The sequence below is a fragment of the Cryptomeria japonica genome, chromosome 11 (assembly GCF_030272615.1).
Source record: "Cryptomeria japonica chromosome 11, Sugi_1.0, whole genome shotgun sequence".
Classification (NCBI taxonomy): Eukaryota; Viridiplantae; Streptophyta; class Pinopsida; order Cupressales; family Cupressaceae; genus Cryptomeria; species Cryptomeria japonica.
The window spans coordinates 710,863,685-710,935,773 of record NC_081415.1 but is presented as its reverse complement, the minus strand read 5'-3'; the positions used below and the strand labels follow the sequence as shown (position 1 = coordinate 710,935,773).

Below are 72,089 nucleotides of genomic sequence, written 5' to 3'. Positions count from 1 at the left end.
TAATGATCATAAAATATTTAGGAGTTGGATGAGCTATGCTCTTGTTATGTAATTCATGTATTTGTAATGGTGTATGTAATCTAGATGATGTCTTGGATTGAGGCCTATGAATGCAATGTAATTGTGACATTTATAATTGATGTTATGTAATAAGATTTGAAAGAGGAAGTGATTCATGTAGATTTCTATTCTTGCAATGTTTCAATATTGGATAGATCTTGTTCATGTTTGTATTAAGTGTCATTTGGAAAGATGTGGGAGAATGAGCCTTGTAGTAGATGCTAATGTGATAATGAAACTTAGATGGTAGAATGAACATAAGTAATCATCATGGCATAAACAATATCATTCTTAAATGTGGTTTTCACTCATGTTAGTACATTGAAATGTTAGGTATACTTGCATAGCATATCAATGGTTTACTGGTAATGGCATTAGGACCTTGCATTAAGCATATAGGATGTATTAAGGATTAAGAATCATATTAGGATGTAAGAATCTCATAAGGGAAATGTTTGTGTTAAAAGGAATGTATTCCATGTTATGCCTTTAGTGAAAGATAAGCATGTTGGTTGCATAATAAACTTAGGGATATGGATGGTTCAAGGATCGTAAGAACATTTGGAATTGGAGCTTAAAATGAACCTTAGTTATGGGATTTATCTTGCATCGGTATCATGTAGTTTAAGGAATTAAATGATTACCTATCATAAGGAAGGAAAGCATTTAGGATTAGGTAATATGAAAGGAAATATTAAGTTCATTGCATATATATAGATGATTAAACAATGTATCAAGAATTGTATATCATTTAGTAGGGGATTAATGCTAGGATAGAATGCATCAATAAACATGTAGTTGCATATCATCTTGATGAAGATAGTAAATGATTTGCATATGGGAATGATGGAATAGTAATGGTTTTAAGATCAGGAAATAATGAATAGATGTTATTGCTTGGGTTAGATGAAACTAAGTAATGACGTTGTGATACCCTAGGGTAGTAGAGCAATGTGTATGTAGTTAGAAATTCCGCTTGCATATTGATTTAATGATTATGGTTTAATGTTACGATCATGTTAATAATAAGTTGATGGTTGATTACTCACTTTGCATAAATGATATTTAAGTTTACATTAATTGTTAAATAGTTTTTTTTTTGTTCTATTTGTTGGTGTAAATAAATATTCATTTTGGATATTATTACACTTTACTTAAGTTAACTTAGGATAATGCATCTCTTCGTAGTTTGGATTTGAGACACTTAGGGAAGTGTGCACATATGGATAGAGCTTGTAGGAGAAATTCCACCTTTTGTGGTCTCATTTTGTTGTTACACTCCACATTCGGTGGGTCATCCACCTCTTGTGGAATATTATATTATTTCTCCTACCTACCCCCAGTATTTCTTACCTACCCTTGTTTCTCATTGAGCCACATGTCATAATTGTGTGCTCGTACATCCATATGGCCTTGCCTATATAAGCAGGACTATATTCATTGTATTGGTTAATCCAGTTGATCATTTGCATATTGATGAGAATACAGTTTGTTCTTATCATTCTATTGTCTCTCTTTTTATGCTTTTCATTGTGCCCTTGATCTTGGCAAAATCCTACATGGTATCAGAGCCGTTAGGGCTTCATTGATTAGTTTTTTTTGGAGACATTTTGGAGGCTTCTATTTTCGGATTTGGGGATCTTCATTTTTTGGGGGCGTCGTACAGCGATTTGGACATCACCGTTGAATCCGGGAGGCCATTTCCATGAATTTCGACTATAAAGTCGACCTATTTTGGTGAGAAATTTTTTTTCCCCATTTTGGCTTTATTGTACGGATTTCGAAAAAAAAAAAAAAGGAAAAAATTTGGAAAATTTTCGGAAAAAAACAGCGATAAAAAAAAATTTGGAAAAAAATCAAAAAAAATAAAATTTTTGTGTTATTTTTTAGGGGGTCCGCAGACCCCCACCACGTACCTGCGTGTGTTGCAGGCGCTGCAGACTATACCGTCGCCGCCCGTACATTGTCCTCGGGCCCCGCTCACCGGCACCGGCGCCCAGTTCTCCCGGCCTCCACTGCGTCGCGCTGCCGTTGTGTCCCGCCGCCACCATGTACTCTCCTCGGCCGCCTCGCTCCACATGCCGCCGCCGACGACACCTCTCCTCCTCTCCACACAGCGGCTGCTCACCCTGCCGCCACTCGAGCAGGTCCCGCCGCCCGCACAACCCTCTGCCGCCAGCAGAGCTCCCGCCACCTCAGCCGAATCCGAGGGCCCCGTCAACAGGAAAACTGACGGACCCGCGCTCGCCACGTGGCAAGCGGCCACTGGCCCACGATCAACAACTGTATGCCCAGTCATCGCGCCACGTCAGCAGTCCGTACGCCCAGTTAGCTGCCCAGTCACTGCGCCTAGTCAGCAGTTCGTACGGTACAGATGCCCAGTCAGTAGGGAGGTGAAGTTTTCACAACGGTCATACGGTCGTCAAATTTAAGCTCGTAAATTGCTGACGTCAGTGCCACATCAGCAGACTTTTGAAATTTTTTGACCCCCTCTTCATTGAGCTTTTCAGTTTTGCAGTCCAACTTTGAAAGGCCACATCTTGCTCATTTTTGCTCCTTTTTTGGTGCATTTTGTTTTGAAATGGGCTAAAATTTCATGATCCTCACAGTGGTGTGGTTATTTTCTAATTTTGGTGCACATGTTTTTCAGAATTTTTGAATTCTCTCAGCTGTACCTATCCACTCCTCAATTCTGCAACTTCAAAGGCCTCGTTTGAGCTCATACGACCTCCTTTTCAGGTGCCGTTTTTTTTGACAGTGTATGTTTTTTCATCTACTTGCATAATCTATGATCAGATTTTAGAGATTTTGAGTGGAAATTGTACTTTTAGATATTGGTCTTATTTGACCTATTAGGTACTTGTAAAGTGCTTGGATCTTAGTTTAGATCTCTTGCATTATTAGTTTGAGTCACTTTTGGCCTTATTGAGGCAGTTGCAAAATTGTAATCAGAAGTCCACTTTGCCATTTTTTGCAAGTGGCCCATTGTATACGCACTAATTATAAAGTGCCAAATCATCACTTTTGGGGGGGTTCTTTGATTGAGTGAATTTGGGGGGGTGTCTTGTGTGATTTTGCCTCTCTTTGTGCTCTTACATTTTTGTTGCAATGAGTCCTCATAAATTTCCACCTTTAACTCCACATAATTATGCATCATGGAAAATTAAAGTATGGAGTAAATTAATGGAAAAAGGTCTCACACATTACATAGATGGAACAATAGCAACACCACCTGATCCTAATGCTCAGTTAGAATGGCTCACAAGGAATTGCATGGCTCTTGGAACTTTGCGCAAGTATGTATCGGATGACCTCATTTTTCACATTGAGAAGTGTACAACAATCAAAGAGGCTTGGGATATGTTTCAGAAATTGTATGGTCAAGCTGATGAAATTAGAGGTTACAAAATTGACAATGAGCTCACCAACTTGGATCCCAAGAGTTTTGATACAATCCAAGATTATGTCACCAAAGCAAATGAGCTAAGAGCAAAGCTTAAGGATTGTGGAATTGACAAAAAGGATGCTCAGTTGATATTCAACTTGTTGGACAAGCTTGCACCAGAATATGCAACATTTGTGTCTAGCTTCCAAACTCATCGTTTGACAGTGGGGAGTTCCTATGTTATGCCTTCATTTGATGCTTTCACAGAAATGTTGATATTGGAACAATCTAAGTTGTTGAACATGGGGCTTCTCAAGTCTTCAAAGTCCAAGGCTTTCGTGGCTAATCAAGGGAATCAAGGAAGTCAAGGCAAAGATTCCAACAAGAAGAAGAAGCATTCTAAGTCTAAGCCACAACAGGAAAAAGGACAATCATCCTCTCCATCACAAGGCGATTTTTCATCCTCTTCCAAGAAGGGGACACCACCTAAGAAGGATAAACCAACTTGTGCATATTGCAAGAAGTATGGTCATGATGAGCATCGATGCCACGCAAAGCAAGTTGATGAGTTAACTAATCTTCTTAAGAAAAACAACATCAACTTGCCATCCGCCTACACAAAGAAGGATTCATCTCCTTCCTCTTCCTCACAGTTTAAGGGAAAAGGGAAAGCATTTGTGGCTACAATAGGTTCTTCACACCAATGGATACTTGACTCAGGTTCCTCATATCACATGGGTTCTACAAAGGAGCAGTTTTCTTCATTGGAGCCATCTAAGGTACCTCACATTTACATAGGTGATGATACACAAGTAGAGGTTGAAGGGAAAGGTTCAGTTGACATGAATGATGGAACATTTGAGAATGTTTTCTATGTTCCTAACTTGTCTACCAACCTTCTCTCTATCTACCAAATCACTCACTATGGGAATGGGAAAAAGGTTGAGTTTACACCTGATTCAGTTGTGGTAAAGGAACTTGATGATGATGCCTTGGTAGCAGTGGGACAAGTCAATGACAAGTCAAAGCTTTATTCATTCTCCCACTTTGTGCCAAGTTCACCTTCTAGGGCCTTGCTTACTCATTCAAATTTAGAAAGTAAGCTATGGCATGAGCGGTTTGGTCACCTCAACTACAACTATCTTCAGCAGCTCAACACTAAAGACATGGTCACAGGTCTACCTTGAATTAGTTTTTTAGAGGGTGTATGTTCAGGTTGTTCCATGGGCAAGCATCCCGAAGAGAAGTTTGATAAAGGGAAAGCTTGGAGAGCTTTGGAAGTTCTTCAACTTGTTCACAACGATGTAGCAGGTCCATTTCCAGCACCTTCATTTAGCAAGGCCCGCTATGTCCTCACCTTCGTTGATGACTACTCCCACTTCACTTGGGTCTACTTTCTCATTCATATGAGTGAAGTATTTGACAGATTTCAAGACTTCAAGACTCGTGTGGAGAAGCAATTAGGGAAAGTGGTCAAGATTCTTCGCACAGATAATGGAAGGGAATATGTGAACAAAAGACTTGAGGATTTTTGTACATTTGAGGGGATTGATCTTCAGCATTCTGTAGCATACACTCCACAGCAGAACGGGGTTGCAGAACGCAAGAATAGAACTCTCAAAGAAATGGCTAGCTGTATGATACATGCACATTCTCTTGATCCCGCCTTTTGGGCAGAGGCTATCAGTTGTGCCACACACATCCAGAATCGGGTTCCTCACAAAGCTTTGCAAGGTATTAGTCCTTTTGAGGCTTGGGCTGGTAGGAAACCGATTGTGAGACATTTCAGAGTCTTTGGGTGCCTAGCATGGGCTCGCATACCTCCGCAGAAACACAAGGCATTGGAACCTCAGAGTTGGCCTTGCATATTTGTTGGATATCCTGAGGGTGTTAAGGCATATAAATTGATGGATCCTGAGACACATGAGGTGTTCATTGAGAGGAGTGTTCACTTTGAGGAAAGCTCTCCTAGCTTAGCCTCTCTACCTCCTCCACCTTCCTCCATTTTGGATAGTGATGTTAGTGATTCAGATGATGAGACTCCTTCAAATCCGACTCGTAGGGTGACACCTCCGCCGAGTCCACTTGCAGTTGAGGAGCCTCGTTCTCCACCTCCACCTAGACCACGTTGGGCTCGACAGACACTTGAGTCCGCGGGTTCTCTTGTTGGGGATCCTTCAAATGCACAGAGAACTCGATCACAACATCAGGATCTACCACATGCATTCATTGCTACCGCTTCCGATCCACAGACATTTAGGGAAGCATCAGGGGTTCCTGAGTGGGACCAAGCTATGGAGGAAGAGTATAGTTCCTTGATAAGGAACAACACATGGTATTTAGTCCATCTCCCTAAGGGGAGAAAGATGGTTCGATGTAAGTGGATCTATTGGACCAAGTTTGCAGCGGATGGTAGTGTGGATAAGTATAAGGCTTGACTTGTTGCGAAAGGTTTCTCTCAGGTTGCAGGTGTTGACTATACTGAGACCTTTGCACCCGTAGCCAAGATGAACTCCATTCGTTTGACACTTGCTATTGCTGCACCTCATGGTTGGGTTGTACATCATATGGATGTGAAGAGTGCTTTTCTTCATGGTGATCTTGATGAGGAGATTTATATGGAGCAACCACAGGGTTTCATCTAGGATACTTCCTTGGTTTGCAGACTAAGGAAATCTCTCTATGGCCTTAAGCAGGCCCCTAGGGCTTGGTATGCCAAGATGGATTCCTTTCTTCTCTCCGCAGGGTTCACTAGGTGTCATTCCGATCCGAATGTCTACATTTTGTGACAGGATGACTCTCACTTGATACTTGTGCTCTATTTTGATGACTTGATCATTACAGGGAGTACCGCATCCATCATTAGCAGGGTCAAATCTGCTTTGCATGACAGATTTGCTATGACTGACTTGGGTCTTTTGCACTACTTTCTCGGGATAGAGATTTCACAGTCACCTTCTGGGATTACACTATCGCAGCCCAAGTATGCTCTTGATCTACTTGCACGCTTTCATATGGCTGATTGTAAGCCTGCCCCGACTCCCTTTCTTTCAGGAGTCAAGCTTGAGGCTCAGTGTTCTTCTCCATCAGTTGATGCCACTTTGTATCGTCAGCTTGTGGGTAGTCTCATCTACTTGACCCATACACGCCCTGATATTTCATTTGCAGTTGGCATGGTTTTCCGCTTCATTCAGGAACCACATGAGCTTCATTGGAAAGCCGCCAAATGCATCCTTCATTACATCTAGGGTACACATCACTATGGGATTCACTATGCAGCAGGCACAGGACTTTGCTTGGTTGGTTACACAAACTCCAATTGGGCTGGCGATCTTGATGATCGTAAGTCTACTTCTGGTTACAGTTTTCACCTTGGTTCGGGCCCCATTTGTTGGCAGAGCAAGAAGCAACATGCTATTGCTCTCTCTTCGACTAAGGCTGAGTATCGAGGCGCTGTTAACGTAGCGACTGAGACCATTTGGCTCCAGCAGATTCTCACAGAGTTTGGATTCACCACTCCATGGCCGACAGTTCTACATTACGACAATCAGAGTGCTATTGCAATCTCGAAGAACCCGGTCCAACACTAGCAGACCAAACACATCGAGATTCATATGCACTATATCTGAGAGCTCATTCAGGAGCAGGTCATTGATTTGCAATATTGTCCTACAGTGGAGCAGGTTGCTGACATATTCACCAAACCTTTCACCGAGAGTAAGTTCCAGCAGTTGCGAGCTCTCTTGGGGGTGCGGGATGTGTCATTAGGGGGGGTCAGCTGACTTCTCCTTCCTCTCTTATTGGGGGGACTTTTTCCTCTTTGAGGTTTTGTCCTTCTTCTTTGAGAGTCTTTTGTACATTCATCTCTCTTTTGGGGGGGAGTTTTTTCCCACTGGGTTTTCTCCTTTTCTCCGTTTGTGAGAGATTGCTTTGCATGGTTTTGGCTTGCATTTTCATATTGTACATGGGTACCTATCATGGCCTAGTAGCCGAGACCCATCTTGCATTGTTGACTTGAGTCTTCATTCCCCTAAGTAGCACTTAAGGGGGGGTGTTGGTGTAAATAAATATTCATTTTGGATATTATTGCACTTTACTTAAGTTAACTTAGGATAATGCATCTCTTCGTAGTTTGGATTTGAGACACTTAGGGAAGTGTGCACATAGGGATAGAGCTTGTAGGAGAAATTCCACCTTTTGTGGTCTCATTTTGCTGTTACACTCCACATTCGGTGGGTCATCCACCTCTCGTGGAATATTATATTATTTCTCCTACCTACCCCTAGTATTTCTTACCTACCCTTGTTTCTCATTGAGCCACATGTCATAATTGTGTGCTCGTACATCCATATGGCCTTGCCTATATAAGCAGGCCTATATTCATTGTATTGGTTAATCCAGTTGATCATTTGCATATTGATGAGAATACAGTTTGTTCTTATCATTCTACTGTCTCTCTTTTTATGCTTTTCATTGTGCCCTTGATCTTGGCAAAATCCTACACTATTAGATGTTAGCTTAGCTTATTTTCTCTAGGGTATTTTGGCGGGCATTACATTTGGTATTAGAGCCCATGTTGCAATACTGGGATCTCTGGTTAAGGATGTTTTCTTGGTTCTGTGTTGTATGTTGTATTGTCCTCTTGAGTTAAGTTACCCTTTGAGATTTATGTCAGAAAATGTCAATAGAGCTTTGGTGATCTTAATTGTCCATACTTTGTGTTTCTCCCCAATCTCCCCTGCAATTCATAATTTTGTGCAAGATGTGTATTCGTTCTTTATGTATGCCCTATATGAGAAAGATGGATATGTGATTTTATTGGATCTTGTTGTTTCATAATTCCTAGCACCACCCTGATTGCTAAAGGCTGCTACTCCTATATATAGATGATTATGCTATAGAAAGAGGAAAGATTGTGTGTATTCTTTTAACTAATGTTATGCTTCTAAGACTAGCTTGTTATGTAGATTTTTCACATGAATGGTAAGAAGTAGTGTTTTGAATACATTTTTTTTAGTATAGATAAGGATGTAAAATTAAAGAAATTGTAGGAGATGTGTATTCATGTAAGAAAATGGTAGCTAGGAGGGTCTTCTCTATAATCCCATTTTCCTATATAAATATAAGGAATAATAGCTGGTGTAATATGGAATTGGCAAGTGTTCAAATATGTACGATGCTACCTGTAAGAAAAGATTGTTTGATTAAACCATAGCCTTTAATGATTATTGGGATCTCTAGTTGCATTTATAATATTAGGAAATATCATGTGAAGTTAAAATTGTATACCTTAGGAAAGAATGCAGTAGATGCATAAAGCTTGTCCAAGAAATTCAATTGTTCATGCATAATCTTTGTGTGAGTTTATTGATTATATCCTTCCTTCCTTTGTCTCTATTTGGGTAAAAGATTCATGCACCTAGGAGTTATCAACATTAAATAGAAGGATTGGATAGCCATTGAAGGATGTGATTTTTCATTTATTAAAAGAGTAGTTAGATGGAATAACTTTGCATTTGAGGTTAGGAGTTTGTGATTGCATCCATTATTTCTATTTCCTCTGAAAGAAGAAGAATTGGTTAGATAAAATACCTCTTCATATAGATGCAAAAGTATTTACCGACTAGTAGGTTAAAATACCATGTTATAGTATATATATCAAATGAAGTAAAGAGTGGTGCATTGCATGTGTAGGAAATGATATCATTGTGTCTTAATTTGGTTTGGTGAGGTTAGATTCTTAAGCCTTGAGTAGGATTGAAGTGGCTCCAAGAAATGTTTTGCTTGAACAATACGTGGACTAGGTACAAATGATACGTCCTTTATTTGAATTTTAAGAAAATGTTTCTTGTAATAGATACTAGTAGTGTGAATTGATAATAACTTGTATGAAGATGTATTGACCTCTTGAAATGTTGAGAGTACTTAGTTCATGAATGCTTATAACTAAGCAATGATAGGAGATGAGTTTGAATAGAATGATGTATGTATCTATGTGATAGTGTGATATTAGGAAATTAAGTTTTTGCAAGTAGAATGGTGATTTCCGTAATATCTACAAACGGATAATGATATATTAGGAGATTTCTATTAGTAAAACGAGTGGATATGATTGGAAACTAATGTTAAAATGTTGCGTACGTAAAAAGACTTGGTTGCCTGTCTAGATATATGTTTGACTAAGTTGCTTAATGATTTTATGAAGGAAATTCTAACCATCTATGTGCTATTAGTTGTACACTGAGAGAAATGGTGTAAGTTATGATGTTACTTCAAGTAGTTAATGGAAGATTCTGACATCTGTTTCTATTATAACTTGGTAAATATGATTGTTTTGTAGAATAGGATATTATGAACAATAGTTATGGTATGAGTGTATTCTTTGTATGAGTATAGGTTTATTAATCACCTTATCTTTTCCTCGCAATTGTCATTCTTCAAAAGGATACTTATCTGGACTTTAGTAAATTTTGCATTACATTAAAGAAGATTAAGAAAATATGAAATATATAAATAAAGGTCTTAAAAGTATGGTGTGCACTCTCTAACTCATTCAAGGGGCATTATACCCTTGGGTGTGTGCAGTGGTTGCTCCCTTTGGTGTGACCAATATTGGTCACCTCGTGATGTGGATTGGATGAGTTATTTATTTTGCCTTGAGTTATTTTGTGGCTGATGTGAAGTATTGTTGAAGATAACTTGTTCTTGGGATTTATATGTTTTTTTAGGTTGACCGCAAATTTCTTCTTTCTTTATTTACTCCTTGTTGAGGCATTTGTCATACTTTATTCTTGATTGGATTTCGTCGGCAAATTTTCTTCTTTTTCGTAATTTAATGGTTAGACTTAATGATGTTTTCCTTTTGATTTCTCTTTTGTTGTTTATGGTGGTCATTCCAAATGTGGAAGTATTGTGGGCCCTCATTTTGTGTCAAGTATTGTCTCTATCATGTTCTTCCGAACCTCTGATAGTGTGTGCGAGGGAGCACATCACGGAGAATTGCACTAGACTAGGCGAACAATTAGATAATGTTGATATTAGTTGAGTAAATGAATCATGTTAATAAGGTGAAATGTATTTGTAATTTTCTAGATTTATAATAGATAGAAATGCACATGGAACTATGAAGTCTGTAATTAATGAAATAATTAACAAAAGGGTTGATGATTTTATACCTTTAAAAGTTGTCATGAATCTATCATGTATAAATAATAGATAAAGGATGATTTGAAGGAATTAATTTGTTACACCCAATATTTATATTAGAGTAGCGTAGCGGAAGCATGGTGGAGACTAGGATACTTGAATGTCCTAAATCTTGTTATTTCTAAGTAAACGAACTACCTAATTTTGGTTGTTATGTGATATTTTGATAGCATTTGATCAAAAGAGGCTTTCTTCTGAGGATTTTTCTCTCATTTAGGCTTATGTCACGACTTCTTCAATAAGATAGGAATGTGATTAGGTGTAAAATGTATATCCGTCTTCTTAGATGCATACAACTAGATGTTGAATAAGTGTTATCGTGCATAAATGATATGAAATTATTTTGATTTTTGCTTATTCAGTGGTAGATATTATAAGTTTTGTTTTGCGAAGCACGTGGATTAAATGAAGTCTCCTTGAAAATATCTTAATGATTTAGCATACTTATGGTAATTTGTAAGAATTTTGTAACTTGTTATCACTAGTGTAATGTATTACTTTTGAATGATTGAGGCGTGGGGATGAAAATTTTGCGGTCGTGATCTTATCTTGGGTTAGGAAATAATTGAATTAAATGGTTTATGGATTGATAAAACATTAAACGAGGAAGAATAGGTGTACTATTGGTAAATATTCTAAAGGAAATATTGTAATTTGTCTATGTTTAGGGAAGTTTTTGATTAATTAATGCTTGTTGTCATCTTAACCCTTGAGAATTCTAGGAGTAAGTCGAGTCCAAGGGGGGGAGGATGTAGTGCCCCTCCTCGACTAAACTTTTATTTCATGCTTGATCTAGACATATTTAGGCCTAATTAGACTCTTGATGATGATGCAATGGATTATGATTAGGTTGTGACATGTGTTTTAGTTGCTTAATGATTATGTGGACTTATGCTACTTTGATGATTTCATGAATGATGGTGTTATCATTATTGATCATGAGATTTGATGGTTATATACATTTGATGAATTTCCTTATGTGTTCATGCACTTGATGATTATATGTTCTATTTATATTGATGGAATTACATTGATTATGCGCTAGATGATATTATGGATGGTTTTGCATTGATTATGTATTTGATGTTACCATTGATGTACTAACCCTATTTCATGGATATTTTTGATGAGATGTTTATATGTTGTGTTTGACCTATTGTTTGACCGTCTTTGTGGTGGAATCAATGTCACATCACTCATTGCGAGCGGGAGGTGCCGTTGCTAAATTCTACCACTTGCTTGCTATATATATATGTGTGTGTGTGTGTGTGTGTGTGTGTGTGTGTGTGTGTGTGTGTGTGTGTGTGTGTGTGTGTGTGTGTGTGTGTGTGTGTGTGTGTGTGTATGTATGTATGTATGTATTGTCGCTTTGTGGTTGCAGGATTTGCAGGTACCGGACACCTATTCATCCTGGGTTTCCAAGTGCGAGTTCCTCCTGGCTTCACAGGTGCGAGCATGTCTTTAATCCCAATGGTAATATGTGGTTTCGGAGTTGACACGAGTTCCCTTCACATACTCTAGGTTTAAGTTGTCACTAGGCGCAATTGGTCATGTCAGTTGTCAGCTTGGCTCTTTCAGTTTTGTGAGTATGTTAGTATCAATTGACTCTTTTGGTATGAGGATTATTCATATGTGGTTGATTTAATTGTCATATGGTTATTTATGTGGTGTTGGATTATTTATTTTTCTCATTGAGAGATTTGATAGTTAGTATTATTTATTTTTAAAATTATTTGATTTAAGCTATTTGAGCTTTTGATTAGTTGATTTATATTTTTTATAATTATAGTATTTATTTAATTAATAATTTTATAAGGATTATTTAATTAATTATTGACTATTGATTATAGTCTAAACATTAATTAATATGCTAAAAAAAAAACCATTAAGCATGCTTTCTGGTTGTGCACTCATGTTCAACTCCTTTGGAGCCTTATGTTTTTGCTCTTCTCGTGCTCTTCCCTCAGGCTTGATCTTGGAGAATGGTGATTCTTGGACTCTCCCCTTGTCACAATATTATAACTTAGACATTCAGACACATAATCCTTAAACATATACATAGATTCTGGTGTTTGGTTGCATTCTCACACACTTTATACCCCTCGCAAATTGAATTCCGGGCTATTTGTGCAAACTTCTCTCCCCAAATTCTTGTCCTTCAGTCTTGCCAAGCCACCTTGTAGTCCAAAAAGATCTTGAATGACCTAGGTACAAGCTTAGATAAGCTCTTTTGAGGCAAAATATACAGTGCAAAACTCTCATTCTAACACTAGTGATGATTAGACATAAGAGCTATGCTTGGTTTCTAGTCTGGATCATAGTGGATGGACTTGGAATTAGACTCGTGGCTTTTGAACAACAAAAAGTATTGACCAATCTATAGTGTGAAGGATGTGCAACTTCTTCACTGGCTATAGCTTATCATCTAGGAGGAGGACAATGTGCAATGCTCAAGAATGGAATACTCGGATGATGATCATCTTCAACAGAGGTCTATGTAGCTGATCAACATTCTATTTGCATCTTCAAGCTGTGTATGATATTGTACATGTTGCTTTGGCCATTGAACATTATATAGGTTGTTAATCAACTGTGTTTTTTTGGTTTAATGATCAGCTATACTATTGTTAATGTTGTTGTTTACCGACTAGGTTGATTTAGCTACACTTGTACATCTGATTATTTTACTGATTTGTGGATCAGCTGTATAGTATTTTATAGTTGCATTTGAATAGTTGTTTATAATGCTGATTTGCTAATCAACCTTGTTCATGTTTGTAATTCTCTTCTTATTCCAATAAAAAAAATATTAATACTATTTATTTAACCTAAATAGTTTGAAAAAGATCGTTCACCTATTGTCCTTTCAAAACTTAAATAAAAATCATGTGTCTTACGTCCCACATTGTTGAGAAAAAAAAGGGGGAATAAAATCTATACATATCAAATAAAAACATTGTAGTTCAAAATTTTGCACGTCATCTTTGCAATTGCCAGTTCAGAGTTGAAAAGGAAGAAGAAAAAGTGCGTGGAAAGAATAATAATAAATGAATATTTTTAGTTAGAATCTGTTTATTTTTCTTTCATGCTTCCTGCTACTTGCTACCTAAATGATTCGAACTCGGCACCTAATTCTACCTCCAACGGATCTTTTATTTCTTTTGAATATCTGTACTTGAGCTCTCCACGTGGCCGCCGACGAACAAGTCAGATCTGACCGTCCATTCCGAATCCAGTGGCAGAATATTCGTTATTCGAGATATTACCCGTGACCCGTCTTATTCGCCGCTTTTTGGCGTCCACATCGATTGTCCCCGATTTACAGGAATTTATTACTAAGAGACATAATAGTTCAAAGTAAGATGCAAAAATTCAATTGTAAGTGTATTCTATATTTGGATTTTACTAACTAAATTTGTTAGACTTAAAAAGAGAGGCAAACTTTTCCAATAAAGAAAAAGGTTGGTTTTGTAAAATGTGGCTTAAAATGGTAGAATTTGTAGATCCATTCAAAAAAAAAGTATGTTTTATATCTTTTGTTTGTGGAATATGATAAGGTTGGATGGTATTAGTTAAGATGCATGATTTTTAAGTTTCTAAATTATAGAAATTTATTTTCTTCAATCTAATTGGCTAAAAACTTTACATCTTGGATTTCATGGATCCAAATTTTTTTTAGGCAAAGTTTTAGATACATTAACACTTAAATTCTAAAGATGGGTAAACAAAAATCTTATATTGTTTTAAGGGTTCTGATATTGTTTTAATTTCTTTCCTTTCATTATAGAAACTAAACTTCAAAAGTGAACATTGCGTATGAAATTTTAACCAATAATGATTTATAAATTATCCTTAAATACTCTAATAAGGAGAATTAATATTATAAAAATACAATTAAGGGATAAGAAATTTCAAACTAACAATAAATAATTAAACATGCCTCACATAATAGTTAGAACATACCTTTTATAAATATATATTTTTAAATAAATAAAATATTTGTAACAACGCTATCTGACTAATTTTTTAATATCAATTTAGAAATCTTCTTTTAATTGTAATATTTTTAATTTTTATTTTGCATAAACTTTTAAAGTATTCAATCTTATCATAATTTAACATATTATATAAAAACATATTATACTGTTGCAAAAATAGTAATTACAAACATGGTAATACATTTTAAGTAATAATGATTTATAAAGATCACTTAATTTATTTTATACCACCATTAAATTTAAATTTAAATTAATTATAAATTATTTAAAAATATTTATAATAATTACAATTATAGATTTTACTCTATTTACATTTATTATTAATAAATATAATTAGGATTAAGGTTAGATTTTTAGATTAAGGAATAGGGATGGAGTTAAGGAAAAAATAGGATTAGGATTGTATTTAAAGTTATCATTAGGTTAAGTATTAGGGCTACAATGCAAATTAATGTTAATGTTAGAATTAGGGTTATGTTAAAAACCAGAATTTGAAGTAGGCTAGACTAAGACTAAAATTAAGGTTAGGGTTAAACTTAGATCAACGGTTAAGGGTTGTTAAATTTAGAATTAAAGTTATAAAGATGAGTGTATTACATAATTATATGATGTTAGAGTTTGAACATATTAATTATTATTTTTTTGGATTAATTATAATATAGTAACATTACAAAATATCAAAGTATCAGATCTAGTAATATACCAGCATAAAAGAGCCCGCTCTTAGTGACCATGTACATACATTAACCAGATATATAGTTTTGCGCTCACATCCTTTGGACAAAATTATAAAAATATACATCATGACTATTAACAACCATCTCAGAGACAAAATAAGACAAAAAACCATCGTTAACAAGATCAAATAACAAATCAGCCAACTAGAAGACGATCTCAGCGTCTGGTAGAAAGTTGTCACCCAGGGGAAGGATCCATGCAGTCCATCCTAGATCACCATGACTGCAAACCTCTATCAACCCATCAATAAAATGTTGTTTGTATGGATGATTGGCCACCAGTTCATCTTCACCATGCATCAGGTTCATTCTCTGTTGTCGTTGTTCCATATGATGCATAAACTTTATAAGTGCTTGTTCAAATGCGGTCTTATTGCAACCCATGCGGTCCCATGTAAAGCCATGGGACAACTCTCTAATATAAACGTAGGTACCTTCATCATTCAACCATTTCTCAAACTTGCCCTCATCGAGCCTAAGGACCACCGTGACCTGCATAGACACAAGATAAAATATGAGCCTCCTTAGAGACTCAGTGAGGTTCCTATTCTTGCCATTAAATAAATCATCATTACGATATTTTGAAATAATCCACAAAATTTCTAAGGAGAGAGAAGACCAAAATATGTTAGCCATTTTCTTGCAGACTTTGATATAGCCTAGAATTACCTCATAAACATAAAAGAACTTTGGGCCAAATTGTATGCCAAAAATATTCCAGACTTCTTTAGCAAAATGATAGTAAAAAAATACACGAGAAATGGATTCAGGGAGTCGACAAACTTTATAGGATAGGGAGACACCATTGCAGTCTTTCAAGGGGAGTTTATTTAACATTAATCTCCAGGCAAAGAATTTCTTTTTGGGCTCATAAGGACCCGACCAGAATCTAGAAAATGCAACATATATAAACATCTTGAAAAAATATATTATTTCAAACTATTGTTGAAACAATATGTTATAATTCATCTATAAACTAGACAATTTTTTGCAAAAGGCAAGTACTAGCCACTATGTGGCACTTGTTTAAAAGATGTAATGAATATTTGGAAAATATTTCAAAATTTGAATATAGATAAAGGTTGTAGGTTTGAATTGCTTTTTCAATATTCATTGTAAATTCAACAAGTATTCATGTTTTCAAAATTAGTGAGTTATAATTTAAATTAATTTTATCATAAATTTATTTTTGAATTTAGTATTATTATTTAATGTCAATTTAATATAATATTTAATGTAAGTTTGAGTAGTTAACAAATGTATTTTGAAAAATTTGGGATGGATTTTAAGTCTTAATGTAAAACTAACCTAAAATCTAATGTGAAACATAATTTTTGTAACAGTAGACAATTTAGTATCGTACAATGGTCAATTCTTTATGTAGGGATATTAAAAAATGAGGGCATACAATGACTTCTTTTTTGACGTAAACATTATGGATAGAGATCCCTACATTGATGAGTTGCATGAAGTTATGATTTTTTTTTTGTTGCAATGTCGACATGAGGTCTAATTATGAAATATGCATTTTTTCTCAAAGTTGTAGATGTGGGTTTTATTGGAATATACACCATTCTTATTGATGTGTAGGGTGTGATTGAGACATTCATGATTCTTGGGTTTATCAAGATGTTTGGTTGATTTCTTTAGGATTTTTGAAAAGTTATTCGACTAGGTTGGGCTATCTAATGCATGGCCAGAAATGTTATGTGTGTTGGAACAAAGTGTGTATAACGTGGAAACATCTTTGACACTTGACTATAAAAGGAAAATGTGTGAAAACCTCTCGACCGACATTGGAACATGTGCATCATAAACCAATGATCCAAGGTTTCATCTTCACTTAAAGAAGATTTTTAATGCATTGATTGTCTTTTCCCAAAAAATGTTCTCCATATAACTCATTTTTCTTTGTAAGTTGGAACCGATTCATTTGGTGTGTGTTGCATTTAAGCCACTAAATTGTCTTGATAAAGAATTAGAGTACTAGAAAATAAAAAAAGGGCTTACTATATGTTTATTCATTATGGCATGCACATCACATATTATAATTAAATGTGGTTACGGGTGTTGGCAAATTATTTTCCCTCTTTGGATGTTAGTTCTTAATGCAACTTTATCACATCTTGCTCATTAATGTGATTCATCCATCAAACACATGGTTGGAAAGAATTATCCACAATAAGGTTGAAGGTTTTCCCATTGGAGTGCATTAGTTGTTGATTTTTGCACTTGATGTGTTGAACATCCTTGAGTAAGCATTGACTATTATTCATGTAATCTAAAAAGCATTTTTATAACTCAACATTTTTAATATCTTGCTTATTTTTCTAATGAACAAACAAGAAATATGAGCATGCATATTTGTTGGAATTCACCAATTAGTATTGGGATGAACAAGGATTTGATCTAACACTAATTTTCTAACTAATTAATATGAATGACATGTGAGTGATAAAATCTATGATGCCAATGATCTCTATACTATGTCACACACATCCACAAACCGAGTGAGAGTACACTTAATTAATCAATTGGTTATGCTTAACTTGTAATGAGGAATGAAATAACACATATATAGATGCATCGATACATTTTAATTGAGATAATATATAACAAACAAATACCTTTTAATTCATCACAAATAAGATATTATATATAAAAATACAAAGAGTATATAGATTATAATAACTCAATCCATCTAACCTAAAAATGCCACAAATATTTTTTGTCGTATTACTATTTCTTTAAGTTATTTAATGTTCATTTGCTTGTATACTCAAGTATTTATCCATCCATAAAAAATGATAGGCGTCTTTCCGTGAAACAAGATAAGCATCCATCCATGAAACAAGATAGGTATTTGCCAATATTAAAGGATGGAGATTCCACCTCTATCCATTAAATAGAATAGCCATCCATCCATCAAACAAGACGAGAATCACTCACCCATCTTATTTGGAGACATCCAATAATTATGGGTTATTACATGGATTTAATACCAAATTAAATATGCAGGATAAATTTTGAGAAGAGTTAAATGGTATTTAGAATGTGTACAAACAATAGAATTTAGTGGATAAAGTTACTTTCTATCTCCTTTTATTCTCATTGAACTAACGAGACACAAATAAATTATATTACAAAAAATGAATAGTTATAAGAACCTTTATACCTATAAATCACTTTAACTTCTTTAACCTTTTGCTTGATTTTGAAGATGAAGTGTTCATTAGTTATGTAATTTTTTTTTTATATCACTAAGTTATACACATGTATTTTCATATTTTCATTAAAGTACAATTGAAGAAAATAACACACAATCTCTCTAAGATATCTAGGTCAGTAAAATGAATAAACCAATCAATTCCACATTAAATCTAGATACAAGGGTCAAGCCAAGACAAGCATTGAAACATATGTTGAAATAAACATTAAATTAACAAAGGACATATGGGTTTAACTTGTGTCCAACATTGGATGTTTCGCTTTAGTATCATCTAATTCAAACTTTTGCTATTAGTTCTATTATAGTGGAGCTCCAATATAATAAAATAATTTGCATTACTTTATTGAGGTTTATAACTATAAGTGTAATCTTGATCTAAAAATTCACAACCTTGAACTTGTGGTGCAACCTTAAGTAGTTTTTTTTTTAAATCTCAAAAAATCTATTCACCTTTGTATACCTAAGACCAGGCGGTGCTCAAAAGTACTGACAAAGATTGTTTTCAAGTCATGGAATTTATGTCTTGTATTAGTGGCTATAACACCCTTTGTATGGATTCAATGGTGTTTGATAAGCTCAAAGGCATACCAAAAATAGTGCAAATACTTATGTATATGTCCTTATAATAGCATATGTTGATGCAAAAATCTTATAATATTGTGCAAATGATATCATGAATAAATAAGGGAACTTAGGGCTTTATCCTCATCTATAATATCTTGTCATACACATTTGCATATCTCATGTTTGATTTAACAAGTAATGGCTAGTTAGAGTTAAGGTCGGTTTGGACCCATGATTAAAATAAATTTTAGAAAATAGGGCTCAAGGTCATATTTGAGATTCTGATTAAAGAAATGAACTAAGGATTAGATTAGTTCAAGTTGAATGCCAACTCTTACATAGAAATAGAAATGTACTATTTGAACACTAAGTACTACATTACAATAAAAAAATCAAATCAAATCCAAAATGAAAGAGAAAAATATTGTTTTCGATAGTACATTTTTTATCTTTACAATAATAAACTAAATTACTTCTAAAAATATTAATAATATTCTTAAACATTATTCTAAAAATCATTTTACACAAATGTTCCCAAAATACATTTATAAAATATTCAAACCATGAACATATCTTTAATAAATTCCTCTAATATCTCATAACCATACTTAAATTAAAAGCCTATCTTTAAAAAAAAATCAGCATTAAAAATTATATTTAAATAATATCCAACTAAAAACTACAAATTGAATTATATTATTATTTTATATTTATTAAATATAAATTAAATTATATTATTATTTTATATTTATTAAATGTAAATTGAACTATATTATTATTTTATATTTACTAAATTACATTTAATTTAAATCCACTTAAAGCTACAAATTAAAGTATACTAAATATTAATTAGATTAGGATTCTATATTATAATTTTAAAAAATAAAAATACAACTAATATTCTGGGCAAATCAAATGGAGAAGCTAAAAAATAATTGGTCATGGTATTTTTTTTTTTAACTTTATATTAGACACTTCAAATTATCAATAAACATTAAAACAATACAATAGATTATATATATTATATAATATTATATGTTAGAAATGAGTTGTTATATATATATATATATATATATATATATATATATATATATATATATATATATATATATATATATATATATATATTCTAACATAAATTTAGAAATTTAGTGAATTTATTTATTTTAAATATTTTTTAATATGAATTTAAAAATTTGTTATAATTGAAATGATATTTCTATATGATTTTTTAGAATAGTTTCTATTTTAATTATAAACAAGATTTTTTGGTATGAATTTAAAAATTTACATAATAAATTTAAATTTTTTTACATATATTATTAATTTATCATTGTTTCCTAGATTTTTACACTCTTTATATATATATATATATATATATATATATATATATATATATATATAAGCGCTTTTGACTGGAGCTATGAACCAGTGAGATCATATGGGAGGACCTCATCTCCATGTTGTGAGCCAAGACATCCTCGATGAAGCACTTGTACATCTTGGGAGCACCAGCCGTGAGCCCACGTTACTAGATTGGTCTGTCGGCACTAGCGGGCGGAGCATATGTTTTTTTCGGGATGGGGGACCTATAGACAGTCACAGTCAGTGGGGGGCGGGATAAACCTCCACCTCACCCTACCGCCTAGCTTGGACAACACGACGCGAGGCTCGGGGGTTTCAACCCTGAGACCTCCACCCAGAGGTGCGTAGCCTACAACTATTGTGATATGGGGACAAACCCTATTTATATAAGATATCATATGTGTGATATGAATAATAAAAGACAAAGATTTTCATTTAAACTTTATAATTATCAAGAGAAAATAATATTTTTACTATTTTGTGTAAATTAAATATTTTTCAACAATTAATATTTTTCTTAAAACATCAAACTAAACACCGTGAAATTTCAAAGGAAATGGAAACAATATTCATAACAAGTGCCATGTAGTGGCTTGCTTTCATAGTATTGTAATAAAAATAATTGCTTAGTTCTTAATTATTATAATTTTAAATTATTGTTATTTTTAATTATATTTATGTAATATAATTATAAATCTCACTTTAATAAAATAGTATTCATAATTATAATATAATATAAATATTATAGTAAAAATATAAATATTTTTTAAAAACATAATCTTAATTTAATTGAAAAACTTATATAATTATAATTATTATAATTAAATTAATCTTAAAATTAATTGTTAATTATTAGTTTAACAGTATATAATTTAAATTATATTTATGTAATATAAATTATAACTAATCTTAATAAAATAAATATTCATAAGTATTAAATTATATTTTATAAACATTAGAATGAAAATTTGTATTTATGATTAAAAGTTATTAATTTATTTTGTATATATTAAAATGATAAAAATAAAATTATGATTTTCAAAAAGTATTATCAAATAGATGATGTGAAGAAAAAAATATTTTTTTTAATAGAAATATTTTTATGTAATAATGAAATATTTTTATTTTTTATTTAATTCAATTTAAATAGTCTATAAAAAAAAATTATTTACAATAATTATAAATAAAAAAATAAAAAATCAACTATTTAAAATAGATATTTAAAAAAAAAAAAAAATCTAAAAAAAAACTTAAATAAATCTATCATTTCTAAAAATTTGTTCTTATAAAAATAAAAAATAATAATCACTTTTTTAATTAATAGAATACAATTAATGAACTTAATGAATGCAATAATATGTCTAAATACCGACAAATAAGCCTCTGAAAAAGGAAAAGAGAGTTCAATTTTTTTTTTTTTTAATGGGGATCAATCTGGAGTAAAATGAACGTAACGTCGATGCTACCTAGTTTGTACAGTTCAACATTGGCAATGGATATCTTTGGAACTGCCCGTTAAGGTAGGGTGTGTAAAAAGAAAATTGGGAACAGTGCGTGCATTACATTCTCAATTATATTGAAATGGGCCCACAAATGCAGAGGTCACACCACGCAACAAAATTCTTAGGCGCGCAATCAATATCTATCTTTGTTGTTGGAATCTATCTATCTACACATCGGCAGAGAAATCGGGCCGCCCGTTTCCGAATCCAACGGCAGAAACGGTGGTGTTTATTTCCCCCAATTTGCCAGATCAATCATGAATGTTTCTACAAGGTTTTTTTTTTTTTAAATTTTATATTTACATGACCAACTTGGCAATGAATGGCATGCAAAACAATGGTATGGCGAAGAATGAAATAGTTCGAACGCCTTTATGTCGGATGATGTGTTTATCTATTTATTCGCTTTTTGGGGTTTCTTTCCACACTCGATTGGCCCTTTCAAATTCCTGTATCCACATTGCATCGAGCTGTGCTCTCTGATTTCATCGAATTTGCAGGAATTCTGATTTTTTTGTAAGATGGATACGAATGGATACTCAAAAGAGGGTCTCCACAGATGCATTCTGGTTACTGGAGGTGCTGGATTCATCGGAAGCCACACGGTTCTGCAGCTTCTTAATGAAGGCTATGTAGTTCATGTGATTGATAATTTAAATAATGCGTCTGAAGAATCGCTCAGAAGAGTACGGAGATTGGCCAGTCCGCAGTTTCAACATAATCTGATTTTTTCCCTGGTGTGCATTTCTCCGTCGTTTTGTCCATAAATTGGTTCACTGTGTTTGTTTGTTTCTTGTTATGCATTTTCGTCTCATTATTTTGTGTGCCAGTTGGTTCAATCTTTACCTTTATGCGGTATGTGTTATTCTTTTTTTCCTTCTTATGTATTTTTTCATTATTTTGTGTGGAAATTGGCTCTGTCGTTACATAGTATGCCTTTTTCAAAAATATCTGACTGCCATATATTTATCTCATGTAAAAATTGGCTCAATTTGTACTTTTATTTGGTACGCGATCTTCATATTTTGCCTGTATGCGATCTTTATATTTCGTCTGCGTGCGATCTGCGTAATTAACCGGTTTGCATTCTTCATATTTTACTTTTTTTCACTATCTTGTGTTAGGCTTTATCAATCTTTATTTATTCCTCCCTGCATGTAATTTTACATTATTTTTGTATAGAAACTGGCCCATGCTTAGTCTTCATATACTCTCTATATTTCAATGGAATGTATTTTCATTATTTTGCGGAGAAATTGGTTCAATATTTGCTTTAAGTGCATCCTGGTATGTCTTTTTTCATTATTTTGTGTGGAAATTGGCTCAATCTTTGCGTGGCATGCGGTATCTATTTTATCTGCATGCATTCACAGACACAGCATTAAAAGCTTGGTAGATTAGTGAAAATAATCACTAAATACTAATGAATCAAGTTGCATTCCTAGGCTGACATACATTTTGTAAGAGACTTTAGTACGACGGGATGCTCTTGGTATCTCAGGCTAGTGACAGATCATATTTTTTTAAAGAAAAAGATATAATATTGTGCATCTTATATAGAAGCAATTTTAATTTAGAGTAGATAATGGTAATCAGAGATTTAAGACTTCCATTTTAGTTAATAAAGGCTGGTTTTTTTGAAAGTCTTTTTCTAGGCAAAGGTAGATTTTAATGTTACTGAGATCAATTTTTTGGAAAATATTTCCCTTTTACACAAGGATTTTGTTTTCCATTCATCTTATATGTTCTGTTTTTGGACTCGTGGGATTTGACTTCGTGATCAAGCTTGATCAATCTTAATCGTGAATTCAGACTCACCAATCCACATAGGCCCAGAATACTGACTTAGGTATCTGCATATGCAATACTATTAAATTTTGTCCATAAAATTTTCAGATTATATTGGAAGAGGAAAGATTATTCTCCTAGAAGGAGATTCAGGATATTAAGGGTATGTGAAAGGAGATTCAGGTTACTTGAAGAAACTGTCAAATGATATTGTTTTAGGCTTAGATTTTAAGGTTAGTTTTAATTGAGAGTTGTTTGAAATTAAAATAAATGATTTCTTTGTTATTGATGTGCGTGTCTATGGTTTAGTTATTTATCATTTTGTTGGGGATCCTGCCTTCTGATATAGGTCACTGTACATGTGCTGGACTAAATATTTTTAGAAGTTTTCTGCACTGAAGCTAAACTGCCATGTGTCAGGGGTTCCTGTTGTGCTTAAATCTGTCCAAGGCTTGGGCTCGCAACTTGTTTGATGTCTTCTTGGAACAGACTATATGGATTGGATTCTGTTCTGCTGCTTGAAACAAATCTACCACATTTATACACCACATATTGACTGCTTGAAACAAATTTACCCCCTAGTACACAATGTCACATGACGAATGAATATATATTTTTAATTTACTGACATGTTTCAATAAGGAGTATGCCTATTTGAGTCATCTCTTAACTTACTGCTGGTATCTTGTAGTGAAGGAAACAAATTATTCTTCTAGGAACAAAATATATTATTTTGTTTTTGATTGGTAAATTGAGGGTTTTATTGGACCTTCACCCTCTGGAGTACAATTGGGGGCTCCATTCCCTATGTCCCTATGACCTGTGGTTCCCAGAGAGATTCAACCCAGGGTCTTTATTGATAACACATTCTAGGATCAAATATTTATTGAAAATGTTTTCATACTCTTTACTGAAGTTCCCATTTTTTTCAAAGAGACATCACTAATACTATTTTAATTCACGTGTAGGGGACCTTCCTGATGCTTTTTTGGCCTCCTAGGTTTTAACATACTATTTGGAAATTAGTGTTGATTATTTCCTGAATTTAGAAACATTTTGATGTTGAGCAAAGAATTCTTTGAGTTGAGGAATTTTGATATTGATCATTCTTCATTTTCTGGTTTCAATTACAATGCTGAAATGATCATGGACCCTGAAATTCAGCAATACGTCAAGGAACATACAACTTGACAAAGAACGATGAATAAAAATATGTTGACCTCATTGTATTGATGGCAATTGAGCATATAACCATTCCTTGTACTTGAAATTCTTTTGATACATAAGGAATGCGGGATTCCTGCACCTATGGAATTTTCCATTAGCTATTTACATCCTGGAACTGGAGAACAAATGTCATAAAGTAACATTTGAGCTTCCTGTCATCTTAGATACAATCTGTACTATGTTACCAATCCACTTTCTGTAAATGGAGACAATTTCTCAACACTCAAATGTTGCACTCCATTTCTAGTATAAGGGCTATTCAGCTGGTAGCAGCCGATTCTCCATGAGTTTCTGATTTACATTTCTTGAGATGTTTTGAAACTCTTCAGTTGACTTGGATCACACTGACTTATCATGTGGCAGATATACATATTGAGTCTTCTCCTATATGCACGTGTTTCCTTGATTTTCTTTTGATTGAACCTGCAGTCAATAGAGAAGTCAATGCTGATGATGTTATTGCCTACTGCTAGGTTTTATGGAGACCCCAATGAATGCATTTGTGAAATTGCTACGGAAGCTTCTTTTATTATAAAACAGAACACTTGGGTATCTTTCTTGTTTTTCTTCACGCAAGGGGTAGTGTTTTCTCCCTAGTTTTGCTTACTTTTTATTTTCTGCTTTTTCTCTTTTCTTAGCTCAAGAAGTTTCTTATGCATTTGGATAAGAAAACAACTTCTCCTTCTTTCCAGGAAAAAATGAACCAACCATTCTCAAAGCCTTTCTATCAAACCAATCCTTAACCCTTAAGACAAGACTAATGAATCTCTTTAAATCCTCATCAGAAAAAAATTATTAATATCTTAATTTCAAATTTTGAACCACTATTTCTTTCAATCATTTCCAGAAAACTTGCATCTTCGCAAGTATTTCCAGAAGACTTTGGCATCTCTTTAAATCCTCAAAAGAAAAAAAAAGCATTATTAATCTCTTAATTTCAAATTTGATCCACCATTTCTTTCAATCATTTCCAGAGAACTTTGGCATCTCCATTTCAATAAAAGGTGGGTTTCCTTAAAATCTTGCATTCAGATACTTGCATTCTGAAGAGGCACACCTATTCAAAAGATAGCACACTAGACACAAAGAGAAAAATTATACAGGTAATAAAAATAGTTTGGTTGAGTCTCTTCTAACACCATCCATTTCAAAACTGTATGGATCAGATATGTTGAATAGATTCTCATGGAAGCTACCTACTAAGGGATCATGTTCCCACATAACATATACTAGGCTGTCCAACTTTATTTACTTCACATCATGAAAAAGTATGAGTAGTATAGCAAACAACTCATTTACATCATATATCAAGTTTTTAAGTTTAGCCACATGGAAAACTGTTTTCCTTAGGGAAATCTTTTACCCAAAGTTTTAAGGTTAAATGGTTAATTTCTGATGCTTCTTTTTCTCTGGCTTTTTGGATATTTGCATGAAGATGATCATGAACAAAAAAAATGAAAGTGGGGTTTTGAGAACAATCTTCTTTAATAAAATGGACGAGTTCCTTGATTGTATGTTACAAAGGGTTCTCAATGGAGTCATATTGGTCCAAGTACTGAGCATATTAGTAACGAGTATATTGGTCCAAGTAACGAGTATATTAGTAAGATCCCTCAACTTGTGACTTGAAATGTCATGTCTACAAGTTGTAATCTAATTGTGGGATTGGAAGGATGTCTAGTGGTAAATATTAAAGCAAATAAAAAGTGTTTTTAATTTGCTTATCTCCATAACTTCTTCCACAAGTTTTTTCTTCTCAGTAGAAAATTTATCTTAAGAAGAAGAGACTCACCAAATTGAAGTTAGGGGGAGACGTTTTTTTGTCTCTTGCATGTTAATTTGGTTGTCACTCATTATAAAGAGGAGGGAAATTATAAAATATAGGCAGAAAATAATATTTTTCATCATGGAGGGAAGATTGTCAATTAAAGACCAAATAAAGGCCTCGTTCGATTGGTAGAAATCTTCACACCATTCAGTGCATGCATCCTCCAAATAAAGTTGTGCATGCATCTGGTTTTTGGAACCTCCTTTTGATATCAAATGAAAATACACAAAAAGAACATACTTGAGGTAGCGCTACACCATACTACACTAAAAGACCAAATCACTTGATGTGCCCTTGTCTCCAAAGCTTGATGAGTATCTTGGAAGATTTGACAACTCAACATATATTCATCGCATTTTGGTTTGTTATTTGTATTGAAATCTCCATGCTTTTTAAATTGCATATCTTAGTTTCATGTTGGATCACTTTGCTTAAGCCCCTAATGCAGGGATTATGAACTGATCATTAGTAGGTTGCAAACATTCATTGACAACCTCTAGTGTGGTTCTATCATTGATTATGATTAATAGAGCTTGGCTAGTTAATTGAGGTAGTTTGCAGCTCAATCACATTCAGATTGGGCTGTTAGCACCTGGACCAATTCTTCTCACAAGGCTTTCCTTTTAGTCTATTGTGATGCACCCACTTGTACCAATAGTATGGTTTTGGTTCTGGATCGAATGAATCCAATGCTACTTGAATGCCCTTATGGATTTGGTGTAGTGAGAAGTATTGTTGTATTTGGTAAAGTCCATGACATAATTATTACTAGAGGTCAAACTTTAGGAGATTGTATCTAGGAATTGAAATTTGATTTCTATCCACTCTTGAAGTTGAACTAGAAATTCCAGTTGAATGGAAAAAGTTTTATGATGTTACTTGTTGAAGTTTCATTTGCTGGATTATGTTATTTAGATTATAATTTATGATGCCATATTGGTCCTAATACTTGTTGCTTCAGCCTGGAGTTTATTTTTCATAGTATGTATTGTTGTCTATAATCTATAATAGGCGACATGAAGCTGGTTGAAGTCATCTGTTTTTGAATCTTGTTGAATTGCATTTGAATGTTTTCTGAAGTCTAGATTGTTTTATTTCTCCTTCCATGCTTTGAGATTTTGGCACATCTTGTTTGGCTAGATTCCCTTTTGTTGTCATTTTTTTAAGTGTAGTTCGTTTTGTGTTTTTGTTTGCCATAGGGTTGAGTATTTGGTAGGGATTCTGGAGTCATCCAATTTGGATGTTAACTGAAATATGGATGTTTCTGATTAGTTTGGCAAGACCATTCTCATAAGATAGGATTAGGGTTTGGACAAGCTAAAAACTGAAGGAGAGGGGGAGTGAGGTTACCTGAGATCTCTATATGGTTGGGATCATATCAACAAAGATGATGATATTTTTTTTAAGCAGCCTAGTTTTGAGCTGGGGACTTTTTTGTGATGAGCCCTTGCTGGTTCAACTCTTCAACCTGCTGTAATTTGTAGATCTTCTTTGTAATTTTGATTATTAAGATGGTCTTTCAGAAATAGACAGAAGTTGCAGAAGGGGGTTTCTTTAATTTGCAACACACATTGAAATAATACATGAAATCAATTAACTGAAACAATAAACTGGAGAATTTAGAAGCATACCCGTAGGTCCTTAGCCAATTTATTGAATTAAAAGAATTCAATCAGCAACTTACAAAGTTCTGATCTTTATTATGAAACAATTCAGATCTGCTCTTATTTAATACTAAGACTCCCAAACAGTGGAAGATGGCGCCAATAAATGAGCAAGCTGTGTGTTTGGGGAAAAGAAGCCTCCAAACCATAGAAGAATTAACAACAAAACAGTAAATAGGAAACCTACAACAAATCTGCCTTGTAAGAAGCCAAATCTGCGCCAATTTAATTCAATTTGACTTTTAAATGAAGCCAACCAAGCTGCAACAATTCGATTGATCTTTCACAATCTCAAAGCTATTGAATTCTGAAGAATGCACGCTCTCCAAAACAGGTCCAAACCCTAGCCGCCATTGTCAAGTGCTCAGAAGAAATTTTAAATGCTCAATATCAATGAATGAGGTTTAATTTCCATCTTGGCTGCCTAAATACCCAAAAAGTACGATTTTTGGCAATTAGGGTTTTAAAAATCATAACTTGCTTTTAGGCTTCCCAACTTAACCCTAAAAGCAATGCCTAACTTAGGAGATATTATTTTTCACTTAAATAAATTTAAGTGACGCACTTTGTGGTTTTATATTAATATTTCATTAAAATATTAATTGCCTGTGGGAACCACTTAAAAATTCATATCTCCCTCATTATTCCTCGGAAACTGAATTTGTCAGAAGCTGGGGCCACAGTTCGCCACGCTAATGAAAATAGGACCATGTCTATTTTTAGCAATTTTTCCCTAAAAATTAGGAAATCCTCATATAATGTCAGAAACTGATGAAACGAAGACCAGAACTGAACTCAACACTGAATTAGAACAAATAGACAGACCACTCCTCAAGATTCTGCATTACTAACCCCCGTACCCATATCCTGTTAGCCTACAAGGGTCCAAAAATAGGCTAACTCCTCAAACCAATGTCCTTGACTAGGATGGGGACATTACAGTCCGCCCTCCCAAAATTTGCTTGTCCTCAAGCAAACTCAATGCTGGATGCTGTAAAATGCTATCACACTCCCAAGTAGCATCCTCTATCGACAGATCCTTCCATTTAATAAAAAATTCCCTATGACACTTTTCCGCAAATGACACTCTCTGAACTCCAAAATGGCCTCAGGTACTAGCACTAACTTCCCCTCATCATCTAGGGGTGGTAAAACTGCAGAAGGGACTATCTATTGTCCCAATGTCTGCTTAAGGCGTGACACATGGAACACAATATGAACTTTACTATCAACCGGTAAATCTAACTCATAAGCCACCTGGCCAACTCGCCTGGAAATCTTGAAAGGACCATAGTAACGTGGCTTGAGTTTTCTTCCTAAGAGAGGACTATCTATAGGGTTGTAGCATCAAATACACCATATCTCCAATCTCAAAAGATCGCTCAACCCTCCTTTGATCAACATATTGCTTTTCCTTATTCTGAGCCTTCTGAATATTATCACGAAGTCCTCTCATAATATCTTGGTTCTCCTATAATAGATTCCCAACACTTGGTACTCTGTAATCGCTCATCAATAAATCCAGAAAACTAGGAGCATCATATCCATACAAAGCTCTGAAAGGTGTCATCTGAATAGTCATGTGGTGAGTGGGATTATAACAATACTTGCACAAATGTAACCACTTCACCCAAGCCTTCTACTGCCCTGAGATGTAGTTCCGTAGGTATCCTTCCACCCATTTGTTGACAGTCTCTGTCTGTCCATCAGTCTGGGGGTGGTAACTGGTACTCGGAGTGAGCTCTGTCTTGCAAAGTTTGAATAACTCCTGCCAGAAGTGACCCATGAACCTGCTGTCCCTATCACTGACAATACTCCGAGGTAAACCATGCAATCTAAACACCTCACGAAAGAAAAGATCAACCACCTGACCAGTAGAATAAGTAGTCGTGATCGGGAAAAAATGTGCATACTTAGTCAATCGATCGACCACCACATAAATGCTGTCTCTCCCTTGGGCTTTTGGCAAGCCCGTAATAAAGTCCATAGACACGCATTCCCACTTCCTCTCAAGAATAGGAAGTGACTAAAGTAACCCTGCAGGAAAGCTGTGCTCCTGCTTGTTCTGCTGGCAAATAAAACACTCTCTGACATACTGAAGAACATCAGAACTTGGGACTAAAAATATCCTCTCTTTGTAAATGATGAGGTCATTCACAAGAGAGTACTTGCTGTCCTGTACTGTCCCATCAATAATACTAGAGGCCCATAGATTCTTGGCATACTCTGCTATAATCAAGTGTTTCCAATCTTCGGAAACAGCAGCCATGGAGCTCAAATGGGGGCGACGAGATAAAGCGTCAGCAACAATGTTCTGAGTCCCTTTGACATAGGAGATGTCAAAATCATAAGACTGTAACTTGCTGACCCACTTCTGTTGACGCTCATTTAGATCCCGCTATCCAAGGAAATGCTTCAAACTATTATGATTAGTTTTGACACAAAACTTGCTGCCAACTAAATATTGCCTGAACTTGGCCATTACATTTCCTTATCATAAATACTATAGCTCCTCTCCGGACCCTGAATCTTCCTGCTCTCATAAGCTATAGGATGACGATCCCGCATAATTACTGCACCAATACCCTCTCCACACGTGTCACAGTGAAGCTCAAAAGGTTTGGTGAAATCGAGTAAAGAAAGAATTGGACATGTAGTCATCAATTGCTTGAACTTCTTAAAACAGTCCTATGTGAGAGGTGTCCAAACAAATGCACCCTTCTTGGTCAAATCAGTGAGTGGTGCGGCATGCCGTGAAAAACCACTAACAAACCGATGGTAGAAGGCACATAAACCAACAAATCCCCTGGGTTGAGTCAGAGTCTCAGGTGTAGGCCAATCAACAATGGCACAAATCTTATCAGGATCCATACGAACTCCCTCTTTGCTGATTATGTGACCCAAATACAAAAGTTCTGCCATTCCCAATGCACACTTGGACTCTTTGGCGTAAAAGGAATCCCTGTCAAGTTTGTCTAAAACAGTATTCAAGTGAACCAGGTGGTCCTCCCAAGTTCTATAAACCAAAATGTCATCAAAGAAAACCAGAACAAATCTCCTCAATTGAGACTGGAAGATCCTCTTCATAGTGGATTGAAAGGTGGTTGGTGCATTGGTCAACCCAAAAGGCATAACCAAAAACTCGTAGTGTCCACAATGACATCTAAATGTAGTCATCTCAATATCCTGCTCCCTGACACTGATCTGATGATAACCTGTTCTCAAGTCAATCTTGGAGAAATAACAAGCTCCGTGAAGCTCATCTAACAACTCGTTGATGCGAGGAATGGGATACCTTTTCTTTATAGTCCTTCTATTCAGCATACGGTAGTCAATGCTCATTCTGAGTGTACCATCTTTCTTCTTCACCAAAACAACTGATGAAGCGAAAGGAGATTTACTCGGCCTTATGTGTCCCATTGCTAGAAGTTCTTTGATGGTTTTCTCAATTTCATCTTTCAACCGCTTGGGGTGCTGGTAAGGTGTAATCATAATGGGCTTGGTGCCCTCTTCAAGCTCAATAATGTGCTCTATGCCTCTATCGGGAGGCCTACCAGGAGGTATGTCACTAAACACCTTTGTATGCTTAACTCTAAGCTCCTGAATATCTGAATGGTAAGGTGTTTTATGCTGCTCCTCATAAGTAGGCATTAATTTACACTCTACTGCCCAATCCACCATGTCATGCCTAATAAGTCTCTCCATTCTTTTAAGAGTGATTAATTTCAAGTTGCTGGCCTTGATAGCTTTAAGAACATGATTAGTCCCATCAACCCTAAATTTCATCTCCATATCTTTGAGGTTGAGTGTAAATTCACCTATGGCATGAAGCCACACCATGCCAAGGACCACGTCCATGTTTCCCATGTTAACCACATAAAAGTCAGCTTTGAATTCATAATTATTGAGTTTCATGGGTAAGTTTGAAATCATTCTATCACAAGTCAACACATTACCATCAGCAACTTTCACCCTTATGCCTTCAAACTCTTGAGAACATGATTAATCCCATCAACCCTGAATTTCATCTCCATATTTCTGAGGTTGAGTGTAAATTCACCTATGGCATGAAGCCACATCATGCCAAGGACCACGCCCATGTTCCCATGTTAACCACATAAAAGTCAGCTTTGAATTCATAATTATTGAGTTTCATGGGTAAGTCTGAAATCATTCTATCACAAGTCAACACATTATCATCAACAACTTTCACCCTTATGCCTTCAAACTCTTGAGTTTGAATCCCACACTTCTCCACCAACCGTGCATCTATGAAATTATGAGTTGCACCTGTATCAAGTAGAGAAATGCCTCTTTGACCAGTAAAGAGTCCACGTAACCTAAAATAACCTTCTCCTTGCATGCTAGACATATGAGCTTCCCGTAGATCAAATTCTCCTTCATTTTCAACTTCCTTTTCTAAATTTTCAGTCTCGGAATCATTTTGATCAGCTTGCTGGTCTGTGTTATCAGTCCTGTTTTCTCCCTCATAAAACCACTCCATATTCCTTTTTTGACCCTTAGGCTTGAGGGGACAATCATGGTTTTGATCATAAGGGCCCTTACAATGAAAACACAGCTTCCTTCAACTCTTCAACCTGCTGTAATTTGTAGATCTTCTTTGTAATTTTGATTATTAAGATGGTCTTTGAGAAATAGACAGAAGTTGCAGAAGGGAGTTTCTTTAATTTGCAACACATATTGAAATAATACATGAAATTAATCAACTGAAACAATAAACTGGAGAATTTAGAAGCATACCCGTAGGTCCTTAGCCAATTTATTGAATTAAAAGAATTCAATCAACAACTTACAAAATTCTGATTTTTATTCTGAAACAATTCAGATCTGCTCTTATTTAATACTAAGACACCCAAACAGTGGAAGATGGCGCCAATAAATGAGCAAGCTGTGTGTTTGGAAAAAGAAGCCTCCAAACCACAAAAGAATTAACAACAAAATAGTAAATAGGAAACCTACAACAAATCTGCCTTGTCAGAAGCCAAATCTACCCCAATTTAATTCAATTTGACTTTTGAATGAAGCCAACCAAGCTGCAACAATTCGATTGATCTTTCACAATCTCAAAGCTATTGAATTCTGAAGAATGCACGCTCTCCAAAACAGGTCCAAACCCTAGCCGTCATAGCCAAGTGCTCAAAAGAAATGTCAAATGCTCAATATCAATGAATGAGGTTTAATTTCCATCTTGGCTGCCTAAATACCCAAAAAGTACGATTTTTGGCAATTAGGGTTTTAAAAATCATAACTTGCTTTTAGGCTTCCCAACTTAACCCTAAAAGCAACGCCTAACTTAGGAGATATTATTTTTTCACTTAAATAAATTTAAGTGATGCACTTTGTGGTTTTATATTAATATTTCATTAAAATATTAATTGCCTGTGGGAACCACTTAAAAATTCATATCTCTCACATTATTGCTCGGAAATTGAATTTGTTAGAAGCTGGGGACACAGTTTGCCACGCCAATGAAAATAGGACCATGTCTATTTTTAGCAGTTTTTCCTTAAAAATTAGGAAATCCTCATATAATGTTTGAAACTGATGAAACGAAGACCAGAACTGAACTCAACACTGAACTAGAACAAACAAACAGATCACTCCTCAAGATATTGCATGCATTATTGACCCCCTTATCCATACCCTGTTAGCCTACAAGGGTCCAAAAATAGGCTAACTTCTCAAACCAATGTCCTTGACTAGGATGGGGACATTACATTTTTATTAGGAGTGCCCTAGAGTACTTGGAATACCATAGATGGAGGTCCAAAAGTGGCAAAGAGAGATAGAATATGGAAGGACCAACAATTGATAAGTGTAAGAGGTGCAAGACTTTGGAAGGAAAAACTATTTGAAACTAGATTTATTTAGAAATGTTTCTTGAATTGGCACCTTTGTATCACTTTAATAAGATTTATGTATTTATCATACAATAAAAACAAAGATCCAACAAAACATCATTATCAATAGCAAACCACATAGTACTAGAGAAATGATGCAGAATAGCATTAACAAAACAAATTCTGAATGGGTGAAGCTTGTAACGTCAAAATATATAAACAAGAAATTTGAGCCCCTTTGAGGGGGGGAAATTCTAAAAGCAATAAGCTTTGATATGAATTCTACAATGCTGATTCCAAAATTAGGTCCCACTCTCTATCTAGATATAGGCATGGTCAGGTTTGGGCCACAGTTTGTTAGTCAGGTTGACTGTCAAAACATAGAAATGAAAAGGAACTCCTAGGAGACTGCTTGACGGTTACTGATGCTTCATGTTGAGTACTCCATAACATAAACATTATACCATGTGTAGAGCCAGGGGCATGACAAAATGGACCTTATAAAGGGTATCATTGTCATACACCAAGAGAGATTATAATGTGTACATCATAATTTTAAGTTTGTGTGTGTTGTGCCTAAAATTTGATTTATTTGTAATTCCCATTTCATGGCAACTACTTGACATGTCAAAGCGACAGATACACAAAGGGTTGTTTTAAGTTTGCTTGAGTTCTTTTGGGGAAGTTGGGACCTATTTTTCTAGGGTTAATGAGGGCCCACATCTGCCCAAGGTCTGCATTGGGTCTACTTTCCTTGGTATGTCTAGTCCAGAAGGATTTTATCCACTCTTTATCAAGTAGCATGTCTCTAAGGATTCAAATTTAGTTCATTCTAGGAGTAAGTACACCACGTTCCAGCTCGTCTACAATGCAATAGACAACATCAATAATCTTTGTAGAAGATTCCTTTTTGTCACTAGGCACTTTTTGTCTAGCATATCTTTAGCTTTACACAAAATCAATCACCTAGAGTAGTTATTTTCTAATGTGTTTTTCAGTTCTCATAATAGGATCAAAGGTGCATTTCTCCTACTCTATGTGGTATCTTACGTTGCTTAAATGTTACATGTTGTGATAGCACACTATCTAGCTTTATGAGATGCCCCAATAAATTGTCTTTGTGAAATGACCAAAAGTTTTCAAATGTAAGTTGTCTGCTTCATTGAAATGGCATGTGTTAAAGAGTTTTAATTTTGTTCCCCTTGAAGAAGCAGTTTGTTCCTTTTGATTTATACTATATTCTGCTCTTGTATGCCTTTTGCAAAATATGATACAAATGGTCAAATAAGCTTGATACTACTCATGAATACAGGGGGATCTCTGCAGAAAGGAGGACGTAGAGAAGGTTTTCTCTTTGGCTAAGTAAGTAGATTAATTGGTTATTTGTCTGACCCTGCATTCTAGTGGGTAATTTAAATTAATATAATTTTTAATCTTTGCAGTTTCATGTTCTACTTTTATTTGGCATTAGCATTAAAAGATGCAAATTTAGTCCTCTACACTCTTATCATTTGCATGTGCTTTTCAGCTGGGTTTTCCTTATAGTTCTCCTTTGAAAATTTTCTTATTTTATGAATCTTAGCCATACATCTAAAGTTCAACATGCTTTTTAGCACCAGATGCAAATCGGAGTTGGTTGCACTAGCAGTCTGTTTTGTGTAACATTAGGATAGCCTCAATGTTGTAGCTCTCAATCTTCACATAGTATACAATCTTTTGATCTCTTTCAAGGAACCTTGCAAATAGTAATTTTTATTGTGCTGCAGATTTGATGCTGTGATTCATTTTGCTGGTTTTAAAGCTGTTGGTGAAAGTGTAGAAAAGCCATTAAAATATTACAACAACAATCTCATTGGCACACTGAACCTATTTGATGTAATGACAAGACATGGATGCAAAAAGGTTAGTTCTTCTACACCTTTGCTGCTTTTCATGATTGGTCTATTTTTTCCATGTGATCCTTAGCCACACAATCGTAGAGCTGTAGTTAGCTATCAAGGTGTTTTGGAGTTATTGTACCCTGGTGAAGTCAATTTAAGTGCATTATTCTGCTTCATTTTTCAGAGTCCCTTGATAGATCTATCACGCTATTTGTCTAATTTACAACCAATAAAAATAGCGAATTGGTGTTTGTATTTTAGCTTAGCTGGTACCTCCAATATAGAGGTACTTACATGGTTGTAAGAACTAAGACCATTCTTTTCTCTTCATAACTTATATATGTTAGTTTTTAGTGATCAGATTAGCAGTAATTAACAGAAAATAAGAATGCAAAGTAAAGTAAACACATAACACGATGATACCCTGGGAAAACCTCCCTCTTGGAGGTGAAAAACCCAGCTACAATATCTCAGACCTTAATATTAACAAGGGTGGAAAATTGGTTACAACTTAGCCCAGCTAGGGCACAAATCTGAATATCAAATAAGCACACTTATCTGATGTCCTGATCAGATCTGAATATGACGAATCCTTCAGAATATTATGTGCAGACCCTGAGTGAAGTTCGCTGGTAGGTGACAGCAGATTCGGCAAGCATAAGATGTAATTTGCCTCAAGAAAGAAGTGTAATTCGCTTCAGCTAAAACCCAGGGGGAATTCGCTCACCCAGAATTCATTCGCTTCACTTGTAGACAGGCTCGCCTACCTCAAGAAGACATTTGTTGATCATGTAGACAAGTTCGCCACTTCAAGGAGATATTCGTTGATCATGTAGCAGAGAGATATATTGATTGATGTGTGTGCTCTATCTGTGACTTCAAGTCACTTCTTATTTATATGCCTCAAACTCCTTTGCCACCTAGGTCAGCCTTGGCGCCAAATTGCATTTACAATTTACATATTAAATAGGTCATGCCCCATAACACTTACATGACACATAAGTTGTACGCCCAAATAGGGCCAGATAAATATAAAGCCAAATTGCTAAGGCCAAAGGCCACTTAGCAATTAAGTGAACTAGGTCGGCCCAAGCAAGGGATCCGACCTAGCTATAAATCAACAATATATGCTTACAGGAAACTCTAATGGCTTCTCAATATGTCAGTCTTCAAAACCTTAGTGAATTGTGTTTTACACTAGCAATTTGTACTCTAAACTGTCTTTAAGATTGAAATTTAATTACAGTTTAAGCTGATTGACCATATGGATTAATTTTGTGCTGCTTTAGTTTGAGCTTTTAGATGGATTAGAGCCTCAGGGATTGCTCTTCTATTCCTGCATATTGAGACATATTGAGGACTCCTTCAACCTTATTACTCAAATGGGCATTACAATTTACAACTTAATTTTAATTTTTAACATAAAGGATTCTATGTGAAGATAATCAAGTAGCAGCACTCTACAGTAGACATGACGTTTTCATTGTCCATGAAATTGAGTGAGATGCTTCTGGAAAAAACTCTGGGAGTTTAGTTTGCATCAATGTTTCAGTTCACATGTCGTGATTAAAACTAGCTAAAAAAGGCATCTGTAGGGGCAGGAAATAAGGAATAAACTGATTGAAAATATAGCTCAAAAGGGCTTGTTAAAACCAAACTTATTTGAGTTTCATGTAACTTATGTAAAATATTATTCTGTTAAAAATGCACTAGATGGGCTATGGTAGAATAAGTTATTCATAGAAAAGAAGTTATTTCATTTTGATCTGACGGTCTAGATAAAAATGATTAAACATTGGCCTTCCTGTGATGAAAAATTGTATTTGCAGGTGTGGGAAATAATCTGATTAAAATATTTTAAAAAAATTAATTGAACAAAATTGTTGAGATTAAATATTTGGGAGTCTACTAAGGGGCCCCAACCCAAAACGATAACAGAAATACAAACGTTACAACAACCAAAACACCCAAATTTACAACCTTGGTAGTGGTGTATAGGTGAAAGAACAATTAAATCTTTCTTTCTTTTATTGTATTAATTAACATAAAAATCAGATTCAACTTAAGCTTTCAAACAGATCACTTTCAATTCTAATCTAAGCTATGTTACAGGGTTCTTGTACCTGGGGTCCTGGTACTATACTCAATCAACCCGGGTTGTAGTTTGGCAATTTGAGTGCCCTAGGAGTGGCTAGGGCATGTCTTTGCCACCCTGGGCTTCTTGTGGTTATGCCCCTGGCTCTCTTGCGTGCTCGCACAACCAACAAGCTGGTTTTTAAAAAAATTAAAAACATCAAAAACAAAAAGGAGAAGCATTTTTAAAACATTGAAACATTAAAAAAACTCTAAAGAAAGTGCCTAAAATCTAAAATACGCCCATTATGTTTGTTGTTTGACAAACACAAACCTATTTCACACAAACCCATTCTTGAATCCATTTTTGCATTTTGAAAGCTGGTTTTTTCAAATTTGAATGTTCACAAAGTGCCAATAGATACAGCTTGCACAATAAAGATCTGTTCATCTAAAGGTGAGTAGTTCAACAAATTCTTTCAGTTTTTTAATGATTTTTTAGAAGTCGATGAATTTTTTCTAGATTTATAAAAATAATTCCAATTTTTTTGGTAAAAGAAAACAAGTTTATAAATATTGCAGGGTTGCGTTTTTTAATTTAAACTTTTGTAAATTATCAAAACAGAAAATTGCAATCTATTTGGAATGGCCACTAGTTCAAGTTCAGTGGGTCTTGAGACAAATAAACAATTTAACTATGATCGAGCATCTTCTCTATAGAAATATGTTATGATGCTTGAACAACTTCTAGGAGGCAGGGCTTTTATTTGGAATTCAAATTAGTGTGGGGTCCAATTTAAGAGGTCATAGAGTTGAGTGAAAATTCACTTATGTGCTATAAGGAGGTGTATAATTGGAATATGTGAAGGGTGAAATAAGAAGGCATTGCCAAAAGTAAAAATCATGGCATTCATTCAAGACCAAAAAAAAGTTGATGCTATGAGTGAGAAAAATTAAAATGTCATCCTTCAGCAAATAAAACATCATAAACAATTTATTATTTAACAATGATCAAGTATCTTCTCAATGGAAATATATTATGATGCTTGAACAACTTCTAGGAGGTGGGGCTTTTATTTGTAATCCTAATTAGTGTGGGGTGCAATTTAAGAGCTCATATAGCTGAGTGGAAATTCACTTATGTGCTGTAATTTGGTGGCAATTATAATATGTGAAGGGCAAAATAAGAAGGCATTGCTGAAAGAAAAAATCATGGCATTAATTTGAGAACAAGAAGAAGCTGATGTTATGAGTGAGAAAAATTAATTTTTTTTTTGTTACTTTTCTTGATACTTGTTAGCATTGTTCTTTGGTACTTCACTTTATTGATTTCCCATCAAATGATTGCATAATGAACATCCTTAGAAGGAATATTATCTTAGGATTTTCCCATTGATTAGCTTTAGTTGTGTTGATAGGCACTGTATATGCAAGATTCATAACAAAACAAAAAGAATATTAAAGCAATACTAAAATCCTCTATTTGAAATGAAGCCATACCTTTGATTGACCTAAAGAGAGTTCAAATAAAATGAATGCACGACTATCTTACCAATGTGAAACCCTTTCTGTTGAAGTTGATTTGCTCGAGATGCAATAGATGTGGTTGCTTAAGGACTTGTGTAAGATTTATATAGCACTACTTGTCAAGCTATGAAGTCATGGTTTGATTCGATGAAGGGTTGAGTTAAATTTATAGATGTTTGGTTGAGGATGTGAATGGTGAGGATTTGATCTTGAATGAATGGTGGAGATTGATTGAGATGAGTGGAGAACCTTCATTGACTAAGAAGAATATTTAAGGGGGAATTACGATGGCTCTTTTGTGGGCTTGAAAATTGGTGATGGTAATTAGTTATTTTTATTTATTTATTTTGACTAGTAGTTGTGCATGGGTAATAATAGAAGGGAATAATGGAGGAGTTTGGATAGAATATTAGTGTATAATTAGAATATTTCAATATTTGTGGAGAATAAGTGAAAATGGATTTATTTATTTATTTTGGAAGAAATGAATGAGTATTAGCCTAATCACCTAAATAATATGGATTATTTAATTAATTAGTCGTTGTAAATGAAATGGGGAATTAACATGATAATGAGGAAATGTCAATATGGTATTAGGATGTGATGTTGGGTGCAATTTTGGAAGGTGGTGAGAATTGCTTATCTATAGTCACATTCTACAGTTCAAGTTTGGAGCTTCTTGTAATATAACATTGACAACATGATGTCTAATAGTGTGTTGGTTAAACATATGAGCTGGTGCATACCTATTACTGATCCCGTACAAAAATATTGGCAACACTCTTGATTCTTTTTTATAGAGATTTGATTTACTGGAGAGGAATTGCAGCTGTAGATTGTAACTAGGACATAATACAAACTGATTTCTTTTGGAGAGAATTGATCAAAAAATCTGCAGGGATCAATGAGGGATATCGCTATCATTTACTTGTTTAAGAATGCCAGCTTTTGCATGCACAAGTTTTGGTGAGTTCCCTTTGTAATTTATTTTCAAAGTGTCAGTTGGTTTGGACTGAAGATAATCCTTGTATAAAGTCTAAAGATGGACAATATTACTATGATGCCAAATTATTATCATGAAATTTTTGCTACTCTCAAAGTGATTTCTTACAGTATTTGTGGGTGTTCCTCAAGTATTCACCAATGGTGATTTTGTTGAATGGTAGAGCTCGATTAACCATAGGCACTGATTTGCCCTCCCAGCCATAGACAATTCACAATTGTCTCCCCCAATCACTGAGTATATATCATCTTGAATGAGATTGCACATCTCATTATATATGTGAGAGGTGTCTTTTCACCAAGGGTCACCACTCTTCACATGTGGCCCTATTAATTTAATAATTATATTTTTTTTTTTTCGGTAATTGGCCGAAGCCTGAATAGCTTTTTGACTGGAGCTATGAACCAGTGGGGACACAGTAGGGGGCCCCATCCCCATTACATATCTTTGAATTATTATTATTATTATGCTTTATTAGATTGACCTCAGGACCTTCCCATCCTATGGAAGGCCAAGAGTCACAGCTTAGAGTTCCATTAGATTGACCCCAAGACCTTCCCCATCCTATGGAAGGCCAAGAGTCACAGTTTAGATTTCCACTTCAGATGTCCCTATTGGGAGTTGAACTTGGGTCTCCACAGTGAGAACCCAGTGTTTTAGCCAGTTAAGCTCAACCCCTTGGACTAATTTAATAATTATATTATTACATAATAATATAATTATATCATCTCACAACAATAATAATAATATAATTTTATTATCTCACAATAATAATATAACTTTATTATCTCACAGTAATAATATAATAATAATATTATCAAAATAATTGTATCATCAATATAGTTATTATATTATCAATCACAATAATTGTATCATCAATATAATTATTATAATATCAATAATTATATAATCAACATAATTATTATATTATCACTAAAATTATAGTAATATAATTATATTATCACACTAATTATAATATAATTATATTATCTCAACCTTTATGTTATCTGTGTTGGTCTGAAGGAATCCGACCATAGCTATAATAACATTAACACTCCCTCTTAGCTAGGGAGGAATCATTCTCGATATTTATATTTAATGAAGCACTTCTTCATTAGGTCAGCCCAAACAAGGATCCAGCTTTAGCTATAAACATTAACAGATTTTATCTATATTATCTATTGAAATTGTTAGGCACTCGCACTTAAATTTCATCTTGGTGATTGCCTAACAGTATCTCTCACTTCCCACTATTCACTCCCTTGCAATAGGTATCAGCCAAAGTCCATGACCTAAGGCCATCTCTAATTTCTTACATCTAAGGAATCCAATGGCAGTTGGGGCAATCCTTTGGTTCAAAAAATTATAATCATTTCTTCTAGTTAAGTGCAGGTATTTGTTATAGTTTATCATGAAAAATTTAAGTTACCGATTCTGGTATGAGTATCAGAACCCAGTACAGCGGCATGACAAATTTATTTTCCTTGCGTACAAGTATAAGAATGTGTGTGTGTGTGTGTGTGCATGCGTGCATATTATATGTTAAAATTAAAAATTTTACAATATAAAGCAATGATACTCATAATTGCCAATAAAAAAATATTTTAATACCCCATAATATGCAAAAATGAAAATACTCATAAATTCACAATTCAATGATTTGTCAAATGTCATTACACAATGAAAATTACAATCAACATTTAAAATTTTCTTATTGCTTTTTATCAAAATCATCAGAGTCTAACATTTGGTTCAATTTCACTTGAACCATAATGAGTTATAATGCCACTTCCATTAGTCATGTTCCGTGCAATCTGCCTCATCTAAAGATATTTTTTAGCAAGTTGTGCAACAATAATGTCTAAGTCAACACACTCACGAGTTATATCCCAATTCCTTGTCACCCTCTCATTGTAATCAAATTTCTTATGTGACAAACCTTCACGACGCATGACACTGTCACAATTTTATTATTTAAGGGCAAAATATGTATGCAAGCATTTTTTTTGGGACATCCCTTGGGTCCTCAAGGTTCACTTGGGTTCGGCCTAGGGTCACTCTTGGGTACCTTGGGTTCCTAGGAGGACCCTCCGAGAACCAGTAAAGGAGCAGAATTAGAACCGTACCCACATGGGGATGGGGGGTGGGTTACAAGAACCGGATAGCATAATGAAAAATCATAGTTTGAATTATAGAATGCATTAAGCTGGTGCTTATTGTTTGGAGAGGAAGATCAATGGACAAACGAGGCACATTTCTCCCAATTTATATTGATTTTACTGCAAATTCTTTTGTGAACGTTTTCATTGAATTATTGATGCTTTTGGCTTGCTGAGATTTATCTTGAGATGGTTTTGCCTCGCCTCCAATGTATCACACATCCTACTAATTGTTTATCAAAATAATGAAGACAATTTTTTTTTTTGAAAGTGGACAGGCTAGAAGCAACAAAAATTATGTTTTTGGCTTTCTCCGGGACTTTATGATAGAATAAAATTTTGAACAACAGGGATGCAATGAGTAAGCACTCAAGGAAGAATTTAGATTTAATTGGGTTAAGCAAAGGCAAACATTTAGTAATATTATTTTAATTGAATTCTTCGAAATCTTAAAAATTAATCAAAAAACTGGAAAATTAACCTTTTACATGCATACACAATTATTCTAAAAACAATGGTCAAAGCTCCCATTTCTTATACACGAATGTCTTAACATATTATTAATAAATTGAAAAAGAAATTATAACTACTATTACATAATTTACCTTTGATATTGACAAACAATTGGACAAGTACCCCAAAGACTGCCCATGCCCAAAACAAATTTTTATGCTATCAAAGAGACTCACACAAGAAGGACCAGAATATCAAACAATTCTATTAAGCCAAAAAACTTCCAATTACATAGTAATCTCCTTATCAAAGGCTTGTAATAAGTCTGATCATGATCTACAAGCTTAAATCTCACTAAGAAAACTCATGACCAATGCCTGCTACTTATAATTGATTTGAGGGGAGGTGAGTGAACATGTTTTGCCAGGTGCACACAAGTTACCATATTTAATTATCTGCACATGCGAGTCACCAAATTTAACTCTGTACACACATGTGCCGGATAATTGATCATGTGCCGGATAATTGATTATGTGCACACATAACCTCACTTGTGCATGCCTATACTCAAACTCAAGAGAAGCTAATCCATGTTCAGTTTAGCCAGGTTGTCATGCCCCCACCACGAAGGAGGACTTAAGGAGATGTCATTGATAGAAAATCATCTTATTTAAGACTCAACAATTTTTTGAGATTTCTGATCCAAGAAACTAATGTATTCAGCAAGTAATTTTGGATCGATGCATATGCATAAGTTCCTGTGCAGCAATAATATACAGGGGTGTGTTTTATTAGGGCATGTATTATTAATGAGGGTGCAATTGCATCCAAACAGCGGCAGGTCACTAGTAAAGAGGCACGAGTGTGTAGGGTAATGATTTCATTAAGTTAACAATCAGTGGTTTAGTCAACCAAAGGCAATGGTCACCATAAAAGAGACGCCACTTTTTAGGAGGAGGGGAGGGGGTGTGACTATATGAAGAACATGAATCTTCCATTCCGAAGGAGAGATATATATTGGAGATCAGCACTCAAGAAGGATCATCAGTCAAGATAATTGAAGAAGATAAATCAGAATTGAAAATATACAGCAAGCAAAAGCAAAATTTTGGATTAAGGCTGGTATGCATGAATATGGATATGTTTGATGTGTATACTTAGTTATATGTAATATGATTAGTCAACAATATTCTTTAACATATCTTATGTATGATGTCAATACGCATTGTTAATCTATATGTTCATTAAATTAATAAAATCTACCTATTCTTATTCCCCAAGCAGTCATTTGTGGAATGGAAGGAATTATTTTAGGGACAGGTTGTAGACCGGTTCCCTCAAACTATGTAGGCCACCCCAAGTGATGGAATTGTAATAGTGGGATATTCCTGCCACTTGTGGGCCAAGTGGCGGGCTATTATAGTTGGATGTGCCGCGCTCTTGGGCTTAGTTGGGTTGAACAGTCTCTAGGCGCCCTTTCGAGGATTTCATTTCCGATTCTACTATGGTTGGCTATGGGAGTATTTTAGGGTTTAGGTTTGAAATGGAAAATTTATTTATTATTTCATTGGATGTTAGTTATTCCTTGATTCTCAAACTCCCTACTTTAATAAATTAACTTAGAATGCTAATGATGAGTAAATTATATTGTTGGAATTGTTAATTTTGATCAAAACAGGTATATCCCAATTTGGGGACATTACATAGGTTAAATTGGTGATGCTTAATCTTTCACAAGTGAAGATTACAATGAGTTTTACACTAACACCTAAGGTTACCTAGGGGAAGAAAGTATAGAAAGAGGAAGTACAGATTATTTGCTCACTGACAACTTCTTGCACTTAAAACAAACAGATAAAGAAACAAAGACCCAGATTGATGCTAATTCAGGAAGAAGCATGGAACTGTGCTATTGAAGCTGATGTGATTTGACAAAGCTGTGTGTACTCATTATTGCCATACCATCTCTCTGCATTGCATGGATAACCAGCTGCTACAATTACTCAGTAAAGTTAGTAATGGTGATGAATTTATGGGGCCACTCTACTATGAATCAACGTAAGGATTGAATATGAAATGGTGATAGTGTACCAAAATGGTTGATGTTGAACCTAATGCAACATCCGAAAGCTCCCAAACAATCAGTGTGGAAGTTACCGGGCTTGATACAACTCCATTTGGGAGAGGTGTAACTTCACTCAAAACTTGGTGAAAAGGTTGGAAAAGTTTTAGTTTCTTACGTGTAAGCTATGTGTAACTTAAATTCTATTGCTATTCATCGATTTGCTTGTTGTACGGGTAGACTTTAAAATCGCAATGTTTGGTTACACGAATATCTATGTTTTCAAGAAAAGAAGTTTGATCAAAATGAAGTCTCTAAATAATCAAAGAACTTCATTTCTCTGGTCATTAAAAATTTCCTTTCCTTTAGGAATCAGATTGATTTTTGTTTGAATTTGCTACCACAAGTTTTAGAGCTGTATTTGCTAGAGAGGCAGAAGATTGCTTTAGTGAAGCTTGATTTTATTCAGTAAGGTGCGTTGTACTTGTTTAATGAGTTTGTTTTAATCACAATACTGTTTATTAAATATGATATTTATCGTATGTACCATTTTGATCTTTTTAAATTTTTTTGAATTTTGGGGTAAACACTTTTAGTTGGAGCTATGAACTAGTGAGGCCACTGTAATGTCCCCACTTTGTGATATAATTTAATAATAAATAATAATAATAAAATTAAAATGCAAAAAAAAAATATAAAAATTAAATTAAAATATAAAAGAATATAATTAAATATAATTATAATTAGATTAAAGTTAATGAATGGTCAAAAGGCATGAAATGATAAGTTGTGACTTCCCCAAATATGAGGTATACAGGGAGAAGAGAACTCATGCGGGGATAATTTGGGAATTAGAAGTGTAGATCTGATTTAAAGAAGTGCAGATCTGATTGTGAAAGGTTGTCCCTTTCAAAGGGCAGAAATATTGAATGGTTGCACTCTTTCAAAGGATGCTAATGGTGGAAAGGGTGTGTCTCTTGCCAAAGGGCATGCATGATGAAGAGATGTGACCTCTCCCTCACTTTGAGGGATATAAAGGAAAGGAATCACAAGCATCAAGTGAGATCACCATCGAATAAGATCAGAGGAACAGTATGGGAAAATCTACACTCATCAAGAGGAAGATTGATCGTTACTGCCCCTGGCAACAGTTTGGTATGATATATATCACTTATTGCTAAGTGATTGTTTGCAATTATATGATATGGAACATTAAGAATAAAGAACAAACATCTATAATATGAGACACTATATTTATAAATGCATATTACGGAATATTGTCAATAATTTGCATTGGTAATAATAAGGAAATCAGATTTATACTTAATTTCTTGTGTATTTATAATAATTGAAAGGACAATATATTAAACGAGATAATCCTTGATCTTTCACTGATGCCTTCGTGAGGATAGGTTGGTTTCTGTAGGGAGAGGTGAAGTAATTCCTCACGATACAGGTAAGTCCCAAGATGGGGTATGGACAGGTGTTCCGGAAACCTTGAGGGAGGAGTTCCAAGATGGGGTATGGATCTGTGTTCCCAAACACTTAAGGGAGCCTGCTTGTAGATTGGTTTCCAAGCACCCTAGCACAATAATTCCCCATCCTCTGTTAGGGTTAGGGAAATAATAAGGATAAACCCTTAATATAATTAGTTATTGATTGTATTATGAAGAATTAGTTGTTCACTAATCTCAAACGCTTAATTTAAGGCATAATAATATTTAATGATATATGTTAATTATTGGTAAACTGGCAGCTTCCTAGTAGGGTACGTTACAATTGGTATCAAAGCTTTGATCTTGCCATCTTGCAAGGTAAAGACGAATCAATGAATCATTCTAGTCAATGAGAAAGAATCTAACAAACAATATGTGTATTCATGTGTATGCTTCGTGTTTGCATATATTCATGTGTATGTTTTGTGTTTTTATGTGTATGCTCTATGTATGCTTAAATTCATGTGTATGCCTTGTGTTTTCATGTGTATGCTTCTTGTTTGGTTCATACCTGATGTGTTTCCAGCATGTTTATTCCATGGGTGTTTGCAAAGCCATTTCATGTTGGTAATCAATTTGTGATGGAGAACATTTCAAACACTCCATGATCATTGCTTGAGGACAAGCAATCTTAGGTGGGGCAGACTGTAATGCCCCCAGTATGAAATATAATTTAATAATAAATAACAATAATAAAATTAAATACAAAAGGATAAAAATAAAAATAAAGTTAAAATATAAAAGAATATAATTAAATATAATCAAAATTTGATTAAAGTTAATGAATGGTCAAAAGGCATGAAATGATAAGTTGTGACTCCCCCAAATTTGAGGGTATAAAAGGGAGAAGATAACTCATTTGAAGGGGGGATAATTTGGGAATTAGAAGTGCAGATCTGATTTAAATAAGTGTAGATCTGATTGTGAAAGGTTGTGCCCCTTTCAAAGGGCAGAAATAATGAATATTTGCACTCTTTCAAAGGATGCGAATGGTGGAAAGAGTGTGTCTCTTGCCAAAGGGCATACATGATGAAGAGGTGTGACCTATATAATTGAAAGGAATCACAAGCATCCAGTGAGATCACCATCAAATCAGATCAGGAGAACAATACAGGAGAATCTACATTCGTCAATAGGAAAAGTGATCATTATTGCCTGTGGCAACAATTTGGTATGATGTATCTCACTTATTGCTAAGTGACTATTTGCAATTACATGATATGGAACATTAAGAATAAAGAACAAATATCTATAATATGAAATGCTATGTTTACAAAATGCATATTAGGGAATATTGTCAATAATTTGCATTGGTAATAATAGGGAAATCAGATTTATACTTAATTTCTTGTGGATTCATAATACTTGAAAGGTCGACATATTAAACAGTCTAGTCCTTGATCTTCCCCTAACGCCTTCATGAGGATAGATTTGTTTTTGTAGGGAGAGGCAAAGTAATTCCTCACAAGACTGGTAAGTCCCAAGATGGGGTATGGACCTGTGTTTCTGAAACGTTGAGGGAGCCTTCTTGTAGATTGGTTTCCAAGTGCCCTAGCACAATAATTCCCCATCCTCCTTTAGGGTTAGGGAAATAATAAGGATAAACCCTTAGTATAATTAGTTACTTATTTTATTATGAAGATTTAGTTGTTCACTAATCTCGAAAGCTTAATTTAAGGCATAATAATATTTAATAATATATGTTAATTATTGGTAAACAGGCAGCCTCCTAGTAGGGGACATTACAACCATAGACTGGGGAGCTCATCCTTGACATGAACACTTAGCAATAACACCCCAATAGTGGTTTGAACCTTGGTGTTAAGAACCCCAAGGCCTCGATTTAACCATCACACTATGCCATTACCAGCAATCTCCATCTTTATTAAACGAATATTTCAAAATTGGTTTTTTAGAAGATTATTTTCTATTCATTTTCATTCACAATCTTGGTACATACAGTTTTCTTTATTTATTGGTTAGGCATTAAACATGGGATTGGGTTCCCATAAGAAGTTTGTGCACTAGCAACACAAGTGAGTCTCTATAGCTGGTGCCAATGTTACTCAGCTGCATTGGATTTCTACATCTCTTGCACTAGACTCATTTATGTTTAGGATATTAGTAATATATATGTAATGAAATTGCCTATATCTTGTGACTGACAAACATGTTCTTATAAAGGTACGTGAACTATTTGAACTCTAGTAGTACATTGCTTGCTGCATGCTTCGGTTACGTGGAGATCAGGTACCCTTAGTGCTGCATCTATTGTTTGAAGGCATGTGTAGGTTTTGTCAATATGGGACTCTTTTCTATTGGAATGCAAATAGTAATTATACAAATTATCGTTCCACAGGGACACATCCTCTCCCAAATTCCTATTGTTTTTGGGACAAGGATGTCTTTGGAATGCAGGGACTCCAACGAAATGTCTCCTCACCATGCCACCACCAACACTTAGAGAGGGGATGCCCTTTGGATGTCTCCCTCAAAGAGGGAACATTTTTGGGGTGCCCCCCTTGATTTTGAGACTTTAGGGAAATGTAGGGATATCTTAGGGACCCTTAGAGGACTTGTTAGTGACCCTCAAATGCACAAAAAACTCCCAACCATCCCTTGATTCAAATAGCTGAAAAAAACTATTTGGACCACTAACCCACACTCTAAGCACTCACAAAAAGCAATAATTTAATATCATAGCCTTACTTCAAATCAATATCAAGTTTCAACAACATTGGACTGGGCTGCAAGTTGCAACAAAAAAATGCAAGAGTGAGAGCATTAGCCAAATCTTTGTTAGTTGAGTGTGAGAACTGGGAAGAGTGAGAGTAACAAGGACTTGGTGCTGCATTTGCAGAAAACATAGTGATAAAATTGCGAAAATGGTGTGCACCATGAAGGTTTGTGTGGTTTTGAAGGCCTTAATTTGGGTTTGGTGGTTGGACCCCAATTGGAGCATTACTCCTTGATCCCATTGGGGGCTCCCCCTCTAGACCTTTGTTGGCCACCATCTCACTACCATCTTCCCATCAATCTCTAAATCTAGGACCTTGGTCCCCTAGTCTTTGAGACCTATCTCTGCATCCCGAGACTTTGTAGAATGTAGCAAATTATAGTTTTTTCTTTTTCTGTGTTCTCTTGTTTGTGAAGTTATTATGAAATAAATTTTTTGAGAGGGTCTTGGATTAATTTTATAATTCTTCTTGGAATCTCATCTATGAAAGGTGCTCAACAATGCTATTTTTGATGTTGGGAGAAATTATAGGGAAGTTTCAATGTTAGAGTACATAAAGATGCTTATAAAGAATTTTGTACAATTGAATAATAACAAAGTATTTAACCCAACATGTAGAGTTTGATTGTTATAGCTAGGGGCAATATTATACCAATAATGAACTTGAAATGTAAGTTTGGCCACCTGTTGTGACGTTTTCACACATCACCCCATTGCAAATGGGGACCCCCACTTTTTTCTTTTTAGGGTGGTCATTTTGTTAGTTTGCTTGGCTTGGCAATATTTTCTTCAGTCATTAACCTTTGCTAGTGTAAATAGGTCTTAGGGTTTATGAGATCAACAATGTCAAGGGTGCAAGTTTGATTTATCCTCATGGAAATCAAATTTCTACTATTCCTTTGGATTTGAGCGAAAATGATGAAAATGGTTGCAAGATAATGCAAATTTTTGTGATGACAGGTGAGAAGTCTCTATGAAAATCAAATTTCTACTAAGCAGTTAAATCAAAGATCAATTGTGTCCCTATTGAAATCGAATTTCCACTTCAAGTGGGAGGTGAAAGGATTTTGAACCAAGTTTAAGAGCAAAAATAGGGATCATTTTGTCCCTATGAGGGTTGATTTTCCACTCTCCCCACAAAAATCAACTTTCCTAAGGGGCATTACATCAAAAGTTTGGACAAAAGTAAGGAACAAAAAGTCCCTATACAGATTGATTTTCCACTCGGAGCTTTAAGATCAACTTTGCTAAGGGGGATTACATCAAAAGTAAGGACAAAAGTAGGGACTAATTTTTCCCTATAGAGTTCAAATCTCCAGTAGAGAAAATACCTTGCAAGCTCTGAATCATAAGTAGGGACTGATTTTATCCCTATACCAATTGGATCCCCACCAAGGAAATAAGTTTGGAACAATGAAATCCATAGGGACTGAATTGCCCGTCACCATCGATTTTCCACTTGGAATTAAATGTGCAAAGGTAATGTGAAATTTATAAGGACTACTGAGTCCCTATAAGGATCAGGTTTCCACTCTTTGTGTGGTGAAGGAAATCAAAATGCTAAACGAATTTCATGAGGACTGAATTTTCCCTATACATGTTGATTTCCCACCAAGGTATGACAATTTAAAACGAATTTAACCCTATGAAATCCGACTCACTCCCAAGGGGTGTGAACCTATGTGTGGATCAATCAAAAGTTGGGATGAATTAATTCCTGTGAAGTTTGAATTTCCATTCATGATTATTCAAAATTCAAACAAAATAAACTAAATGAAATCGTGCCTCTTGATGTTTCAATTACAAGGCTGCTGGAGGGAAATAAAAAGGCATGATGAAAAGACATATAAGCCGACCTTATTGGAGATAATTCACCAACCTATAAAGGGAGATCAAAGGAGAACAAGATAATCATTCGGTTTCAAAATCAATTTTCTTCAAGGCAGATTTAATGCGAATTGTACAGATTTGATCCTGATTTTCAAAGCAGATCTAAGAGGAGTCAAATTTCCAGCAGGAGTGCAGACTAAGTGCAGAAAATCAGACATTGGAAGGAATGAATCAGACCTGATGTCATGCATTTCCAGACCCGTATTTCTCAGACTTTAAGTGATCATTTCTAGATTTGGGAGGGGTTGTGGAAGGTATGATTTGTGATTTGTTAATGTTACTTTAATTCATTCTATCGTGTTTTGATTCAAAATGCGTTTGCTTTTCAGGTTTGATGCATAGGTGAAGGATGAAGAAAAGACGACAAACTTGGAAAGGACCTGACAAGGTTTGCAAGTGGATAGAAAGGAAAGAATTCACAACTTGAGTGAGAGATCAAGTGATCCAAGGAGCGGGAAATAAAGGACTTCATCACATAGAGGAGTTCAAGGACTGCTCCACAACGTGGCATCGATATATGAGGGAGAATTTCACAACTAAAAGGAGTTCAAGTCATCAAGGGATCAGCTCACGGTCTTCATGTTTGAGGATGCGGAATGAAAGATTCAACAATAACATGAAGTGGATATACAACCACAATATGGTGGATGGCTCTACACGAGGAACTCAACATTGCAATGAAGGACTTCATTGCGTGAGGAAGGGTAAGTCATACAAGCCATGATGAAGGTTCCAACACACTCAAGGCAAAGTCTACATTTTCAACTATTCAAGGGTTTTGATCATATGAGGGAGCTTGTCAATGCAAGGAGGCCTTAAGGATGAAACTTATCAAGATAGAGGTTACTTTACAAACAACAAGTTTATCAAGGCATGGAGGAGTTCAAGTCAAAGACAAGTGGGATGCATTATGAATAGGGGATGTTAGGGACAAGATCCATACATTCAAGCTGATGATTTACAGGATGAGCAAGTTGAGGTGGCACCTAGTCATCAATCCAATCACATCATTCCAATTCAAAGCGTCCAGTTTCAATGTACTTGACTCATCCAATGAGGAGGATAACTACCATATGTGGAGGCACAAAGTTCAATGTACCTAACCTCACCACTCATTGGTTGGCATTCAAAGATGGACATGTGTCCAAATTTATATTTCTTATTGGTCAAGGAGGAGTTTGTTGTAACAAACTCTAATTAGGGTTTTATTGTAAGATCTTGGCCATTGATTTGAGAATCAATTTGAGCCTTGAATTGTAAAGAGAGCTCCATACAAGGCTCCTCTCTCTCATTTGTGAAGGTTAATAGTTCAGTAATGGTTAGTAGAAATTAGATTAGAAGTCGCTGTAGAGTAGAAGGAAGCTAGAGATGGTTGCCAAGACTTGTGGAAATAAATACATGATCTTCATTGAAGCATGGTGGATTTATATGTGTAATTTCTACATGTTGCATGATTTCTTGTTACTTCTCAAGATTAGTTAGAGTTCTTTGATTATGGTGGATGCTTATGAAAATATTATGATGAATTCCTTGGTTCATACTTTTTGTAGTTTGCTGATTGTAAGCTACAGTGCAAAGTTAGCCTGAACCTCATTGCTGCTAAGTTCGATTGCGAATGTTCATTTTGATTGCGTTAGCATTGGGTATTTGAGTTATCTATTCATAGTGTGAAAATCTTCCATTTCCTTAGAAGATTGCATCAATTTTGTGTGGTTGTTGTCATCATGGCGAAGCAAACCTTGATTTGAGGGAATTTGTCAAGTTTCATCCATCGTTATCATTAGGATTAGTGTAAGTTTTCTAAACCCTTACCTCTTTTGCCTTTTATTTTCCAAGTCAATTAGAATCCATGTTCCAGTAGAGTTCAAGCAAAACGTAAGTCCCCTTGTGGTTCCAGCAAAATCACATCACATCACTGAGTCTATTGACAACAATTAAGTCACATAGTACACATTGTAAACCTTGGTGTTTCTTTGATTGATCACTTTGTTTAGCATTCAAAGTTTCTTTGTTCAAGAGAGGATAGAATACCTTGGTATTTTATTTTGTGTTCGGAGTGCATAAAAAACACATCAACACCACCTTCGCAACATCTTATATAGGTGGTGAGTGCATGTTCCACAGCTAACCTTGGCAAGGGTAACTTGTCAATCCTTCTATTAACTGAGTCAAAATGAGTTCCTGCATACCCTAGATTCAGCTATGTGAATGATACAATTCTAACCAAATCTATAATTCAGGTAGCTCCCATTTGGCCATTTCTGTGCTTTTGCCAGTTGGTTATTAATGTCCCTGTGCTCCAAATTTGTTTGGTGTCCAAATATTTTTCTGAGTTCTCTATTCCCTGCATTGAATAGTCATGGTCACCTTTATTCACTTTTGCATGAATTTAGTATTTTGTGATACCCCAAATACATAAATTCCCTTTCCTCGTTCTTTGTTGAGATGTGGTTCATTTCAGCATGTATTTTAGGATGTCAACTGAGGTATACTGTATTTTTTTATTTATTTAATTACTAATTTATACACATTAAGTAAATGATCTATTTCAAGTGAAGAAAAACTAAATATAATTATGCATTTGTCTTACTGATATTGACAGATGGTTTTTTCATCATCAACTACTGTCTATGGTCAACCCAAGGTGATTCCTTGTGTGGAGGACTTCCAACTTGCTCCAATCAACCCATATGGACGCACCAAAGTATGTTGCTCATCATAATATCATAACTTTGATAATTGTACTCCTGTAGTTTGAATTTTTGCTGCCAATTCTGACATAATTAGTCATTCTATGTCTGGGTGGATTTTTGGACCTTGCTTTATTTAGATTACTTCTAGCTTTGGTCACATCAATCAATGTTAAATTTTGATTTTTTCTTGTTAAATGAACATTTTTTTTTGTAGCATAGATTCAGTATTTAAAAAAATATTGAATTTTCTCATTTTTAGAATACATCTAATTTATAAGATTGTTTCCTCAGTTTTTTATTGAAGAAATCGCTCGCGATCTTCAGAAAGCAGATCCTGAGTGGAGAATTATTTTGCTCAGATATTTTAATCCAATTGGAGCTCACCCTAGTGGCCAGATTGGTGAAGATCCCAAGGGAATCCCAACTTGTCTCATGCCTTTCATCCAACAAGTGGTTGTTGGTAGACAACCTGTGTTGAATGTATATGGTAATGATTATCCAACAAAGGATGGCACAGCGGTATGTCTTTGATATCCTATACTGGCATATGCAGATTCTGGAAACCACATCAGAGAATTAAAATGTTCTCATAATTTTTGTCTTTGTGATTGCATATCTAGATGTCAATTTACTAGGAGCAGAGATAATTTTCTATGATTGTTATCCTTAATTCTATTGCCTGGTTAATCTTTAGGGGCCTTTATAATGCACTTTTAATAGCTAACAAATGACAAATTCTGGAGTTCATTGCACTTTACTACTTACCACATATAGGTATCCAGGGTCTTTATGAGATACTTTATAAAGGAGATAGAATTGATAATTGTTTTTGAAGCCTGTTTCTCTCTGTAGATTGTGTAGATTAATAGTGATATATGAATCATGGAGTTAGAATTGTATGAGCATTTAGTTCTTTTCATCGATTCTTTACATGATAGATAGGATAGAGCAACAGAGAAAATTAGAAATCACATAGGATTTTCTAGAATTTTGGGTGCAACAAGATTTATCATTTAAATAAACAACCAGACTAAGTAGAGAAATAGAAATTATGCTAATATAGTGAGAAATTATGTAATAAAAAAAGATATAAATGTCACAAAATGAGCAATCTATTATAGATTTGACCCTTTCAAGCTATATTCAGAGAAAGGAAAATACAAACACTTGCAAGGTGCCAGTGAATCTTCATAGAGCAAATGACTAACCTGAATGAGGGCTTTCAATTGCTTTTTCTTGGGTATAGCAATCTATTATAGATTTGACCCTTTCAAGCTATATTCAGAGAAAGGAAAATACAAACACTTGCAAGGTGCCAGTGAATCTTCATAGAGCAAATGACTAACCTGAATGAGGGCTTTCAATTGCTTTTTCTTGGGTATAGAGCTTCATATTTGTGCCTGGATGCTTTTATTGGTTCCTAATGGCGTTTAATAATGGCCTTCAGAAATTGGCCTCAAGTCAATTAATCAAAGGCAACAATGGTTGGAATGATTTGATCTGAATACCATAATGGTGTGATTGATAGCTGTCAGCCTGTCCCTAAGGCAATGGTCAGAAAGCCAATAGTGGTCTTCAGAAATTGGCCTCAAGTCAATGGATCAAAGGCAACAATGGTTGGAAAGATTTGATCTGAATACCATAATGGTGTGATTGACAGCTGTCCCTAAGGCAATGGTCAGAAAGCCAATAGTGGCCTTCAGAAACTGGCCTCGAGTCAATGGATCAAAGGCAATAATGGTGGGAAAGATTTGATCTGAGTACTATAATGGTCTGATTGACAGCTATGTCCCTTAGGCAGAAATGAACTGGACTGAAGATGATAGCTCAAAGGCCATAACCTGAAGACGTTAATGGCCTGAAGGTGACTGTGGAAACAATTCTATTGCAATTGTATGGAAAGTTGCAACAATGGCTCAAAGGCTTTCAATCAAAGGCAATGGCTGATGGAGTTGGATTAGAGGAATAGCCTTGATTGTAATGATGGCCTAAGTGATAATGGCTTGAGGAATATATCCTCAAGGCTATAATGGCCTGAAGGCAACAATGGCAAGACATCCAATTCTTGAAAGCTTTCTGAAGTTCAACATTTAACATAAAAACCAAGAAGCAATAAAGTAGTTCAATGCCAACATGGATTGAGCCACTACAACAAAAATGTGAATGCATCTAAACCAAAACAGACAACTACTATTATAGAAAAACAGAAAATAATTGTATAATAAGTCAATGTGAAAGTTAAAGATAAAGTTGTATCTTATCGATAAAACAGAGTTTCCCATACAAGCATCCTCGAGGAAGGATGAACTCTAAGACTCCATTAACATAATGCACTAGAGCCTAATACTCTTGTGACATTTCCTACAATGATCAAGGGTCTTAATAAAGTAAAGTGGGGCAACAGACTTCTCCCTCAAACTACCACCCATTACTATTTTCTTGATACACTGTAACATGCTAAGCATATATGTGGCATATAACATAACCGATTAACCTAATATTACCACTTGTGATACTCATGGTATAGATAAATGGCATGTCCTCCCCTTTTGAAGTGCCTTTCCTTTGAAGCACAAAATGAAACCAAAAGAATGACTTCTTCACCCTTGATTACAACTTGTTCTGTACTGTTTTTTTCTGATAAAAAAATAATTATTTTTAGAAAGGGAGATTACAAAAATCCTCAATGGATAAAGGAAGGAAAAAAATCCCCGAGGAAAACATCTCAAGTGCAAAACACATTGGAAACACCACTGAGAGGGAAAGTACTGAATAACGGTAATGTAGATATTTGTAATAAGATAAGAACAGTTAAGAAAACTATATAAAGTTGTTAACATAAACAGTAACCATTATAAGCTAGAAATAGAACTGGTTATTGAGTAGCACAAAGAAAGGTGGAAGTGCAGAATATCTTGATGTCTGTCCTTGGGGGTGAAGCTGCCGTCTGTTGCTGTGTGGCTCCTTAATGCTCTTGGCATCATAGTTGTAATGTAGGCACTCCCATTACTGTTCCTGGTTATGTAAAAATAAAGGTGGCGCATAGGTTGCCCAGGGTGGTTTGGAATATGAGTATTCGTATTAGCAGCTGAATTCTTTGTCTTTCATCTCTAACCGTTTTTTAAATGGCCTCAGCCTGACTTTAATGACTGATATTTTTTTTCCTCATTAGGTCCAAATACTGTTTCACAATGCACTCTTGCATCAAAAGTTGGATGTTCTTCACCTCCTGGATGTATTAGACAAGAACAGAGTCCAGCTACTCGAGTAATTGATTTTCTGTCTTTGGCTTCTGTTGCAGCCAACTAGCATCATACTAGATAATTTATCCCATCTGTGCGATCTAAACTGGTGATGTGCTTTGATTGTACAATGCCATGTAGTTTTTGCTCTATGGATTTTATGTATTTGCCTGCTTTGAAACCAAATATGAAGTGGAACATTCCATTAGAAGAACTTATTTTTCAACGCGCAGATTAAATATGAAATGGATTATGTGGAACAAAATATACAGGAAATAGAACGAACTATAATGTTTAATTAAAATCACCCCTTAGAAGAATGTTGCATGATAAGCTGGTAGTGGCAGATAAGATAATATTTGTTGGGGCCACCTCCTTTTTCAATTTTATTTTAATTTATTACTTAGTTCTTTTTAATTTGTGATAGAATTTAATTGTTATCTATTTAGATCATGTAGATTACAACATTTTTTTCCCTTCTTTGTAAACCATACTTGGTTGTTATATTAGGTTCGTGACTACATTCATGTTGTGGACTTAGCTGATGGTCATATATCTGCACTGCAAAAGCTCTTCACAACAGAGGACATAGGTAATGTCTCCAAGTTTAAATTATAATTATAATTATATAATTTTCATTCATTTTAAATTATAATTATATAAAATGTTATCTCACCAGTATTTAAGTTCTCGTGGTTGTAAGCTGCAAAACAAGGGGTTTTATACTATAAATCTTACCAGTATTTGCATCATTCATCTTATACCTTCATCTACACATGTTTCACAATCATGCACTCAGATATGACCTAAAGCATTCTTCCTTCCTCTTATCTTTTAGCTTTACTTCATTTCTTGTGTAATTTTTTTATCTCCTATCTGAACTTGGAGGGATGTCCTAGCAGTCAAAAGGTATTCAGAATCTATCATTCTGGTTTTCCAAATTTAATTTGAAAATGAGGGTCGAGGAATTCATAGTTCTCATGATGTTAGATGCTATTACCCTCTGATCACCTGCTGCTGGGAATCAGAATTTTGCATCTTCCCATGTTTTTTAATTTGTAAGGATGGCCTGTTGCTGGTACTTTCTTGAGGATATTGAATGGATGGTTATGATTGGCAGCTTAAAGTTTAAAACTATCTATATTTCATAAGGCAGAAATCTATTCAATTTTTCAGCAAAATACTTGCTGCCTTTTCTCTTGTTACACTAGGCACAAGTTTTTACAGAAATCTAATAGCTATGAGAACATGAACCCCACAATATTGGAAGAAGTGATTGGCAGTTGTGTTTCTGATATGACACTCTTTTATTTGAGTAATTTGAACAGACTGAAACCATCTCCTGGAACTACTGATAATTATGACTGATAAGTCAGTCTTATATTTGGTTCATTAAATGATAAGAAGATTTATTGAATTCCAGTAAATGGTGGCATGCCTTTTTTATTCTTGGGATCCAGGCTGATAAAAGATGGTGACTCTCAAGGGGTGGATTTTTTCACTTTAGCTCTTTGTTTTCCCGCAAGAGGTCGATGCCTACTTTTCTCTATTGAATCTTCTGCTTTAAAAACATAGGTTTAATCTGTATCTGAGAGTTCTTATATTCCATGAAACTCTCTTATAATTTTGTATTGGTCTAGAGGTTTCTCAAAGGTTAGATCTCCCATAACTTCTTTTTTTTTTAAAACTGAAATCTCTGAATTCAACAAGCTTTGCTAAAAGAAACGTTTCACTGCCGACAGCTTTCCCTCTTTTATCTTGATTTCTATGTTCTAATGCCATAAAGTTCCTGTCTTTTTTGGCTAATTTTATTTTCCTTTGCCATTGGGATTTGTGTTGTTTTCTTGTGTTTTTTAGCCACTTGACATACACTCTTTTACTCGCATGCACTGGTTCGTTTTGTAGGGGAAGGCTTTATGGCTTTAATTCTATTTCCCTTATGACTAATTCTGGGGGGATCGCAGGTGGAATTTGTTTAAAGCTCTAGTTTCTTCTCCATTTCTTAATGAATCTCTTTTCTGGTATCTACACAATTATGAACAGGAAATGAATTAGATGTTTCAATACTGGTTTGTACTTGCATTATTATGCTTTTATTGATTCGCCTTGATTCTGATGGTGTATGCTGCACCTAAATGGCACGCACTTGCGATTTAAAGGTTGCTTTTTCATTCTATCCCACATTGTCTCAAGAAGACCCCGTCAGGAGGAGAATTTTCTATATCATGCTTAATTCAGATTGTCATGAAATTGTAAATGTGTTTTTAAACACTAGTGCTGAAATAAAAATGTTTTTAACACTTTAAATAAAAATAAAAATAAAATAAAAATTAAAAAGTATTTATAAATACTCTGAAGGGAATTTAGGACCCAAGGGCCCCATTTGAAAAGGTATATCAAGGAGGTGCCTATCTTCATTGAGGGAATTGTGGAAGTTATTCTTTTGCACCCAATTTTCAGATTTGATGAGTTTGTTCAGTCGAGGGCATCCAGGGATGAAAACCCTTGTTTATTCAGGGTTTGAGAGGACAAAACCTCTCTTGGTTCCACGTTTGGATCAAGGATGAAAGCCTTTGCTTCTAATCTTGGATGATTCCATCTAGGAATCACTATTGGGCTAATTAGCGGAGGATTCAAAGACATTTTCAGTTTGCTAGCACTAGAGTATTTGTTGCTAATTTTGGAGATCTCTTACAAGATTCTAGTGATAGGGTGAGTTGGTTTGCAAGCAGTTTTTTTGCTTTTGTTTGACACATCATTTTGGGAGGTTTCTACAACAATTTCAGAATATTTATGAGAATCATTGATTGCTAGAACTGAGGAGTTAACACCATTTTGGCAAACCTTAGCTGCTGCTACATTAATCTTTGGAGGGTTTTGATTAAGTTTGATATTAATTGCAGGTTTCCAACCATAGCCGTGAAGAATTTGTTGCTGTAACAACATCGTAAGTCTAATTTTCAGTCATACAACATGAATGCCATCTTTGGAAATCAAAATCTATCATTTCCATCTTTGTAATAATGGTCATATCAGCCACAGATTTGCATCATTCCAGCCCTTGCGGATCACTGACCAGCATAGTGCCATCGTTTGGAGAATAAATAATGATCAAATATTGTTGTTCCAGCCACCAAACATCATTATCAGCATTGCTCTCAGCCTTGTTATAGTTTTTAGCAGTTGCATATTAATAAAATCAGACTTCTGAGGGTTTTATATCTAAGTTACCGGTTTGGGCTCGAAGAACCGGTACGGCAAATTTTTTTAAAGGGGTTTGGGTTTGTTAGTACAAAAACATATATATATATATATATATATAAGCGCATGAATTAAGATTAGTATGTCACATAGCATCATCTAAACAACAAAACCAACATAAACTTGTAATCATACCATAATAGCATCACATACATCAAGTTTAATGTCAAAATGACAAAATATTCAAGTATTATTGTTTCAACTTTCAACAATTTAAAGTTTAAACATCAAATGGATTCTCTAATTTATCATCCTCATCCTCCTCATTGACATCGACATTAGATGAACCAATGCCAATGCCACTTGCACTTGCACTATAAGTTTGCTTGCTGACCGAGTCATTTGATGAGGAGAAATGGGCCAAGTTCATGTTTTAAAACTCACTTTTAGGGTTTCATTTTAATTTTTTAAGTGGCAGATTTGAAAAAAGAACTTGGTTTTTGGGCTGTCAGATGCCTGGGTTTGACCTGGCTCCGCCTAGGTTCGACCTGGTCTGAACCAGGCTTGTGAATCACGGACCCTGTCCAGACCACAGGTGGACTGGACCAGAACCCCGACCAGGACTGGACCGGACCGGTACCAGGGGCCTAGGGGGGCAAACCCTGCAAGTTAGTTTTATATTAATGTTTGGTTCAGATCTGAGTATTTGGTGTGAACTAGGGTTTGTATCAACAGTCAATTGATAATAATTGGTTCAGATTTGATATATGATGTGTTTGAGGGTTTGATCAAGTGTTTTTAGTTATTTATCTTCAATTTTATTTTGCTATTCCAGTTTATTTTGATTTCCAGAATACAGAAAAAAAATCAGAAAATAGATTAAAATATAAAAAGGGGACATTACACACATACGCACATGGTATAATATCCCCTGCCATAGATTGACTGCAGGAGTAGCAGTATGAACATTCCTATATTTCCTATTCATTTTAGAGTTCATCCCGAAACTTATCAGGGCTTAGGTGTAGCCTGACTCAAAAAAGTATTGGTGTCATATTTCAAACCGTAAGATCTTACAAATATTCTGGACATTTGAAATCAAATGCTTGGCTGTCCATTCTTCTCCTCCATTGAAGGATTAACTTTTTTCAATCTCAAAAACAAATCTATCAATTTAGCTTGACCATCCTTATCTCAGCTCCTATTTAATCCACAGATGATCCTATATCCACTATATCAAAATGTGTATAATTATTCTATGGAAATACTATAGCAACTTTTCTTCTGGGATTCTCTCTTTGTAAATTTGATCTTGTGGCAATTCAGGTTGCAGAGCTTACAACTTGGGGACTGGACATGGTACCTCTGTTCTGGAATTAGTGGCGGCATTTGAGAAGGTTTCGGAAAAGGTAGTCGACATTTCACTATTGAAAGCCACTGCTTCAAACAAAAGATGAAATGATGCCCATTTGTTGCTGCTCCTGCACTTATGTTACTGTCTTGCAAAAATGTTCAGAAAGACATCCATTAAATGCATTGCAATTTTTTTTAACAATCTCTTAATTTCCCACAAAACTAATGTATGTGACTTATGTTCTATGGGTTCAATGCAGAAAATTCCTATCAAGATCTGTTCAAGGCGGCCGGGAGATGCTACAGCTGTTTATGCTAATACAGAGAAGGCTGAGCATGAATTGGGTTGGAAGTACGTTTGCCACTGTCTACAGAACTATTTCAATTCAAGCATTTTATATTTTATATATGTATATGTTCCAAATTGTGTTATGTCATGCTGGTGTTCCTAGTTAGCAATTTTTGAATGTAGTGATTGATTGTGTTTTTATCGCTTGAGTTAACCCTAGGAACAATATTCTATATCTTTGTCATGACTGCATACTAAGTTTTGGGATTATGAAATTTAAAAACGGTAATTTAATCTAATGTGAATGCAATTAATGCTGTCTATTGCAGGGCCAAATATGGGATAGAAGAAATGTGTCGCGATCAGTGGAATTGGGCAAGACAAAACCCATGGGGTTACAATTCTCCATGAATTCCTAGATTGATGACCATCTAAATATGAAATACATCATCAAATTGTGTCAATATACTCAAGATCAAAGCGAGGCCTGAATCATCTCTATCTTGGCACTTTTCTTCAATGGCAGTTTAAATGTGCACTTACGGTCTAAGCTTTTTAGTCAAGTGGATATGGCTTTGTTCAAAGTGGGGTTCTTTCAGAGCATGTTTAACGCACATTAAAGAGGGGATCTCTTCGTTTCCTCTCTTCATTTTTAGACTGGAGGACTAAAATAACACCTCCTAAATCCATAGAGGAGCCTGGTTTATTTTAGAGATAAAAATTTCTCGTTTTTTACTTCTATTCTGCAGCATACTTGTGCTTTTTCATGCAATTGTTACAACAGGAAAATTTCTTTAGCTGTCTAGTTTCAGAAATGTGTTAGTTCAAATGTAACGTATCTTGTTAATAGGTGACCAATCAAAGGAATCCAGGTGTCACAGATTCAACAATGTGGTTTGGTTCGTTATTTTGAAAAATTCTAGTCAATAAGCCTTCCTTTAAGCTTTGGAAGTGCTGAAGGGTGTTAACTTAGTATCTGGTCATTTTTAAATAGCATTTCATGGTTTGAACTTGGGATATCTCCCGAGGACTACCATGAATTCCTTCCTAAACCCAAGGGTGGATTTGTAAGGCTTCTACGCCTCCTTTACCATGGTTTTCTTTTCTTATTAATAAACAAATAATTCTTATGGATGCAAGGACGAACATATTATGAATGCATTTGCTAAGTATGCTGGCTTTCATTATGTTGTATTTATAGACAATCATTGAAAGCTCTCTAATGTAGGTAGTTGTGAATATTGTAGAGTTAGAATGGGTTGTCTAAATGGGCAGAGGATTTTTCACGAAGAAAATGCTAGTTCAATCCATATAGCACAGGTTTTAGGACAAGGTATTTAGACCCTAACAGGCAGGGGAAGACACTTTGACAAGACACACTACCGATATTTTGTATTTGCCAAAATAAAAACAATCATTTAATAGTTTTCAGTATTCGTTTGCTTTATTATTAATCATACCTCCAAAGTTTAATTAACGATAGATAAGAGTCCATGCCTTCTTCCATACAAAATGTGAGGTCCTACATTCCACTGTAGCACTACCATATCACAAATTTAACCCTCACAATGAACAAATCAATATTCTGTTAACAATTTCACAGTCCACACTTAAGATTAGCTAGTGAATAAAGGCCAAAGTTGTTTATATAATGTAAATTAAGCTTAATTTTGAAGTTTAAATAAATTTAAGGAAACTCTTTGTGGAAGAGCCAGAGAAAAGATACACAGTATTATGTAAATATATAACATGCTTAACCCAACTACATTATGGAGCCAAGCATATTGCCAAGCCATGTAGGACCATGAAGAGATGATATCAATGAAATATGTGAAATGAAAGAGGTAAAATGAATTACCAGAGAAAATATGAAGGCATAATTTGCCAATTCAGGCTAATCTTCTGGCACGTAATGTTTGAATTAAGAGAGAATATATTTAAGTTGGGAAGAACATCAATGTTTACTTTATAATCAAAAGGTACAGGCACGTAAGTACCTTAGAAGCATTCAATACATCATGAATATGTGAATAGTTTATACACGAAGCATATGGATTTGAACAGTTCAGATAGGGGAGAGGAGCCAAAAGTGTGTGGGGCTCACACCGATAGCAGTTAGGTAGGGGTCCACAAGTGTGTGCATGATCATCTAGTGTCAACACGTGTCCAAAAGGCATACATTTCTCTATCAATCAACAAATCCATATAAATTTTACATGTTTTAATAATAAAGTGTTTCATATGCATTAAAAACAAAAACAACTTTTCACCAAACAAAAACCTCTCAAGTCAAACTTAGAATTGACAAATTGCAATATCACTGTCAAGTAAACCGGTTGACTATCATAACAGAATAACAGTAAAACAACTCTGAAACTCACAAACCTTTTGACCAAAACATCCAAATACTTTACTAACAAAAGTAAAATCTCATTTCAGATTGTTGCCGGTCATCATATCGTAATTAAGTGGATTTAACAGCTAAGCAAATTAACCATATCAAACATAACCACAAAAACATTCACCATTTGACACAATGATTTTGACGTGGAAACCCAAATGGGAAAAACCACTGTGGGCATGAATACTCACAAGTATTTTGAATTCTTCTAAAGTTCTCCCTGTTAGGAGCTAAGTCTGTTAAAGCTTTACAATAGGTCCTGTTAAGAACAGATCTTGTTAGGGACCACTTGGTTAAAGGATTGACTATAATGTTCTATTAGAAGCAATACCTTGTTAAGAGTAACTTCGGTAGAGGATTTGAAATCCAAGCTAATGGATCACCTAGTTAGAGGATTTAGATAACACTAAGCTTGTTAGAGCTTACCCGGTTAAGAGATTTGACTGTTGTAATTGTTAGAGAACAACTGGGGTTTGCTGATCTGTTTGAATAGGATTACACTTGCTTGATCATATCCTTTTCATGCTCCTATCCGCCTTTACACATACTGCAGATACATCATCTGGTTTGGCAACCAATCACTCTTACACTCAACCAAAATTGCCAACACTGCATCAAAACAACTCATCGACCTTATAAACAAAAACAATAGGTCGGTAACACATCACAAACTTAAGATCTCATAGACATTACAAACAAATCGGTTCAAGTATGTCCGTTGGATTACATAGTAATTACTTGCACATCATTCAAGACAACATCGACCGCTCCTTGATCACTGCTTCATCGAACACTGCTCATCATGCGATTTCCATTACATGCAATGAACTTGCTCATTCCCAAGACAAAAAGCGTTGAAACTCTCCTCATACAACATGCATAAGTGGCATAATCATTACCGCTCATCATTTGATCATAAACCATTACAACCGATTCATCAAACTTCATTGGTTAGGGTTTAGCATATCAACAGGTAGGGTTTACCGATTGAACTCACTTCTTCTCTAGTAATACCAGTTTTTTTCACAAGTTCATTTACCGGTTACAAAACAACATTAATACAACATCATTATTGATTATAATTGACATCAATGACAACATAAAAGTTCATCAATGCAATCTTCATGCAAATGCCAACAATCTCCCCCTTTGACATTGATGACAATACAATTATCAATACCCTTGATTGCTATGACTGTGAATGAGAATCCTGGTTTACATTTTACCATGTTCTCCTTCAACTGAGTTTCCATATCTTCAACTGGTAACTAGCTATAGATCTTCTCTCTGTCAATCATATGATTCTTCTCCCCAATCATATAGTTCTTCTCCCCCTTTGACAATAATGCCAAAGTGAAAGTAAAACATGCAGTGTCATACTTCACTGCTTTGCAACATCAACCTTTAACTTGATGCTCCCCTGTGGAATAACTCCACTCTACACCAATCCTGCTTCAAGATTCTCCAATTAGCTCCGGGACTGATGTATTTCACATCATGCTCAATTGACCTCATGTAAGGGCACAACCCCTAGCTGACCTCTAAGATACTCAAAAGTAGTCTTAGGCAGAGGTTTAATTAAGATATTCGCTAACTGCTTCTTGGTAGATACATGCTCCAATAACACATCTTTACTCTGCACTTTCTCTCTTAAAAAATGACATTTCAGCTCAATATGCTTGGTTCTAGCATGCAAAATCAGGTTCTTTGAAATATTTATTGCATTGGTGTTGTCATATAAATCCTTATTGGTTATGTAATCTTCAACTTGAATCCTTCCAAAATGTGTTTCATCCAAATTGCTTGGGTACAATTCATATATGCTGCAACATGCTCAACTTCAGCAGTGGACTGTGATGTACAACTCTACTTCTTGTTGCTCCATGAAACAAGTCTTCCTCCAAGAAAGAATGCACCACCGATTGTGCTCTTCCTATTATCAACATTATCTGCCCAGTCTGCATCTATATAAACCTTCAAATCAAAGTTACCTGCATATGGATACCATAACCCATAGTCAATAGTACCTTTCAAATATCCGAATATCCTCTTGGTTGCTATCAAGTGTGTCTCCTTTGGATTCTTCTGAAATCTGACAACTAAACCAACTGCATGAGTAATATCCGGTCTGCTGTGAACAACATAATGCAATTTCCCTATCATTGATCTGTACTCTTTTTCATCAACAGATGTGGCTTCATCCTCCTTAGATAATTTACAACCTGTAACCACTGGTGTCCCAACTGGTTTACAATCACTCATTCCAAATGTCTTCAATACTTCTTTCACATATTTAGACTGTGTGATAAAAATACCACTCTTCATCTATTGAATTTGCAAACCTATGAATTTTTTTATCTCTCCCACTAGAGACATTTCAAATTCACTTTTCACCTCATTTGCAAAGTCATCACTCATCATTATTGCCTCCAAATATGATATCATCCACAAACACTTCAGTAACCAGTATCTTGTCTCCTTCAGATTTGAGATATATATTGTTGTCTTCACTGGTTCTCTGAAAACTTATCTTCATCAGGTGTGAATGTAGTCTTTCATACCATGCTCTCGGTGCTTGCTTCAAACCATATAGTGCCTTGTGCAATTTACACACCATATTTTTTGCATCAGTCAAAGCATAACCATCTGGCTGCTCAATGTATACTTCTAGTATTCCATTAAAAAATGTACTTCACATCCATCTGATATACTTTGAATCTCTTATATGCTACAAATGCAAATAGAGTCCTAACACCTTCCAATCTAGCAACTGGTGCAAAAGTCTCACCATAGTCTTCTCCTTCTTCCTGTGCATAACCTTTGCATACCAATCTAGCTTTGTTTCTAACTACTACTCCATCTTCATTCAGTTTATTCCTGAATACCCATTCAGTACCTATCACATTTTTATTCGCTGGTCTGGGTACTAGGGTTCATGTGTTGTTTTTCTCGATTTGGTCAAGCTCCTCCTCCATAGCTTTAATCTAGTGATCATCTCCAAATGCTTCCTTAGCAGTTCTAGGCTCAATAGTGGAGATCATGCAAGAATTCTCTCTGATTTTTCTTTTGGTTAACACTCTGGCATCTTTATCTCCAATAATCTGGTCAGGATTATGATTGAGTCTCACATACCTTGGAATGACATGATCATTATTTTCAGGTTCTTCTTCATTATCATCATCTTCTTCTGAATCTACCTGCTCCGGTTGAATTAGTACAATAAAATTCACTTCATTAGCTTCTGGCTTCACCGGTTCTGGTTCCAAAATCAGAATGCAAGGTTCTTCATCCTTTTTCTCCTCACTAGTTTCTCTTGAGACTTTAAGATACTCATCCACTCAAACATCAACACTCTCAATGATTCTCTGTGTCTGGTTGTTGTAACATTTGTAGGCCTTACTCTTGGTGGAGTAACCAAGAAATATGCCTTCATCACTTTTAGCCTCAAACTTACTGACATAGTCACCTCTCTTGATAAAACATTTACTACCAAAAATATTAAAATAACTGACATTAGGTGATCTACCATACCAATATTCATAAGGAGTTTTATCGTTACCTCTTTTTACCAATATCTTGTTCATAGTGTAGACAACTGTGCTGACAGCTTCTCTCCAGAAAGTTTTTGCTATTCCTCCTTGTATAAGCATTGTTCTAGCAACTTCAACAACTGACTGGTTGTTCCTCTTTGCAATACCATTCTGTTGTGGTGTCCTTGGTGTAGAAAGCCGCCTCTTTATTCTATTGTCTTCACAATATCTAGTGAATTCCTTTGAAGTAAATTCACCACCTTGATCAGTCCTCAGACACTTTATCTTCTTACCACTTTCCTTTTTAGCTAAGGCCCTAAATGCTTTAAACTTACTAAAGGCTTATGTTTTGTCCTTCAAGAATGGGACCCACATCATTCTTGAGCAATCGTCAGTGAAAATCATAAAATATTTGTCACCTTGAATACTTTTACTCCTTATGGGTCCACAGAGATCTTTATGAACCCAATAACTTAGACAAACACTTAAGCAGTTTAACTGCAGACCGGTGTACTAGGTTAAACAATAAACTGATTAGAACATGAACAAGCCAAATAGCAAATAAAGCATTCACCCACAGAAGTGCAATCACCATAACACAAGATGTTTTGACGTGGAAACCCAAATGAGAAAAACCACGGCGAGTAAAACTCACAAGTCAACTATCTGTAGAATAGTAACCAGACCGGTTAAGGTCTTACAATGTTCTTCACCAGAACAGATCCTGTTAGGAATCCAGATCTTTGTTAAGAGATAAGTCCTGTTAGAGACTACCCTATTAAAGGATTTTAGATTCACAACTGTGAACCACCTTATTAGAGGGTTTACAATAGGCTTGGCTGGGCCTACCCGGTCAAGGGTTTCAGACTTGTCGAAGATATTAGTAATCAATAAGTGAATGATCTAGATAGTAGCACATAATGCTTGATTAGATCCTTGACAACTCCTTGTTAATGCATTCAAGCATTACTTCAGTCTTCTATGTTTTGCATTCTCAATCTCAGTCATGAGATACTTTTTCTCGATCAGACCTAATCTTCTCTCAAAGACTCGCACATATCAACTTCTCTTCTATAAATAAAAAACCCTAGACATGATGTCCTTATATAGGAACTTGATTTCATGTGGGTCCAATAAGATTAGACTACAATTTTCTAGGTACAATGCATCTAGACACATTTGGTAACACGACACATAAACACCATCATAGTGTCGGTGGATGACAACTCATCACACATTACATGTATACCGGTTAACTAAATATACCGATCACCGGTTAACAAGTGAAGACTGGAAAACTGGAACATAGTGTTCCGATCAAAAGATTAACTGCCGCTCGGGGTCTTTGTTCAGCTTGAGATCTTCATACCACTTGGGGTCTTCGGTCATACTAAGACCGGTAAACATTTTCTGCACAATACCGATAGTCTTCAACAAACAAAGACTATACATACAATATCGGTTAGAACAACTACCTGTTGAGAATAATTCATACATCAAATGTGTGTCTGTCCATCAATGACAATCACAACTAAACATCATCAAAATACCAACAATCTCCCCCTTTGGCATTGATGGCAACACTTAGGAAAATTTTTGACATCCAAGTGCTTTTGCAAAACAAAAATAGATGCCATAAGCAAAATTACTCCCCCTAAGCATATGCACTACTCCTTTTGCAAAAATTACAAGTATGTGCAGGAATTTGTAATACTCGCCAAAATTTTAAGATACACTACTCCCCCTTTGCCAACAATGACAAAGTAATGCAAAATATTGCCATTTGCATAATATAAAAACAAAGTATGTGTTCATGACAATAAAGAATAAAACTTCTCAAAAAGAGATTTAAAGTTTTGCATGAAATTCTTCATGTCTGAAGACCACAACTCAAGAAGCGAGGCAACAATTTCACTCTCGGTCTTCATCTGGAAGGCTAATTCTTTCATTGCATCTATGGTGCTCAACTCCTGTGTCACAACGATAGCCTCTAAGTTCGGGAAGCACTTCTGAAGAACCTGCATTTTTGGCAATAGGAGCAACTGAAGCTCCTGCAGATCTCGAGTCTGATTACAGATCTTTGAGTCAAGCTTTGCAATCTGATACTGATAATGATGAACAATGTGTCCATAGGCTGTGAATAGATCATAGGGCAGTTTGAAGTTGCCGATGTACTTCTGTAACTCCATTTGTAATAGTGTCTTCTGTTTCAGAGCATCTTCACAAAATAGGCGAGGTTGGCAGATTTTACTCAAGAGTAGGTGACCTTCACCCATAGCTGAACTTATATCACCTTTCTATTTAAGCAATTTTTCCCGGTCTTCATTCATGTGCTGTACTAAGGCAACTGCGAGTGCCTTTTCATGGCTTTTCTTTGCTGTGGCCAGGGCAACATCTTCCAAACATTGTACCTGGTCATCGACTATTGTGCAAAGAAATTTGAGCTTAGCTAGCAAGGAATCGGTACTGGGGAGGTTAGTACCGGGGATTAGATTGGAGAGGGTGTCAACAACAAACTAAATGACATCCTGCTCTTTCTTTTTCCTCATTTCTTCCAATCTCTCCTGCGCTAATTGAATGCTTCGCAGTAGCTTAGTCTCATCAACCAATTGGGTCAGACAAGCAAGAGTCAAATCAGTGGAACCGGTGGAATCAACCTGCTTGGCTTGATCTCCGGTTGCCTTAGGAATCTGTTCTCCTTCTTTGGCCTTGACCTCCGCTTGTCTTCTTTTTTCCTCTTCTTCTTTTTCTTGGGCTACCTTGGTAGCCTTCACTTTCTCCTCTTGTTTCTTCCTCTCTTCTTCTCTCTTTTTCTCCTCTTCCTTTTTCTTCGCTGTTTCTTTCCTCTTCTCCTCTTTTTCCTTCTTCTGCTTTTCCTCTTCTTCCTTCCTCTTCTTCTCTTCTTCCTTCTTCTTTTCCTCTTCTTCCTTCTTCTTCTCTTGTCGCGCTTTTTCCGCTTGCTCTTTCTCTTGTTTTTCTTTCTTCGCCTTTTCTTTTTCAAGTTTCTCTTTTTCTGCTTTCTCTTCCTTTTCTTTCTCTACTCTTTCTTTTTCATCTTCCTCCTTATCTGGAGTGGTATCCTCCATATCTAGTGCATCAACATCAATGGGGTCATTTTGTTCAGCTATTCTTTCACCCATACTGTCAAAGACTACATCCAGTTTGATTATGGACAGGTCAGGCTCTTGCTCAACCAACCGATTAGCTTCGTGTACTTTTTGCATGTTGAAAACAATTTTAACCTTCAAATGGGTGTCTTTTTCCACTTCAAAAGATTTTCCTTTGAGTAGCTGAAGTCTCCTTCTTCGCATGAAGAAAATGCCTTTGTTCTTGTCAATGATTTCAAACAATTCTGAATTAGAGGCATCTGGAAAGTATTGAGCAAAAAATTTCTCCTTGATGTCTTGCTCTTTTTCAATGGCAATGCGCCATTTGTTGTCCAAAGAATCATACAAAGATTTAGAAGTAATTGATTTAATTTCAGAAGGTGACCGATCATTAATACATAGATATTTAATAAGTTCTTGTTCAACATGCTCATTTGCACTATCATTGAAATCATCAAAATAGTCTTTTAAATCATCAATAACTTTTCTTCTAATATTCTTTATGGTCCTTTGACAATGTGTCATAGATTTGTAAGAAGAAATATCTATATTTACCGGTGCAGAGGTGGCTGGTACATT

The 72,089-nt window shown here is 35.2% G+C and overlaps 1 protein-coding gene across 1 annotated transcript; it reads left to right on the top strand.

The window, feature by feature from the left end:
* The first annotated feature begins 22,348 nt into the window (after positions 1 to 22,348).
* LOC131061333 (bifunctional UDP-glucose 4-epimerase and UDP-xylose 4-epimerase 1) lies at positions 22,349 to 63,611 on the top strand. The gene is made up of 9 exons (XM_057994977.2): positions 22,349 to 22,783; positions 35,727 to 35,776; positions 36,181 to 36,316; positions 54,297 to 54,398; positions 54,679 to 54,906; positions 58,140 to 58,221; positions 62,157 to 62,239; positions 62,444 to 62,535; positions 62,802 to 63,611. Exons 1-9 carry the CDS (start codon positions 22,568 to 22,570, stop codon positions 62,881 to 62,883), a joined length of 1,071 nt encoding a protein of 356 aa, XP_057850960.1. The 5' UTR covers positions 22,349 to 22,567; the 3' UTR covers positions 62,884 to 63,611.
* The last annotated feature ends 8,478 nt before the right edge of the window (positions 63,612 to 72,089 follow it).

Bases quoted from the DNA above. Each gene is read 5' to 3' on its own strand.
- LOC131061333 (XM_057994977.2), top strand. From the start codon at position 22,568: ATGGATACGAATGGATACTCAAAAGAGGGTCTCCACAGATGCATTCTG. The intron at 54,399-54,678 runs GTATGTTGCTCA...TTGTTTCCTCAG, and splicing joins ACCCATATGGACGCACCAAA to TTTTTTATTGAAGAAATCGC. The intron at 58,222-62,156 runs GTAATGTCTCCA...GTGGCAATTCAG, and splicing joins CTTCACAACAGAGGACATAG to GTTGCAGAGCTTACAACTTG.